This window comes from Diorhabda carinulata, chromosome 4 (assembly GCF_026250575.1).
Source record: "Diorhabda carinulata isolate Delta chromosome 4, icDioCari1.1, whole genome shotgun sequence".
NCBI lineage: Eukaryota > Metazoa > Arthropoda > Insecta > Coleoptera > Chrysomelidae > Diorhabda > Diorhabda carinulata.
Window position 1 is genome coordinate 26742894 of NC_079463.1, and position 72089 is coordinate 26814982.

Here is a 72089-nt window from a genome sequence, read left to right on the forward strand (position 1 = left end):
AGAATATTAAACAATACTCAAATTAAAATGATTGTGTTTATGAATTTTCTCATTTACCAATACAAAAAAATTAAAACATCCAATCTAATCTTTCTATAATATTTAAAATGAGGATCAATAAATATTATCACTGCTTTTCAAATACTGGCACGTGACAGCGCGATATTGCTGCATATCTTGTAGGAAAATTACGGGCGTCGGAAATCAATTTGTCGATGATATCAATATTTTTTGAAAATTGATATCAAACATTCCTCCAAAAACATTCTTATGTAAATTTGTTGCATAATAGAATTTCTATAAAATATGCAGCTTTGTAAAATGAAGTTTAGGGTAAATTAAATCTAATACAGAGATCTCAAATGACTGTTTTAATGATAATAATAACAAACATGCATAAGAATCATTAAAAAAATAGAGAGAGTCGACCAAGTAAACTTTGGAATACGAAGTATCTATTGGATATACACAAGAATAATAATTTAATTCTATTCTTAATTATTATGAATGTCTCAACACTAACAGTTTTACTGAGTTGAATTGTATTACAATTATTACAATTAACACTAACACTAGTTATGATATTTCGCACTTTGTTCTGCTTTTATATTAAACACTGAATCAACATTATTTGAGTATCAAAGTTTGATTTGCAAAATTATATACAGTGAAAATAAATGGAAGGAATCTTCTCCTATATTCTTTCACTCTTCTTCTAGAGTTTTCTTCCACAAACCTTACACCAATAACGAACCAACTTGTTACCTAGAAGAAAATTTACCACTAATTTAAAAAAATTATAACATTTCAATTACTAGAAGAACTGAATTGTCCATTTTCAAATTTCATGGTTAGAGTTCATAGCCAACTCTTGATTTCTTGTAACTTTTTAAATAACATTGTTGAAAAGATGTCTTTGGTTATTCGACTTTTCCTTGAAAATGACAAAAATTTAAAAAAAAAATAGAAAAAAAAGTTTTAGGTACAACTGCCGAGGAATAGTTTCTCATTCATATCGACAATTTCAAGAAACGGGTAATTGGCGTTTTCCCGACGAAAAGCAGCGAATAGATTTCAACTATCGTTGGTATTGAAATGTTACTTCAGTTCAAAAAAGTTTATTACTATTTGTATATAACAGGATAAATTTTGACATGAATTGGAAGCGACCAATATAAATATAAATCTGATGGAAGCCGTTATACAATGCGGTCCATATGTATGGAATATATTTTATCGTTATTATTTACTATGTGAAAAAAACCTAACAATTTACAGTATGAAAATATTAAATTATACTTTAAAAATAACCAGGTATTTTCATATTTTACTATTACCAGGATTGATTTTTTGTGATTTAAATTTTATGTAAGTTTAGTTTTTTTTAAAAAAAAGATGAAAACCAAAAATCTGGAAGAAATGAAACACATAAAAAACATCTAGTATTTATTCAGTTGTCCGAAATAACATAATCATCAAGATCTGTCGGCAGGTCAACATTATTTAATTTGTTGGCAAGGGACCAATAGGTACCTTTTCCCCAAGAAATGTGCACTATTTTTATGTTGACGCTGTCTTGTGAAAATTCCTTTTTTGTTTCCTCCCACTCTCCTTATATCTAAAAAAGCAAATTTCCTAGGTAGATAAAATGAAAAAATTCAATAAAGTAGATAGATATGAAGCATATAATATCTTGCAGGGACAAAAGGTTGCATATTTTATTTTACATTATCCAAGGCTCTTGGCGTTGCATCAAGGCTGTCAAGCTGTCACCAACAAGAAGGTTTGATTTACCACAGAAGACAAAAAAGTTACATTTACAATAGTGCTTCAATCAAATAGCCCAACAAATCTTGCTCTCTATCAAGTAGCATACACTGAGTCACAATTACTGAAATGGGAGATGTAAATTTTTCTAAAAAGAGAAGGATACATAGTTGACATAAAGTAAATATAACAAAGTAATGCGCGAAATTTATAAAACGTACAGCTTTCATAATCCCAAATTGTTGTACATATGACCGTGGGTCAAAAATAGGTTTTTGCTTTGTTGAGATCACGTTCCTTAGATGAATTGTTACGACTATATCTGGGGTATAATGATGTAGACTAATTCCTTCAATTGTACCATATCGATAGAAATGGATTACGTGTGAAGATATTCACAAGCCCTCGCTTGAGATCAGATAATCATTAACAAATCACTTAATGTAACACTTTCAGGATGTGGTGAAAACTAACAATATAATCATAGTAGCAAAAGTGTGAAGTGAACCACCCAATTATAATAAATGAATATATTCACATACCATTTCCTGTTTTAAAATCTGAAAAATTCCATATGAACCAATCCTCTTTCCTCAATTGATCAAATGTTTTAAAAAATTCAGACATCAATTTAACTTGAAATTCTTCCGACCACAAATAATTTGGCAGCTAAAACAATAAAGTGCAAACATACAAGAGTATCAGCAAGATAATAGATCCAAGGTAAATAAATTTATATTTCTTTAATTTCTTATATCTTAGTCCTTTTGATATGTTTATGTTTCTAAATCTTGATGACCTCTTAGTCTATTTTCTAAATAATAAGATGTCTGCCCTATGTAGACAGCGTCACAATTTTTACAAGGCACTTGTTATATAATTTTGTAAATTCTAATAAAACTACAAATAATTTAATTGACTATTGCTATAGATTTGAGACGTAAGGACTAAGGAAAAATTAATTTTTCTTATTAAAACATAGTTTTAGTTTGATTTTATTCTTATTTTGATATTCATGATGAAGGTGATCTATTGATCAATACTAATATGCAAATTGTCAGTGTCAATATCAAATTTTGATAAAGACTTAAAGAAAAGTCGACACGTCAATTTTATCTATCTTTCAAAAATTCAAAAAAAATTTGAAAACATTGAGTTAATTATGGACAAATGGCAAACGAGCACTTCTCTTTCACTTTTTTTCAAATAAAACAATCATTAATGAAAATCAACTAACAAGCTAAGGTCCTTTTACATGGTCATAACACTTCTCAGTTCAATTTCAGTCTCAGTGTTTTCACACGATCCGTTTCAGTTAATTCAGTGCTGTTTGCATTCAGTCTTGGGATGCGCCTGTGTATTGGCGTGAATGTGAATCGCAATGAGATAGTTATTAATATTGCTTATATCGCCTATATTATATAATAAGTTATGAAAGTTATTATGAATAAAGACTGGCTCAATGCAGAAGCTGTCATTCCGACGATGATATAAGATACAATTAGGGAAATTCCAAATAAGGTTACTACTAGTCGTTATTCCATTAATGCCCGTTATTGAAATAAATTCAAGTTTTTGAACATAAAAAAATACTTTACCATAACCATTACAATAAATATGTATGTTAACATTGATGTTCCTTATTTAAGATAATGCTGTTTTGGCAAACCTAAGCCAGAAATCACTAAGAAATAAGCTGATCTGCAGCAAACATTCCAGTGAAAATATTAGTCAATCTAAAAGATTGCCTACTACTGTTGTACCATTCCGCTACAAAAATTATGAAGGTTCAGAAAGTGATTCGGATAGGGAAAATTTGGATGAACAAATAATCCAATTGAATGTTTCCTCACATCCACAAACATATTCAAATAGTGATTTTATTGCCCCGATTCATTCCAGAAACATTGACATGACACATAGTTCTATCAGTAAACATGAAGATGAAGAGTGGTTGAAAGAGTTACAGAACCTTCTATCTTGTTCTATGGGAATTAGAGGTAGAAGACTGTCATTGCAAGAAGAAAATGAACGGTTGAGAAAGGAACTAACCAATGCTAGGAAAAAGGCAATAACCTGAATACTCAATTGAGAGCTACAAAAAAAAAGCATTATGAAAACGCAACTCTCTGCGAACGTTTTGTATGGAGAAGGAACTCTCACGAATTTTACAAAATCTCTTGTGATTATGCAATTACGACATAAGATGAAATCCCCATGGTTACTATCTGAAAAGAAAACTGCCCTGACATTATTTTATAAATGACCTACAGATAATTGCGACAAAAAGGGTTTATTTTGCCAGCAATATCAACAGTGAAATCATGGATAGCCAATTTCCGTTGCAAACCTGGATTCAATAAAAAAAATTTTATGCACCTTACTTTAAAGGCGGATACAATGCTACCTTACGAGAAGAAATGTATTCTGATGTTCGACGAAATGTCTATTAAGAGGAATCTTGAGTACAACATGAAAACAGATTTAATTGAGAAAGCCTTTCCCTGCCAGTGAAGCTCTAGTTCACATGATCAGAGGAATCTATAGCAATTGGAAAGTTCCTATTGCCTACCTTGTATCGAATGGTGGGGTGTCATATGATTCTTTATGGTGAATACTTATCAAGGCATTGGAAAAATTTAGTGGGACAAAACTAGACACTATAGGCGTAGTATGTGATTTATCAGTTACCAATCAGAAACTCATAAAGTATTTGGGGGTTAACAAAAGCTAACCTTATTTTTTTCATAATGAGAAAAAATATTATGCTATTTTTTTATGCTCCCCATCTGTTGAAATGCGTTAGAAACAATTTTTTGAACAATAGTTTCATATTTAATGGGCACTTCATATGTTTTTCTGACATTCGAAAAGTTTATGATCTTGATAAAAGGAGCAAAACAGGAAAGGCCTTATTGAAACTGAGTGATAAGCACATCAATCCGAATTCTTTCGAAAAAATGAAGGTTAAATTAGCTGCCCAATTGTTGAGTCACAGTGTTTATTCTGCCATAATGACAACTTTGGAAACTGGGAAACTTATTTCAAGTACAGCTAAAATGTTGGTTTGATAATCCTATAAAATTTATTTGAGCACAGATAAAGAGTTACTTTGTGTAGCACAATATAAAATTCAAAATTGTAAAATGCAGCATTTGTTTCGTTCTGTGAAAAATGTTACGCTATTTGCATTAGCGAATGGTACAAATCACAATAAAAAAAAACGTCATTAGACTCATAATAGTAGAAACAATAGGAACAGTTTCATGTCTACAGAAGCATATTAAATAGTTCTAAGAGGGTACTTTGAATTATTAACAATAAAAAATTGAATATAATCAAATATTGAACGAAACAAATGACACAGATGCGAAATTTCCATATTTTATTTTGTTTTCGGCGACTGATAACGACAGTGACACATTAACTACAAACTTTGTCTTCAAAAAGTCGCCCATGAGAACATGGCCTTAGACTTCTATTCGCCGTATGTATCCTAGAACAGAACTTCTTACCAGTCTTGGCGAGGTGTTAAATGTGTTTATACATGATAATCTTCTTTGCTATAGGTCCAAGATCTGCTTTTGGCATTAATAATTCTATATTACTCTAGAATATCTTTAATTTACAATATCTCTACAGTTAAATTTACAATCACAGTTCAATATGGCTAGTAGATGATTGGAAAACGTAGGGTTGTTGTAGATCTTCTGGTAACGTCACATTCGAATTATATTCGCTCGCTAATTGCCAATATCTTCTTCTTAAATGATAAGCACTCAGCTTTGGCTGTCTATTTCTGGTGAAAATACCTTTTTTATTACCACCAACTCTGGTGTAAGCTAAAAAAAGAAAATGGTATTGATAATTTTGCATTGCAATTTTGAAAAGTTTAAGACTATAAATTTCGAAATATAAGTATGATTTGACAACAAAATAACAAGTATATGCGTATTGATAACATTTCATGAAATGAAGATGAATATCGAGATCAATTATCTACTCATTATTATTATTATTTAATATCCCATATGCTTCTCATATTGACTAAAAATAATTTCAGAAACAAATGACCTTCAAAGATGATAATTCTAGTTCACTATTCCCGAGCTGTTCTACATTTTCTAATATTTTCGCACCTCTTTCTGTCTAAAAACGTTTCTATTAGCTGTTGGGTCCAAATTTGGTATTTTATCCTTAGGATTGACCAACAATTGTTTTAATACGTTGTTGGATTTATAAACCAATATTAAGCCCACTAAGCTAAATATTCCTTCCAACCCTCTCGTGTAAAGAGGATTGAAAGTCAGATAGTGTAATTATTAGTGTTGGTGTAGTGGTAATGTAAACAGTATATTCAGTATGAATATCGCCAACGGTTCCAGAAATTCCAACTTAGTTAATATTGACTTGTAAAAAATTGTTATATGACTTTCTTCAAACCAGCTCAGACACTATTCCTCTTATTAAAGGGTTAAACCTCTTTATAATTTCCGACATGATTTGCAATTCGATTTATGGTTTAGTTTTTGAAAACAAAGGTTATTCCTAATAATAGTATGCGTAGTCAGATTTTAGATTTAATCCACGAAGGTCATTTAAGCGTTGACAGGCAGACACGTTTAATTGTGTTTTGGCCAAATATTAGTGTTGATATTAAAAATAAAGTTTAACAGTGTGTTACTTGTCTTAAATTTAAATCAAATAATTCACAAGAACCAATAATTTCTCATGATATAGTCTTGTTATCATGGAACAAGCTTGGAATAGATTTTTTATATTATAATAAATTTACATATTTGCTGTTTAAAGATTATGTTTCACACAATTTCGAAATAATTCTAATTCGTTCTACTAACGCTAGTGAAGTCATCACAAGTCTCAAATCCATATTTGCTCGTCATGGAACGTCCGCCGTTTAGTTGAAGGCATTTCAAGAGTTTTATGCAGTCATGGGACATTAGTCAAATTATTCAACTCAAATTATCCTCGTAGTAATGGTCTTGTTGAAAGAATTGTTGCCACAGTGAAAAATGTACTTAACAAAGCTTATATTATGCTGTTGCATTATAGAACTCCACAAGTTGGTGTATATTCTCCTTTACAATTGCTCATGTCACGAGAATGAAGAATGAAATTACCAATCTCTGAGTCAGTTTTGGAACCAGAAATTATTGACTTTGTCAAATATTTGAATGTCCAAAAGTAAAAAGTGAGTAAAATGAAAGATTATCAATATTAATGTCCCGAGTGCATGTCAAATTGTCGATAATTTAATTTTCTCGAGTGCGCGAATGCGCACGAGAGGAAATTATGAGACAATTTGACATGCACGAGAGGGCATTTTGGCAGACTATTTCCTGAGAAAAATTTAATTTAAAATAAACAATAATTGTTCCTTTTCTTAAAATATAAAATTAAAACCAAATGATGTTTATTCATCCTAGACGAAAATTTGGCACTAGTGCAAATTATCGATAATTTGCACTAGTGCAGTTTAATGCTGAAATTTGATCGTTGCTAGGTAAACATAAAATATTACAGCTTTTTGGTTGGCTTAAATTTTTCGAAGGAAATAGTCATGATAACATGTCATTTCTTAACATAGCTGTTAGTGATAATGTTCTTTATAAAAAGACTACTAATTCAATTCTTCTTCTTCAGTTATTAAAGTAGGCCCTTTTCCAAGATCTTTTGTTGTCCGAACACCTGAAGGCATAGAGACTTAGATTTTAGAGTATCAAATAAGCACAAAGCTCAATCTCGAGGCAAATAAGAACACGAAGTTTAAAAATAGAAGAGGATCAAGAAGTCAACTTTCTTATCTCTCCTTCGTGTTCATTTTAATAATTATTTTAGGCTAATGAAAGAAGCAAATTTGTACAAACGATTCAAATATTAGTTGGTGCAAAAATTAGAAAATAATTTTCTAACTGGACTTGATATCACAATAAGTCACTACGTAAAGTTCCGATTACATGATAGTCATGTGTTGTTCAAAATGAACTGTTGCATGTTGTTTCTCAGTCTTCAATTGTATCTAAAGATGTAGCCCAGCATGTTATTTTATAAAACCATTCGAATACAGGTTGATCAAAAAGTGCTAAAAAATAGAAGTTGGCAAAAAAAACAAACACAAAAAGAAAACCACAAGTTTTTTTTGGTGGATTTTGGAAATGAACCAACCAAAAATTATTTGTTGACAATATGACAAAGTAATATAGACATAATCTTATTAATCTTCTACTATACTATTGCATATTTGAGCCTATTGAACTAACGACGAAAAATTATTATAATAGGCACATTATGTAAAAAAACTGACAAAGCTGCAAATATTTACAATCATGATATAAACTTTACTTTGGCTTCTACTTTACTTACTCTGTGCAGTTTTAAAGTCGGCAAAATTCCAGAGGAATTCTCCAATAAAAAAACTCTGCTTTCTCAAATAGTCGAACGCTTTAAAATGCTCGGACATTAACTTCACCTGATATTCTTCTGACCATATAAAAGTGGGCAACTGAAATAAAATCAAAATTACAATTTCCTTTGATCAATTTAACTGCTTCTACTTCCGATGATAGAACTGGAAACTATATCATTTCAGAGTAAAGTTTGTTGTTATTAGAAACAATTGTTTTTTGATTTTTGTTTCTAATCTAGATCTATCTAGATCTAGATGACGTGATTTTGGTGTTTCAAGTTTCGTGCCCATGCGACTGGCACCAGGGTGAATAAAACAGAAAAAAATATCATTATGGCACTGTCTAGACCAAAATATTCCGTTAAAATAATCTTCCGTTCGTATCTATGAGTAAGGGTTGATCTGTAGAATCTATCAGGTAAAGAAACTCTCAAGTTAGCTTTCTGCATTATACGAAGTCTAAAAACGAATATAAACTGTACACCAACATCTGAAGACGAAGAAAGCTCTAGCAGAAACAAAGGTAAACTCAACAATATTCAAGGTTCAGCTTGTATATTCATACTAGCGGAAGAGAATATTGACCTTTCAGAAATCGATGTTGTGTGGTTTAAAAGAATAACTCGAAAAACTCAAGATCCACCTAGACCATGTAAAGTTTGGCATTATAGATCGGCCAAATGGAAGCATCTGAAGGATTTCGGAAGTAATCTTAGTAGGTTTAGTAGGTATGGAAGCCTATATTCCCTACTCCTTCAAGGGATTTGCAGACAACAATCCATGGTTTGTTACAAACTTCACTAGAGCAGTCTAAAACAAAAATTTGTAAGTCAAAAATTCCACGGTTGACTGGAGAATATGGGTCAATCGCAATGACCGCAAAATAGATTATTTATTGGGTCGCATGTTTGCTTGTTGGTACATCGATGCCAGAAATAGAATAGACTACATTTATAAAGCGACTGGCCCCGATGAAATACCACAAATCGTATTGATGAAATATGCAACTGAACTAAAAAATCAACTATGCAAACTCTTTTTATTCCATAATATAAAAGAAGTACCTGTAGATTAGAAAATTGCTCAGCTGCTTTAGACCCAGACATTGTGAGTCATTGAGAAAGTTATTAACCAGCAAATGTCTCTTATAACATTTATTTACTGGCTTAGAAGCTTTCTCAAATACCGATTTTTCAAGGTCACTGTCGATGGACACACTCAAAACGGTTTAAGGTCAACGCTGGCACTCCCCACGGACGCATCATGTCACCTTCTTTCGTTCTGTACATCAACGATATACTAGAGACAACTGCAAACCCCATTTATAGCTTCGCCAACGATGGCACAATGGTGTCGTCGTTCAAATCAGCCGCTCCAATAATCTTGGTTAACATCTAAGGCATCAACAGATCGCCACCATCTATATCGATCCTGAAAAAATGTAGGATAGCTGATTGTGAAGGTAATACAGCAAAGAGACAGGCTGCTGTTTTTACAAAAAGGCCGGAACTGCGCTCAAGATTTGATCCTGTCTGGACATAAAATATCTCCATCACCGCAAATTCACTTGTTGGGTGTTGAGGTTGAGAACAACTTGTCCTGGCATAATTATTTGAAGCTTGGCTTCCAAACATACTCTGAGAATGCTCGACTCAATACAGAAAAAAGCAAATCGACTTGTAGATGATCCAGAGTTGACCAGAAACTTGGGACATTTTGCAGAATAGAAGAAAGGTCACTGATCTGATCTATGCTACCATGGCAAGTACTCTTCCGAACTGTCCAGCATAACCCAACCTAGAGCACTTTTTGCAAGACCTACTCGACAGGCAGACGTGACACATAAACATATGATTTATTAAGGGATAAAGATTACTTTTTAAGTGAAACTGGTTCATTTTTGCCAAAACAGAGAAAGGTAAAGTTATGTTACTCAAACCTGTTTCGTTGAAATTTTTATTCGCGGTAGATCTTTTAAAGATTATTTTGTGAAAAAATTAACCAAATCAGCGACTTATTGTGAAATATTGTGGAAGGTGTATTTGGTATGTACGTTATTTCGATATTAGTATTTTGAAAGTTTGAAGTATATTGAGAGATTAACAGCTTTATTTCGCAATGAGCCTTTTCTCTTCATTGTGGTTTATTCTTTTTGGAAGATTCAACAAGGTCAAACTATTAAAAAGAATGAGATAACATAAAATAGATTTCCTCTAGACAATAGCATAAAAGAAAAATATAAGAGGTCCCATTGTGTCTACCGAAAATCCAACATTTAGCAGATGGGGAAAAGTAAACTTTGAGACTAGATTTAAAACCAAAGCAATAGCACGTAGAAATTTAAGATGTTAACTCTGTTTGGGACTTGGAAACATACGATAAGCAAAATATTTATCTATTTTCAGCAATCAAAGCACAAAAGAAACGGAGAAGTTGCAAGAGAAAACTTAGTTGTGACTAACTGATACGAAATCAACAAATAATTTCAAAATATAATACCCCTCTTCCATTTAATAACAAAAAAAAAGGACATAAAAAAACTTTTCCTTCGTATACCACCAAAAATTTTATAAGCACACCCTTAGTGATGGTTCTACTAAAATTTTTAATGTGTAGAAACGATACTGAAATTTCAGTTAACGGTTGTATGTCTGCTGTAAAGGCAGTTTTTTGACTACCCGTTTTATTATTTCTCACTTTTCAACCAGTAACCCTTTCATTATTGGCGTAAAGTACTAATCAGAGTATGCATGATGCATATGGCATATGAACTGTATTTAACTGGGTATTGTTTTATTAGTATAAATACTAATACTTTTGTGATTAATCTGAAGGTTCAGCAGAGCTCACAGTATGCTCTACTACTTGGTATGATACTGGCAGTCTACTGAATAAACAATGTACCTAGAGAAACTGCTACTTATAAAACTAGTGGATGCAAATAAACTCACAGGATATTGCTTAGGAACAGCTTCAGCTACATTGCTGGTTTATGCCGATGTTTTAAATACTTAAAAATCTGAAAAAATGTATACTTCTGTTTTTTAAAAAATAATCTACTCACAAAATGTAAGCCTTCTAGAGTATCTGCACCGTATTCTTGCATAATAACTGGTTTTTGGAATCTATCGTGCCAAGCCTGAGCTTCTTTTATCACATAGTAAGTAATCACGTCCAAGTCACCTTCGTAATGGTACCAACCGTTGTATCTGTTGAAACTTATAATATCCACATACCGTGACTAGAAAAGAAATCTTTATTACTCCCTATCAAGTTTGTAACATTTCATTAAAAAAATTAAAAAATAATTGCTTTAATAAAATTTTGATCTCTAACCAGAAAAATTTATATCTAAAATCTCAAAACTGGTTGATGCAATAGGATCCCAGTGGTAGAAAAAGACGCGACAGGCCTACTACCAAATTATTAAAAGGGATGGATGATCAGGATACAGAGTGGGAGTTATAACTGGTAGGAAAAGACAGGAACTAAAGAGTTGTGACGGGAAATAAGCGACAAGGTGTAGACTGATCCACCCCAACAAGAGGATCTATAGAGCATGTTTGCAGCGCAGCCCCATTAGATGTGTTAAGCTATTATAACAATGGTTGTAATAATTTTTTAATATATACCTATATTTTTGAACGAAATATATTAGTGCAGCTAATTTTCCAATGTCACATCATACACAATTTTAGTTTTTCAATAATTCAATCAATTCTACACAAAGTAAATTAGAAACTAAGGTATGTTCAAAATCAAAGAGACGAACAACATTATCTGAATTTTGAGAAGACGTTTAATTAAATCTGTCATAATACGCTTCTCAAAAAATTAGAACACCAAAGTGTTTAGGGTAACCTATGACTAGGAATCATTTTTAGAAAGTCGAACCTACGAAGTCCGAGTCAATGGTACATTATAAATTGACATAATATATAAAGCGGTGTGACCCAGTGTTTGGTTCAAAATAATTTTCTTTCCAGATCATCGCGCCAGTTCCCTAAAACATTTATTAGGCTTTACAAATTATTCATCCAGGAAGTGATATCGACCGTATTGTTCGTCCATCTGTCTGTAGCAGCGATATATCCTCACAGGAAGCGTGTAGTGAGCTTGGGTTTTTACATTTGATCTCTGAGTAGCTGTAGATGTGCGGAAACGAAATAAATTTTGGGCATTAATTAAATTGATCAAAATGTAATTTTTCCCATACAAAATTTCATTTAAACTTGGTATAGATCAATGCAAAGATTAGTTAAATCACTATAATGTCATACCTTGTGATTTTGATCAAATTCTCTCAACCACTACCGAATATTGAAATTTTTTAAAAACAACATATAACATCGATTTAGTATCTCCAAGAGAAGCTACAAAATGCATTTTATATTTATGAATCATACTTTCAGATTGCTAACGGTACAAAATGCAAATACACCCCTTTTTTATTTGTTTGGTATAGTCTTAGGATTGCGTTTATCGACTACCCTCAAAAGGATGAAACAATAACAAGAGATTTGAAAAGGTAAAGCGAGAAATTGCCAATAAGTGATTGCATGTGAAAAGAAATAAAGTTCTTTTATATCATCGGCGACCTTGTCCTGTTTCCTCTTCACAGGATCAGATTGTCATCTGACGAGCACGTTATCGCATACGTAAAGGCCTATTTAAGTTAAAAAGGTTAGAGCATCGCTGAAAAAAGTGTATCATATAAATTATTTTGAAGACAGAATAACATAGACACATATCAAGCTAGTATGAAACATGTAAAATAATACTTACCGACTCAACCACACCTGCACTTTGTGATTCAACAATTGTAGTCGGCCTAGAATTATCCAATGTTTTGATATGCTCTATTATTTGTCTAAAACAATAGAAGAAATACTGTTCATACTTTATATAAAGCAGCGGTAAAAGTACAGAACTATTGTTATGATAATACATTCCGCACTAACTTAAATCAAAACAAAAATTTATTTATATAGGTTTGTTGCAACCCATCAAAAAACCGTCCTTGGTACGGTGACGATTCTGCGCCATAGAGATTACGTGTTCCAACCATTATACGAACGATTCTGGTAGGTATCGTTTCCGGGATGGTCTTTTCGATACTTGGTTGATGGCAAGTACTGGTAACAGAACCGTGCATAGCGGGAGATTGCTCAGAAAATATCATTTAAACTCTTCCAAGAACGGTCCATATTAGCAGGTTGGAATAAGCCTTCATCTAATCCTTCAAGATGTTACATTTAAAAAGCTCTAAGTTGCAATCAACTGGGTATCTCAAAAAAATGTATTATGATCGAAAGTGTGGGAACAAAAATGGTACCTAATACTATAGAAATGAAAACTATCTAATACAATTTTAGAGCAAAAGTTGAACGTGGGAAAGGAAAAGACATCAGGAGTTGTCGGAGAACTTTCATCAATACTGACTTCTTCGTGAGGGCATTTGGTACCAGTACTTATTCAACTTGATCTTTCCATTGATAGCATATTATATTATTACCATTGTTGTAATTCAGTCTTCCACCACTGTTTCTGGTAATAATAATGTTCCGATTTATACTTGCGTGCATTTAAATCGACCCACTGTAAACTTTTGACTTTCATTCATCAAATCAAATAAAGAAATATACTGTTTGAAAGACAATTTATGTTTAATGTGAGTATAAATTATGAAAAGTTATTTCGACTTCCTATGTTTAACATAGTGAAATTAATGCATTAAGAAAATAAGTTTTCTTATTATTAACATAAATAGGATTAATGACACTTTATAACTTGACACTTGATTTCTTAATAATAGGTATGACCTCCTCTTGCCCTAATAATGTCTCTCATACAATTAGGCGTAGATTTAATCAAGTTAGCTATTGTTTCCTATGGGATGTTAAGCCACTTTTCTTCTACTGCGACAATAAATTCTGGGATCAGGTTTGGGATAGGAAGTCTAGATTGAATCTTCTTTTCAGCTAATTCCATAAATGTTTTCTATCAGATTTAAGTCAGGACTGTATACTTGCTACTTGCTCTATAACCCGAAAACCGACTTCTGCAATGTAACCTTGCATGATTCTGGCGGTGTACGGCCTTACATTATCACGGATAAAGGTAAATTCGTCTCCAATGTAATCAACGTAAGGTACCACATGAATTGCTAAAATCTCCTCGATATATCTATCAGCCGTACCTAAACCGTGAACACGGTCGCCGCTACGAATGAACACAGGGTCTATAGAAAGTTTATTTCTATAGATACTGCACCCCAGATCATGCAGGAACCACCTCCGTAAGCAGTAATCAGCAAATAACTCCCTTGGTCTTCCGTGCACTTTCCTTCTTCGGTCACTACCGTAGGCATATTCTGATCTCATTTGAGAGATTCCCATAACTCCCACGTCTAATTCAGATAAACCTGTGAGAAACGCAGGCGTGCTTACCCATAAGTTGGAGTAAGTTTTAGACCAATCGCAGATGTTTTAAGGATCAGGTTATTTTCCTAAAGTCTTCGTTACTTTCCACCGACTATTAGTCAGTGGAAAGTACCTCACGGAACTGTCTTTGCACTTGAACGACATTAAGGTGAAGATTTCTTGTTGTTGACACAATAAAGCGGTCATCACGAGCGGCTGTACATCTCCATCTGTCTGTTCTAGGTTACCTATGAAAGGATCCAGTCCATTTTCGATTGAAGCAATAACTTGGGCGGCTTTTTGTGATGTAGTTTGCTTTAAACTAACACACTTAAACACTATCGAAAACGATAAACTTTGCTGATAAATTCATACTCACAGTAAACCATGTTAAATTGTCTTTAAAACCGCATATTATTAACCAAGACGAAGCACTTCAAAGTGAAAAACTTTGATACAACAGATGAAAGCATTTAATCCAAACATTGATCGAGAAATTCAGAACACTTGTCGAGACTCATAATATAGCGATAGAAAAATCGAATTGCACATGAGATGAATATTGACAAGCTCATTAAAAGATAAATTTTTCGGTAAATTGAGTAGGGTAGTTTTGGAGAGTAATTGGTATTTATCACACAATATTTTGTTTTATATTGCATTATGTACAATTAAATGGGTTCAGTTGAACCGAATAATAATAAGAACACTTTTTTGTACTAAGGAAAATTGAAAAACTTGGACGTATTCATTTTCATTTACCCTCCAAAATTACTCTGTAATCATTTACAGTATATTTGCAATCGAAACCGTTTATGTCATGTTTGGAATACTTAAGTTCACAATTCATGCCTTTTAGGGTATTTTTTCTTAATATATTTTAGCTTTAAAAATGTACATAATGCTGGACTCCCTCCTATGATTTATAATAATAATTAATTGTATCAGTAGAGGAAAGAACGGGGATTAACGGTTTTTCTAGTTAAATTATCACTCACTTGAAATAATTTTTTGCCGCTGGTTGTGCAGTCCTTGGCTCATTGGCAGCACTCCAAATAATAACACTCGGGCGATTTTTGTCTCTTTTAATTAATTCTGTTAAAGAAATTTTATGTTTGGCTAATAATGTATCTGTAAATATTCTAAAAAAAAATTTATTCATTTATTTTTTATGCAAATTAACAGACTGAGAAATATAAATGTTTAGGATACACAAAAGTTATGTAAATCGCTGAAACTTGTTTTAGGAGAAATACATATATCAATAAAATGAATAGAGAATATTAAAAAATGAAAATCATGCCTATTAAATATTTTGCATTGGACCTTCTGACAATCGGTATATGTAACGAGGTTTAGTATTTGTGTTATTTGTGATACCCAAAGACACAGGAGTACTTTACGTCCAAAATTTGGAATATTTAAATAAGTAACTGAACAGAGATATATTTTTCCCATAATTGACCGTACTAAAATGTAAGCGGTTACCTAGTTAATCCGAATGGTTCTCTTTCCAAAATATTTATTTCTCTCTCTATTTTAATACTCTCACACAAACCTCTGAATCTCCCTAAAAGTAAGAAGACCCTTACCATCATAGCCGTTGCAATGGGTTTTTCGTAAGTAATAAAATATTATTATTGCTTTTTAATATATGCAGTTATTTTTATTTAATTATTTACTAATACGAGTATATACATGTAAGTATGAAAAATAAAAATACAAAATATACTAAACTACTCATTACTATACTATATACAACAGTCTACAAATATTTTCTGTAACATATATGTATATAGGTATGTACATATTTGAAATATATGTATTTTATTCCGAAGAACTAGTGGATGAATTCTATAATTTAATCATGGGCCGTTCTACAGTTTGATCAAAAATGTTGTCTAATTCCCACATTTTTTCTTCCTCTTTGATAACATGCTGAATGCTTTTTTGCCAGTTTTCAGCGACGAGATGCAATTAAACAGGTGGTGTACGAACATCTTAATTCTAAAGACGCATCATATTTTTATAATGGCATAGGAGCTTTAGTTAGATGTATATGGAAGTATATGGAAACAAAGGTAAAATATATTGAGAAGTAAGCACAGATTTTTTCATTTATCACTTTTCTTTCTATCCTAGTTGTAGAATTCATGGATCGCACTAGTAAATACTGATATTGTATCAATTTTTTATCGATTTCTTGTATAAATTAATTTTAAAAATAATTGGATTCCCAGTGCTCTAAATATTACTGATATGTATTTTCAAAAGGAATGAAAAGAGTTTTGTAATTTGTAATGTAATGTAACTAAAACTAAAATATCCTTTGAAATATAACTCACTCGGTATTGACACTAGGACATTCATCTATGATCATGATCCCTAGTTCATCAGCAACATCCATTATCTCTTCTGCATAAGGATAATGGGAGGTCCTGTATACATTAGCTCCAACCCATTTAATTAAATTATGGTCTCTTATAACTAATGGAAGATCTAATCCTTTGCCACGAATATCAGAATCCTCATGTCTTCCAAAACCATGTAGATATAATGGTTTGTTGTTAATCAATAAAGATGTATTGGTCCAAGTTAGTGTTCTAATCCCTATTGTGATGGGATAATGATCTATTAACTTCGAATTTTCGTCAAATATTTCTATCTAAAACATACGGTCGAAACATATATAAATGAAACAAGCAACCTTTGACATATTCTAGCTGAAAGTATTTTAAAAAGGTTGCAACTAAAATAAAAAAAGCTAAATTTTCTTCATTAAAAGACGACAAATTATATGATGGACGAAATAAAAAAAGAACAGATCTAAGATATGAGAAACATTTTCTCAAACAAAGAGGATTGGGGACGTTCAGATATACAACAGGGCACTACATGGAATGGTTCAATCGATCATTGGAAACTTTCAAATGGGATCACTTAGATAAATATGCAGGATAGATGAACAACATAATTAGTCATTTATAAAACTGCTACATGTATAGATAGATAGCGTTTTATGGGAACCTCAATTATTCACGTTTGGTGGCGACTTTATACTATAACTTTTCTAGAAAGTTATACCAAAGGTTGACATGATTACGAATGTTGTAATCTGTTTGATACCATTTTTGTCATGAGACAATTATTGCTATCACTCACCTGAAACGTATACTGATATCCAGGGTTACTGTCCATCAAATATGGCCACCATAATATCGGATTGTCAACTTTTATCACCCCATTAGCGTTAAGGTCTTGACTAGATGCTACTTGTTTCTTATTTTTATCCAAAACAGTAACGCGACAACTTTGTGAGGAGTTGCCTAGAATGCTGATATTGTATTCCAACAATGCTATAAAAAATGTTTTTATTACAATCTTTAATATAAAAATTATCTTCATCTATGGTTGAGTATCATATACTCGTATTTTTAGCCTTTATAAAGATCAAATAAAAGATCGAAACGTTGGCATTTTAAAAAAACTCTTGCACAATTTTGTTTTCAGTCCTTAACCCGCAACACCATTCGAAATTAGAAAAATTGATCAAAAAATTAATATTTACTGGGTTTAGAATTCCTTAATCATAAAACTGATAATGATGGAGACAACTTTCTTCATAAGCTATGAGAAAAAACTTGTAAGACTTTGGGGTATGAAATAACTCATTGATCAAGTTATTTTATAGATATTCAGTCTACCAAAAACAATGAAATTGCAAGTCAATGTGAGTAAACGTACTTACCCTACCGATATTTGTCTTTAGGTTTTTTATATTGTCAGAAATAGAGAAAGAAACGTGTTGTCTAAAGGTAGAAATAAGGATATTTTTAAGTGGGAGATGGTATATTTAAAGAGCCCTGATACAGGCAAAAATTTTCCTCTGCATTCCTTGGATTAATGTGATTTTTGGAATGGTGTCTTTTCATATGACACTCGCTTGATGCGTGCGCGTCTCCCTGCTATAGCGTAGGGATTGAATTTGGAATTGAAAGGGAAAATAATGACATCAAATCAAAATGGCTCAACAAACCAAACTAATTTTGGAGAGTATGGAAGGGGCGGTGTGTACAAGGGAGCTGCGACAGTATTATTCTTTCTTGTCGGCCACTTGGTTTCTTTCCAGTCCTCAAGGTTACAGTAGTTCAATACTCCTTCGAGTTCCTTCATGAAATAGACTCTACTTCATATTCTGTACAGAGTAGCATTCAGATGGACCGTCCAATACTTTTACTTACTTCATTGGGGAAAAATCAAATTTCAAGGTTAGAAGAGCTCCAGAAATTGGGAGCAGCCATTATCTACTATCGATGAAAATTAAAATAAAAAACAGACAGAAGGGCATAAAAGAAAATCAATCCACGAAAAATACAGGATAGAAGTTAAGAGATTAGTTAAAGAACAAAAACAGAAGCCAAGGTGAGAATTTGGAGGGAAGATGACTAACGCCTGCAAGGACAATCAAAATTTATTCTTTGGTTCCATAGCATAATAAGAATTCACTCATCAACAACAACAAGATAAAAAAGGATATATAATAACAAACGAAGATGATATCATGGAAAGATGAAGACAGATCTTTGAGAAGTAATGGAAAAGAATGATACAAAAAAATGACCACAGGACAAGTAGGATTAACATAAACACAAACAAAAAAAGATGAAATAAGTTCAAAAGAAATACAACAGGCAATACAGAAGCTGAAGCTAGAGCTAGAGCCAGGAGTAGACCAAACAGACAGACATGATCGAAAAGACAGAAAGAAATAAAAACAAAGAAACTAAAAATCATACTGAAGAAAATATAAGTAACAGGAGCAGCGCCAAAAGATTGGAAAATGGGTATAATTGGAGCAATATACAAGAATATGTAACAATTATAGAGGAATCACATTACGAAGTACAGTCAGCAAGATATATAAGAGAATAATAGAAAGAAGACTGGGAGACGATCTAGAAAGAACCAAAGAAGACTCACAACAAGGATTTAGAACAAAACATAATTACACAAATAACTGAAAAAGAAATAAAAGAAGACCGAGAGATACACCTTTGTTTTATAGATATTGAAAAAGTATTCGACAGAGTAATTAGGGATGACATATGGGAACGCATAGAAAACATAGGTATAGAAGAAAAACTAGTGAACAGAGTGAAGGCTTTATACAAACAGACGAAAGACTATGCATCAGATCAGAGTTGGCAATATTATACGCAGATGACATGATAATAATGGCAGAAGATGAGAAAACCCTGAACTTAAACTGAAAATTATACAATGATAAGGAATATGAAAATAACGAAAAAAGAACTGGATGTCGACGATAATAAGCAGAATGGAGAAGACACATAAGATAAAATAAGACCAAGTCAAAAGCCTCAAATACCTTGGCACGACACTAACACAAGGTAAACGAAAAAAATTACTAAGAATGATATATGAAGCACGAACAGAAAAAAGAAAGAAAAACCGAGGAGGAAGTGGACATAAAAAATTAAAATAGCAAGGGAAAATCGAGGAATTAGATAACATAAAATTAAACAACACATAAGATAGAAGAGAATGGAAACTGCTGTGAAAAAAGGAACTGACATAATGACAAAACTCCAACATACTTTATACCAGAAAAAGTATAAATGTTCCAGAATAAGGAAGAGAGAGAGAGAAGAATCAGAGAGGTGGATGGTTGAGTTAAGTAGTAAATGATTCTGATACCTATAGTCAGTCAGTAAGATATGAATATATTAGTTTTATTATTGGATATGGTAGGCGGATACTCAGAAGCTTTATAACAAGTTCGGGTTGCCAGATATGATCGTAAGCTTTCTGAACATACATGAAAATAACGACAGCGCCGTGTATTCAATTAGATGCTTGCATGACTATAGTTTGAAGATTGGTGATAGCATTGTGGCTTGATCGACAAACATAAAATTACGCTCTATTTATAAAGATGTATTTTGATTCCTACAGCTGCCCTTTTCAACCATCTAGAAGATATCACAGACAAAGAAAATTAATATCAATCTCAATTTGCTGAGCGAAAATTCTCCTTATTGTTATTATATTTTTATCTTATATTATATAGTATAGAAATCAACTAATTTGTCGATGTGACATATGGAATTGGTTAGTACTATCTTCAACATTTGAATGAAAAACATACCTTCCGTTTCGGTGATAGCGACAGTTGCTATAGTGATGTCGTCGATGTAAATCTTGGGAGTTGTATATAAATAAACGGGTCTATCTATTCCAGCGTAATTAAAAAAGTCGAAGGTGTATGTTTGATCTAGTCGACCACTAAAAAATAATTGTGAAAAAATCAATTATTTTGACATAGGGTATTGATAGAATAATACATAACTTTATTATAAGCTATTATAAGCTTAATAAACAATGAGATAAAATAATCGATATAAAGTAGATAGTTTATGAGTAATGGCGTTAGACGTAGCTTGTCTTTACAGTTAGCAGTATTCCCTTGCTCAAATCATTGCAAAAACGGATCACAAACTGATTCACATTTGAACAAATTTCATAACTGAATAATATGATCAGAATATTATCGTAACACTTGATACACCTAAACTATTTAAGTTTACGCGATCAGTCTGTGATCTAGTATAATATTGTCAACTATGTTGTGTTGTCATTCTTTTGCACCGTGAAGGCCATGTTGTACACAATCGTGATAAATTGGTATGTTACGATATTTTAGTGCTATTTATTGTCCATACATTTAGTTATTTCGTCTGTATATGTAACATTTTCCAACCGAACTGAAATCTTTGGCCTAATCCTCGTATTATACCCGAGAAACACTTATACGGGGATATATGGATATCTAGTAAGGCTAGACCAGTTCCTTGCATAAACAAAATATTGCGTTACCATAGCAATGAACAATAACTTATTAGAAGTGTTAGTGTAAAATTTTGACGTCGAAAAAGTAAACTAGAGTTACGCAATGAATTAAAAGAAAAAAGATGTCATCGAGCATGGAGTATCGAGCCATCATCAAGTACCTGTATTTAAAAGGGTTAAGAGGTAAGCAGATTTACGAAAATATGCTTAATACTCTTGGTGATCAATGTCCTTCATATGCTACTGTGAAAATTTGTAGTGCAAGCTTCAGAAGAGGTAAATTTTCCATTGAAGATGATGACCGATCGGGAAGGCCAGTTTCTGTGTCAGTCCCCGAAAATATGGATGCAGATTTTATCAGACCGGATGACGGATATCTGAAGCACTGAAAATTTCATACTTACGCGTTCATCATACCGTTCACGTCAAATTGGACATGAGAAAAATTGCTGCAAAAATAAATATTGATCAAAAGCGTGCAAGGGTAGCGTTCGATTTGTGCTCGATTTGAAAACATTGTAAACTTCTTTATCCGAATTGTTACTATGGATGAGACTTGGGTACATTTCTACGATCCAGAAACAAAGCAAAATTCGATGGAATGGCGACACTCTGGCTTTCCAAGACCTAAGAAGAACTGGAGATTACTATTCGACATTACTGACGACTCTACGGGAGAAAATTAAAGAGAAAAGACGCGGAAAGCCAAAGGTGTTTTGTTTTTGCAGGACAACGCCCCTGCACACTAATCTCATGTTGTCATGTAAAAAACTCCGTGATTTAGGGTTTGAATTACTAGAACACTCCCCTTATTCACCAGATTTGGTTCATTCATTTCTTTCATCGACTGAAAAAAGTTTAAAAGGTCGTAAATTTTCTTCTAACGAGGAGGTGATAAAAGCTGTGAAGGTCTGGTTTGCAGAACAAGAAGAAACATTTCTTTTGAATGGAAAAAATTGTATACAGTTTCTCAACGATTAGTATTATTTCGAAAACATACAGCAGTCATCTTCTTCAAGAAGGAACTGAAAATGATCACACAACGCAGTTTTTTGAAAATATATAGATAAGTTTTATATAATAACGATTCACTGTATAAAAATAGATGTTTACTGATGGTACTACTACATTTTACCTACATGGTGTAGTTATGTTACAAAATTGTATAAATTACAGTCAACATGGGTTGATTGTTAAAATGTATGGACGACTTTCTGAAAAACATTAAGGAGAGATAAAAATACAAATTCACTTGACAATATTTACACTAAATGGTGTTTAGTAAATTATGAAATGAATATAGGTGGATTCGTAAACTAGAATAAATGGAGTGGTCAGCAAGTTTATCTGATCTATCATCTCTAGACTTTTTCTATAAAAATTCAAAATTATAGGTAAATATGCCACAAAATGATAAAAAATTAGGCATGGAATGATTCTAATTACTCCAGTAGTTATAAACAATGTAGTTGATGAATTTGTTTGTATTGCCTAACAGACGATAGATGGCATTTTGCTAGTACTTCGGTTTTAAAAACAAGAATTTATAGCAGGAAAATGTCAAAACAATTTAAATTGGCTAACTACCCATAGTGAGAAAATTGACAAACCATAAATTTATGTTCCGTTGAGAATATACCAAAATAAACGAAGATTTGGATAGCTGTCATTAACCCTTGTTATTGTAATTGTATTTGAAATTGTGAGTTCTTCTGGTATAGTGTACTTTTATTAGGGTAATTAAACATATGCATAATGGTTTTGCAAAAATTAATTTGTTTTTTTGTAAATGTCAGGTCGATATTTGTGACCAACATTTAAAAGTAAAATCGATAGTAGGATAATAATAAATTTATTTTACGTGACAAAATTTGATATATTTGCTGACGATCGGCAAAGATGGACATTAAAATTTTAACAAAAAATTCTAGATCTAGACGAAAAAAACTCTTATTTACATCTTTGTGATGATTTGTTCATCACAGGCCAATGATCTATTCCATCAAAACGAATATACAGGAGTATCTGGATTTAGTCTCTTCTTGTATGCGAGAGGTATATTTTCCAAACTTGGTTTTTTGTTTTTTAGGTTGTAGTGGTTGACGTCGGCTTATGATTTACTAATAGTGAATTAACGGAGATCCATGACATCTTTCTTTGAGACATTCTTCTGTTTTGCTAACAATTATTACTCCAAGCAACTGTTTCTGATAGCCAATGACACAAAATGGAAAATAACGCGCAAAGTCAATAACGATATAACTAAAGAAGGAAGTATCTTTTATCCACACCAACGATTGATCAATTGTAGAGCTTCATAACTTCCGATCTATCGACAGAGATACATTTTTTTGGAATTACACAATCTTTTACCTGCAGTAATTTTACTTGCAGACATAACTAGAAATCATATTTACTGCATTATTGTTTTTCCATTGGGTTAGAACAATATCTTTATTGCCAGTTACAATTTCTTGGACGGCTCCATATTTATTCTTTCCATTTTGATACTACCAATTACCAAGTTAGTCGACTATGAGTTTCTGTGCAAGACTAATTGAGAAAAAAAATTAATCACATATAGCAAATAGTTTATATTGTATAGAATAATGTCGTTTTTCCTTCGTATATTAGGAAATCATATACAAGGCCGTAGGAGAAACCACAAAGCATTTAATCGTTTATGTCCCATTTAAGGGGCTTATTTTTTTATATATTGGTTGATGTTTAGAGAGTACCTTTGGAAGGTACCATCTGTTCGTCATAAATTTTCTTGTAGTTTTGAAGCTACTTAAAGATAACGAAGATCTAAGAGTAGAGGTATCTTCCACCATCTAACATCGTTATTAGGTTTCGCGGTTACTAAATGCAGCTTATCGGAAACTTTCATATTTCTATAAGAATATGCATAGCCAGGAGACTTCTTATTCGTTACCAGTGGTGTTAACGCTGTTGCCATTTTTTTCACGAAAAATAGGCTATTTTCTACCATTAGCTTAAAAATATAAAACTGTATCTATTCCATACTCTTCACCTGCTAACAAATCATGTTCTTTTGAAGTCTGTTCTTCTGTATTGGGCTCCTTTATAATGTCTTGATTTTCACGTTGTCTAATATAAATATAATTCGTTTTTACTTTCAGACAATTCGACATCAAAATCATCTTCACTTTCTAGTCCCTGACATTTTCAATTTCCTCATACCTTGTCAAAGGTACGTTACTGTACAAAGACCAGATGCGCACATTTTTAAATTTCACTAAATTACCCTTGATACCTAATGATAACATTTTTTTGTGATCATATAAACAAAACCCGTTTTTAGACAGAAACATATAATATAATGAATAAATAACCTTTTAAGATTAGATTATAATAAAATTGAACTAAGTATCCCCAAAACCTACAAAAATAATGAAAATTGTTTACTCACCTGCAACTGCGTCTTCCATTTTAGTAAACTACAGTAATTTCTTACAATCAAATTACTTATTTCAACTAGTTTTTAATAGATGTATGCCTGTACTATTAAAAATATATGACGGTCACACATATGACCGTCAGGACCGAAAGGGTTAAAAAATTAGTTGTAAAAAGATTTAATTTAAGCGTTGACTTAATTCATGATTTAGTGATTAGAATTTATTCATTAACATCTGAGAATTATTGAGTACTGCACCTAAATAAATTTATGTTTTATTCAGAGCACTTCATTGTTCTAAACGTCTTACAAATTATTCTCTACCAAATGATTGGATTTCAGGTTTCATAAAATGTGGAAAATATATAAGTAGTAAGAAAATCTAGACTCTACCTAATCAGTTCTTCAACTTTTCCTTGAGGTACAGTATCAGATAACAAAGTGTTATCGCATGCCACAGTAACTAAGTTTTCTTTTCCAAATTTGACCACATCAGTTATTTCAGCAACGAAAGGAAGATGACCTATTTCATGACTCATCACTAGTTGTCCGTTTACCCACTAAAAATTATTAAAAATAACAAGATGAAACAATCAGTGATAAAATACTTAAGTCCAAACTAATCGTTTGTTCAGATATTTTCGCAATTTTATAAAATATATTTTAATCAATAATTGCTGATAATTTTTATGCACCAAAAACCAAATTTTTTACGTCTTTGTCCCTAAAAATTGAGTGTACTTACTACTGACACGTTGTTAGCACAGTATCAATATATCATGGCCCCAAAAAGTAACATTCATTTTATTTTAGTTTTATACTAGAGCGCTAAATACAGATTTTATTATAGATAGAAAAAAAGTATTGAACGCTTTCACCATTAGTTGATTGATAAGCTTTTATAAATTCACTGGAACAACCTAAATGGACAAATGGGAGGATATAAAAATTAACAACTACTAGTCCTGTCATTGTTCAAGCGAAAATGGAGGACTTAAACTAATTTTTCAGAAAATTGTATCAAAAAATGAGTGATTTGTGATATTAATTTTTCAGGATAAAGTGGCGACAAATCAGATACATTGAGGCAACACCTTATTTTTGTTTTGTTCCAAAATCAGGATACTTTCGAGTCCTCTCTCGAGTCAGCTTTGTATGCAAATTTTAAAAATTATCGGCCTAGTGTGAACGATCTGCACTGACCAACAGTATTATGTTGTACACTTGAATAATGATCAAAATATACTTAATAATGAATTAATTACTAAGACAAGTAAGTACACCATGCGTAATCTCCGTAGGTCGAACAGTAATTGTCGCCTTTTTCAACATCCTGACAAATGACATATTGTATCTAAAAAACCCAACTTCATGTCTACAACACACCACATTTTCTCCCTTCCTAGATAACAAGTCAATATGTCTTTTGTGAATTTTGTCCTCTGCGGTTTGACATAAGTATTGGATTTACTGTTTATTTCATCATCTTCCTTAACATCGTTCTGTAGTGCTGCTTCATTGCTAAGTGTCAACTGTAATAGTCCAATTTAACATCCCGTTTTTTTTCATATAACATATCTTTTATCTTGCATTAACTGTTTTATGCTGGTCCTCTTTTGCTTCGTAGAAGTCTATTCTTTCTTTAAAGATACACGTTGTGGGTGAGAATTGCATTTTCAAGAGTGCACATAATTGGTCATACGTCTTCTGGTTGGGTTTTGAAGGTGTATGTTTCCTAATAAGTCTAAGTAATGCTGCTACTTTTTTATCCGGTGCGCCTTCTCTACCACCAGCAATATCATTTATTAGGAAGAATTGTTTTAATTAGTCTTGGTAGAGTATCCAGATGTCGTTTTTAGGATTGAAGCTTTCTATTGCCCCAATTAAAGACATGATTTATTTATTCTAGCCTCAATATAGATAAATTTTCACTGTACTTTTACACTGGCTTCTGGGTAATGTTTCCACTGTGAGTCGAAGGTACACTTGAATAATGATAAAAATATACTGAATAATGAGTTTATTACTAACATAAATAAGTACACCATGCATTATCTACGTAGGTCGGACAGGAATTGTCGCCTTTTTCATCACCTTGACAAATGATAGTGTCTTAAACATCCAATCCCTTGTCTACAATATACCACATGTAGTGTTGGGAAGAAAAAGTGGAAATTGATAGAATTATAAAAATCGTTTCAACAAAGCCGATGCATTGGAGGATATTTGTTTATAATTAAATACAAACTCAGTGAATAATATTGGAAAGAAAACAAGGAATATTAGAAAATAAGAAGAGAATAAGAAAATAAAGAAGTCTGAGGTAAGAAAATGATACACTTAGTTTATTTATGAACTGCCTTTGTTGCATAACTGAAATAGCAATTTGTTCAAGAAATGAATTTCACGCATTCAGAAACATTCGCGTTTTATTTTTCGATATGGAATGAAGATAAGAGAAAGATATGATCTTCCTTGTGCAAATATCACATGGTTAAACAACTAGTTGTCACGTTTTTGTCTCAAATATGTATTTATTTATGTCTACTTGGTCTGGATTCGGCAAAAAAACTCAGTTGTTGTTTAAAATATAAGAGGAAAATCACAAAACCTAAAGGATATTAAGTACTTTCATGTTTATATCCAGGGCGACAAAACTGTTTTGACATAATAATTATTGAAATTTAAAAACATTGCCCGAATGTAACCCAGAGATACAATCTCAAGTATGTAAAACGCACCTCTGGTGGGAACCATTATTAGTCATATAGTAGAAGGACACAAAAGCCTTCCTTATTTTTCTCCTTCATTAACGTATCCTCTCGAATCACCAGATTTTTGTCTTATATTAATGTGACTGAGAAAAATCATAATTTTAGCTACTTAAATTCAAGGTTTATTGTATCCTAATAGGGATCCATATCATAGATGATTGATTCCCTTGGACATTTGAGTTCTATTAAGGTATCAAATTACGTACTTTATTTTGTATCGATGTGACTCTAACGACCATACTTATAGAAAATTATAAACTTTCATACAATAGGATTTTTCAGTATTCAAGTTCATTTCAAAGTAGTTTGGATGTTTTAATACAACGAATATTGTCAACCATCATTGGTTAGCCCGAAAATATATTACAAAAGCTCCATTATAGGTAATATACGATATAGTATATTATTTAAGAATTATATCAATAACATACATAACTTTCTGTTTATTTTAAATTAGATGTTCCAATTTTTAAACGTTTAGCAACACAGTACGAAATCTGTTATTGCCTTCGTCTATGTTATCAATAGATAAATATTACATCCGAGCAAATTATTTTATCTTTTGCATTCGAGGGCGTAATATCCTATAAACTCTAGGCTATCTATTTATTTTTAGAAGAGATAGGAGGGAAAACCTCGAAGCAAAACCTCTAAGAAAATGGAGTTGTCAACCACAAATTTGATGTAAAAGAAATAAATAAATAAAGCTAATTGTTAAAATGAAAACAATAATGTAAATACAGCCATTATATTGAAGCCAAAGGTTATAGAAAGTAATGTTTTTATTAATAACTCATTTTTTTATTATATTTCGATTATATATCTGGAAGGAAACTGAGATGGACCAATTTACGAACATCACATTTTCTTATATATGTTATATAATTTGTAGCCCATCTCCCATTTAGTGGTGCTGCATATTTGCTTTTGATTGTACTAAATCTCGCATAAGTAAACTATTGTTGACACCCTAATATATTGTAACACTCTATGAGGTGTGTCAATTAAAACCAAAAATCAAGTCATCGCGAGACAAAACTAACCGCACGCCTGCATTTTTTCATAAAAACTTCCACCGCAAAATGCAATTGGTTTATAAAGATAAGTGTTCGATCAAAAACACACGAGTTGCAATAAGCCAAGCGGTTCATAAAAGGATTAATCATTTGAAAACGATCTACGTGGAGAAGTTTAACCGTCGATTAACGATGCGATGTCCGCTGAATAGAATATCAACACAAAAACCGTCAGTAGAGGGTGGAACTCGTAGAGGAACGTTCAAAAAGCGAAGATTTTTAAATCGCGAATGAAGACCATGTTGATCGTCTTACTCACTATCCACGACGGCATTTTGTCGTGAATATAATCCTGCCGACCACACAGTGACTGGACAAATCTATGGTAGTGTCTTGCAGCGGCCGAAAACTCAAGTTTTCTTTGTGCTAAAGGCTAGATGGAAGGTGGAGGTCCTGTTACACTACGCTGGCACTAGCTACGTCTCTGGTGACGTGGTTGTTATCTAACCAAATTTTAAACAGTAGACTTCCACAGCGCGGAGCAGTCACGGCGCAGGTGGCCAGCTACCGTATACTTAGTTGAGAACAGCCTCTGTGACTGTGGCTGTTTTTTGTTACTCAAATGGCTCATTTTCGTTGTCAATAGCCATCGTAGTGTAACAGAGCCCTAGTAGCCAAATATCATACATACTTCCCATCCGACTCCGATCATAAAGTCGGTCGAGTGTCTGAGGAGTAGATTGTAGTTAGTTTGAAGCGGCGTTTACATTTTCTAGTAGTCACCAAACCGTCTTACTGGAAAAATGTTATCTTGTCGTCTAGTAAATACGGTAAGACTGCAGATCTTGTTTTCTAAATTGATTTTACCCAAAATCTGCGTTTTCTGGTATAGTCCATTCAAGTTCTACGATTTGATCATCTCTTTCTTCCAAACACAGTGCAATTACTAACTGTAAAATCAAACATTTTCGTTCAAGCCCGTCACAATATTGTTAGACTGGCAATATAGGTGCGACGAGTTTAACTAAAGATCGAACATCAGCCAGAATATTGTATGATATATGTGCTAAATCTTACCAATACCGCACTGATCCGCTTTCACACCAGCTCATTCCGCATTGATTTTGCAAGAGTTTTTTTGCAAAAAAAGGCATTTCATCAATACCACAGCCACCCCATAGTCCTGATATTGCCCCTAACGATTTTTTTTATTTCATAACAGGAAATAACACCTAAAAATAGCTCATCATTGGAGCGTGAAGGAGGTCAAAGGAGTCATAACTATGATTATACTCGGATTAACCACAGACGATAACTAATGATACTTCGACTCGTTGGAGCAACATTGAGATCATTGTGATAATAGAATTTTGAGTATTTGCTTGTTTTTTTTGTAAATTTCGAAACTCAATTGCTACACTTCGTATAGTTATCCCGGAAACTTTAATATTTCAAATAAAAAAATTGTACTTACCACTTGCGCAGCATATGATATTGAACCAAATCTTAGCCACACTCGTTCAGATTGCCAACTTGTAGGAACAAAAAAGGATCTATCGTACCATACTAACCCTACGTGATCTCTAATTTTTTTATCAGTCGTTATATCATTATAGCTAGCAGGTACTGGCATTAAATGTAGTTCAAAATAATCAACCTAAAACATAAAACGTTATAAAGACCATCACTAATATAAATAACTTGGCGAAACAATTTTATTCACTTCTATTAATTTATTTATTAATGAATCGATTGATTTTGGGTAATTAATAGTATATATAAATAACTTTCATTAATAAAAGCAAATTTTTCTATAAGTAAAACAACGTCACTATTTCATAAGACACAAAAGCATCAGTAGCCATGGCAAGTGTGAAATTACTCCTTGCTCATAAATATATTCTGTTGGTTTTGAAGACCAAAATAATTGCACTCTATATCCTTGAGATTTTGTCAGCCATATCAAGGTCAAAATGAGGGAGATTCGGTGCCCAGTATTATAGAATACGCTATAGTTAGCACCAATAATGAAACTCTCGATAAAAATATCTACATGTTGTATACAATCTGAAGTAGATTCTGAACTTCCAAAAGATTTCCAATAATAAGTAATGGCGGTTAGAAAGGATGATGGGGAAGGTACTATTTATTGGAAACAAATACATGATGCCGTAGTTAACAAATGTGGCGAAGACCAGACCAGGCTACCTTGTCTCAATCTAAATTTGCCAAAGGTAATGTACTTGAAATAAATTTTTTTTAAAAATTATCGTTTGATATAAACTTTAGAAAATCTATTCCTGTTGATGTATTTCATGAATTTATAAGCAAACTTGACGATTGTTAATTAGTAAACTTTTCTTTTTCTTCATCATTCTAAACTAAAAGATTACTTAAATAATTGTGGTTTGCTACGAGAATCCCTTGTTATTTACATATAAAACAAGATTGTGTCGTAAAAGTTTCAAAGTATAAATACTTTGCTCATAGTTAATAAGAAAAATCACAATAAATAATTTTCTCCTGGATCAATGTCAATAAAAGGCATTTATTGAAAAATTGTTTTTCGTCGATCTGTTTATTGATTATTTGTAAACAGATGGAATATTTCATTATTTATAAAACTTCATAGGAAACGTAAAATATTCGGAATTGAGGCGAGCAGAATAGGTTATGAGTGCCGAGTTACACAGCTGAATAATATGATTATTTTTTAAAAATTAGCATTCAAATCTTATTTCTTGTTATTCTTAATATTGAATTATTCGTAATGTTAAGCTAGTTGACATATAATTGACTGCTATCGAACAGGAATCGTATGACAGTTCAGTGTCTAAGCACTAAAAAGAGATTTCAACGCCAATTACTATCGACTAATCAATCGGCAATAATATAATGTTTCACTTTACTACCGATTTCGAAAAAAAGTAATTGTGAACAAATTATTCATATTAATGAAACTTTTATGATAACTCCACGATAGTTTTTAATTGACAATCGTTTTCAAACAATGACGCGCATGAGCTTATTTTCAGCATTAAATTTAAACTATAAATAATGGTGGTACAATCCCGGGAATTCCAATAGTTTTTAGTAAATTCTTTGAGGATCTTTTTTTTTCAAATTTAGAAATACACTACAGCAACTACAAGCATAAAACGAAACATTATTTGTTGAAGGAATTTTATGACTAACATCAAAAGTGATATTTTTAATTCAAGTTTACATGAATAAAAATTGAATTAATAATAGAGCATGCGTATAATAATAGATTGTATAACAAGTTTTGAAAACAGAAGATTTCACACAAAATTTAGTCACAAGCCGTTGACGAGTTGCTTAAGCAAACAAGTGTGAAATCGAATTTTCAACAAATGTTGTACACGCTATTTTTCCGACAACCACGGTAAAACTCAGTTAGTATTTATTTTTCAGTTTACAGAAAAAGCCACTCGCACAACAGATCAAAAGTCAAATTTAAAATGTCATTTGGCAAAGCAATCTAATTGCGGATAAAATAATTAGCCATTGCGTGGAAATGTAGATAGACATCGCTAATCATCGGACTGTGTGCACAATAAAAACACACAGTCGTTTTATAAAATTCTGCATATTAAACATTAACTTGGTTTATTGATCAAGTTTTAATAATATAACTAACATTGTCTTATTTGTATATAGTAATATTAACACTGCAATTAGAACATTTGCTTATGCAGACTCCTTGCAAATATAACGATTTTTTTAAGCATCTTGATATGTATTGTTGCTATTTTAAGATGGTATTTATTAATACAGTAGCTGATGCAACAGAAAACTCATGACACAGATTGGAAACAGGAAGAATACTACTAGCAATTCTTATTTCCAATAGATTGTATTCGAAAACGAATTGGAATGATGATTTTGAAAAATCAGAAAAATCTGGTGCAGAGGACTATGTTGAAACAAGATCATGGGATCCCGAAATTGATCAAGAAATACGTGGAACTGAGAAAAGTGAAAGTGAACAAGGTGATGTTAAGACAGAAGGATATGACTACCTTGGTAAGTACCTAATTAATCGGTTTGTTCTAATTATATATTATCACTATTATTATTATGAAAATGAAAACAGCTGAGATGAAAAATTGAACTCAAAACAGAAAAATCTTTAGAAATGTTCGAATTCTGATTACTGATAATATATAATTGGTTGTATATTCCAATAGAAATCATAACCGCTCAATCAAAAGCTCTCCATTTCTTGTGGTGACTGAATCCACGTTCTAACCATTTTAATATTTTTATACCGAACTTTATTGCATGTTTTCACTTTTTCCGCTATGTTTATCATGTTTTCTTATCCAGGGTATTACTCCACCATATGCAGACTTTCACTTTGTTCAGATCAATTGATACTTGACTTTTCTATTGGCTTTTGGGTCTTTCTATAAGCCGGTGTCCTAACGGCTTTCATTCTGTTACTTTTTTTACATTTTTCATTCGTTTTATGTATCCCAACCATCGTATATCTCTTAATTTACTATTTCTGTAGTTTAAACGTTCATAAGGATTCTATATTGTCCTTCACCTAACTTTTTTGGCCCATATATTCTTCTTATCACTTTTCTTTCGAAATTTTTCTTCATCAGCTTTTGTTAGATTTATCGTTTCTCCTCCATAGGTTACTGTTGGCCTTATTGCTGTTCTGTATATTTTCATTTCAGTACGTTTACTGATTTTTTGCATAGCATTAGATGCCGGAATTTTTTATATGCTCGGTAGCCTGTTTGGTTTCTTTGAATAATTTACTCATTCATTATGGTTGTTTACTCTAAAGGATTTAAAATATCCTATCGCTATAACCTTTTTTTGTGTTTCCTGTTTTCAATATGGGCTATATGGCTCAGATTGTTAAGACTGAAATACCAATAATTAGTAGAGATACACTGTGGAAACAATTCCTCCAAAACAGTGTAAAACTCGCTCACATAATATTTTCGCAAGAAATGCAAAGTTGGAAATAGATTCTTTTCTGTATTTTGGATTCACTTACATGAATGAATATGTAATCTCCGAGACAAATTCTCGAAGCAGACAGATTGCCAGCAAACTGAGCGAGCTGAAATGATAGCAGTTCTGGATCCGATGTTTTTTGCGGGAATATTCAAAGGAAGTCATGAAAATCTTAGATTCCTAAAAGGGTGCCTTCAATTTGAAGCCAAAATAAGTGGAAGTGATTGCTTGCAGTTGAAAGGGACCTACTCAGCTTATTTGTTATAAACTGTAGAAAATATTATCATCTATGTCAAAAAGACACAATTAATGACATATTTTAGAAGACTTTAGAGGTAAATGTGCACTTGGACAGTATATCCCATATAAACCAAGCAAATATGGAACAAAAAGTATCTTATACTTTGAATATGGAAATATATTGTGGTCGGTAGACAGTTGGACCATTCAGTCATAGCAATTGGGCTGAAAAAGCGGCGAAATTGTGAGATGGATTGTAATTCTTCTTATTAACATGTTTTTACAATTTTTAACAAATTAAATGTATTAAATTGACAAGGCTTTATCCCACGTTGTATGTTTGAAAAAAGTATGCAACATCTTCTGTCATTAGTGTTTTCAAAGATTGTCAAGTTAAAATTAATCCAGATTTAATTTAATAAAAATCTTCTTGTCATGATAATGACGAATTACATTGAATTTGAGCTTCCTTCAAGATAATAGAGTATAATATTTTTCTCTATTATTTATTACAAGTAAAAATTTTGGGTTGTTATATTAATTTTAGTATTTATTTTTACCTCTTTAAGACTTCTTTTGTACCAATGGTTTTCAAATCCTATAAACGGATTTGTAGTATTGGGTGCTATGAAATACCATAAACCATCTAAAGGAACGACTTGTCTAGTTTCGGTGTTTTTTGGATAAAGTATACCTCCTCTATGGATTTCGCATACACAGAATTGAACAAATATGGTGAATATCACAGATATAAGATTCATAATTCAATTTTTGTAGATCTGAAACAAATAGAATTATTTTAAAACTGCATAAAAAATAAAACAATTTTTTACGACCTTTACGAAAATTATTATTTGATGATGATAATGCCCCCAACCACTAATACAATGTGTGTAATAGTAATGTAGTAATGAAACGGGCAACATTATGTGCGATTCACGTCTTTATTACAACCTAAATATTATGTTGTCTAAGACACTGCAATATCAACACAACGAAATAATTGATAAGTAATCAAATCAAATCAAAAAAACTTGTGTAATTGTTCAATATAAGTAAAATGACTAATTAAGTCAGGGGTTTTCTTAATCATTTTCAACGATGTATTAAAAGAAGAGTTTGTGAGAATTATTTCTCTTATCTTGTAGATGAAGCATTAAATAGGAATTTTTTTCAGGATTTTCGTTCTTTCACTTTACTGAGAGCAAAATATATACAGGCCAGGTTATTATTTTTACCTATACTGGCTTAGGAATATTCATCATACACCGAGAGATTTTTAATTTTCAATTCTCACTAGCTTTTACCCGCGGCTTCGCTCTCATCGAATCCATTAAATAAGTATCAGAAATCATTATAATAGAAAAGAACGAACTCTGTAGCTATATTGGAACCTGAGATATAGATCTTTGAATGTAGAAAAATTGCCAAAAACCTACAAAAATCCATAACTCCACATTCAATGTCCGCGCCTAGCTCCTCTCCAACTCAACCGATTTAAGTGTTCAAAAACTCTTCAAAAGAAAGAAGGTGTTTCAGCGAGTGTTCTTAAACCAAAACGAAGTCTCTATCTTGAACAGAACCTGAGATATTGAGGATAGAACGTGTGTATGTGAAAAACTCCCATAAGTAATGTACAGGGGGAAATCGCATTTGAGTATAACTTGAGAATGGTGAAAATTAGATGAAATCCGATGGTTGATGGCTGATCTGTGCATCAATATCTTTCATTGAAAAAAAAATTAAGCAAATCGGTTGGGTAGAACGCCTGAACGGACTCGGAATGGAAATCATCAATTTTTTTAATATATAAGATAATTTCAAAAGATTTGTTTTCGGCTTGAGTGGAACGGCAAGTTAATTCCAAAGGTCAATTCATAATTTGGTGTGTGATTTAAGTTGAATTTATAAACTGTACGTTCGTACCCGCGATGAACTCTCGTTGGAGTTACGTCTACATTGACTAGGAGTTGAAACGCAAGTGCAGGCATTTGTGTTTATAAATTACATTTGTGTTTATAAATTACACTTTGTAAACTGTTCAATTTATATTGAACGCGAACGAGGGCTCCAGCGCGAACGCGAGCCTAAACGTTTGTAAATTGACGACCGTTATCAACAGAAGCGCCCCCGCTCGCGTGCCAACACCAGCGAGACGTCAGCGCGGATGCGAACGTAAAAGTTTATAAACCCATCTTAAAGGTCAATTTATAAACTTTTAAGCTGGCGCCCACGTTGGCGCCCTTATTCGCATTCAACATAAATTAAACAGATTATGAACTGTGATTTATAAACTCAAAAGTCCGTGCTCGCTCCAACGCCTAGCCAACGCAAAGTCGAACGTAACGTTAACGAGAGCGTCAATGATAGGCTTTTAGTATAGTTTATTTGAAAATGAATAGCAGCATAATTCCTATGATGCAGAAGCTAAATCCCAATATGAAATCATGAATTGGTGATTGAGAATTCCATAAATAAAGTGCTTAACATTAACACGACCCGTAGATTGCAGTTATCAGTGTTTGTAAGAGGTTGTTGTGACGATTGAAACGAATAAATTTTTAGCCTACTATAGAACCAAAAAAAAATTTCAATGTCAAAATGGTTCACTACTCAACATATTCTCCTCTTAATTGGATCCTTTTATTGCAGCGAACCTGCAGCGTCTCTAGACCTTTTAAAAAAATGTTTGTTGCTCTGCAAACCAGACCTCCACAGCTTTTATTACCTCCTCCTTGGAAGAAAGTTTACGACCTATTAATTTTTTTTTTAGTTGAGGAAATAGATGATAGTTGGACGGAGCCAAATCTGGTGAATAAGTGGGGTGTTCTAGTAATTCAAACCCTAAATCACCATTCCATCGATTGTTGCTTCGTTTCTGGATCGTAGAAATGTACCCAAGTCTCATCCATAGTAACAATTCGGTTTAAGAAGTTTACATTGTTTTCAAATCGAGCACAAATCGAACGCGATGCTTCTACCCTTGCACGCTTTTGGTCAACATTCAAACATTTGGAGATCCATTTTGCAGCAATTTTTCTCATGTCCAAATTGACGTGAACTGTATGATGAACGCGTTCGTATGAAATATTCAGTGCTTCATATATCATATATATGAGCCCAATTCGACGGACTGATAAAATCATGCATCGATATTTGCGGGGCCTGACACAGAAACTGGCCTTCCTGATCGGTCATCATCTTCAATGGAAAATTTACATCTTTTGAAGCTTGCAGTTCAATTTTTTACAGTCGTATACGAAGGACCTAACCTAACCAAGGGTATTAAGCATATCTTCGTAAATCTGCTTACCTCTTAACCCTTTTAAATACAGTTACTTGATACTCCAATTTTTCGATTATCACAATTTCGGTGGACATATTTTTTCTTTTAATTTATTGCATAACTCTGGTTCACTTTTTTGACGTCAAACTTTATAATGACACTTCTAATAAGTTAGTGGAAGTTAGGTGGAGTTAGTGGAAAATTTACTCAGGACAGGAATTACAATATAATGAAAGAAAAAAGATCTAAAGTAAATCTATACAATGATGAACCGGAGACAGCGACCGATTCATCCCAATAAATGGGTTTTTAAAGTGAAAATGACTCAACTTCAACAATTAAAAATTCTATCCATTTTTATCTCTAAGAATCCTTAATATCCTTATAACCAAATTCATTCTCAAAAACATTCATATAGTGTAATAGCTATTATCAATGGGAGTCATATTTTGTTTATTATTAATACAAATACATAGCTGATATTGCAGCTTACTAAAGTAAATGTTTACTAATATGTTCAAGACATGATAAATTTTGAACGGTTATCAATAATATATTCTATTAATTAGATAAATTCTATCGTGATAAATGATAAATTTTTTTCTAATCGTCTACTTCAATCGCATCAGTTGTTGAGAAAATACAGTTGGGGGGGGCACAAATGCATCGGAACCATATATATAATATGTTTTTTAATAATTGCAAGGGTTCTGTTTTGCACATTTTAGGTAAAAAGCACAATTCCACAGGAAAAAACAATTGCAATTGTTGAATGAAAAAAATGAAGCCAATATGTTGATTAACAATTGTAATTTAGTTGATTTGTCCAGACGACGTTATTTAAATATTTCGGTTTTCAGTTTTTCGAAAGTTCCAACAGTACTTGTTACAATAGTAATAATCGCAATTAATCGCTGGCTCTACCAAATATCTATAATTTTCACTAAAGCTGCATAGGGTATTGCATCTAAATGGTCAACATTGAACAAGGAATAACAAGATAAGCGTTCAGCATGTCTTCTAAAGAAGACGTGAAGTAAGGAGACAGATAATTGTCTAATAGGTATTAACCATTTCAGTAAATGGATACGTTTAGGTTCGCAGAATATTGAGATTGATAACAAGAAGCTAAATATCACCAATTTGACAAAATCTGAAGTCAACTTACGAGAAGTTATCCAGATTACTATTCATTCCAACTGTCTTTCAAACCATACCTGGAGCAATGGACATAATCTTAACATCGTAGAAAAAATAATATTTCCTGGATTAATTGAGAACTCGAATCCAGTATATTAAATTGGAATAGTACAGGATTAGAAGAAGAATTACAATAAATAGCTCAATTATTGTATTTTGAGGTTATACAAATGGTGATTAATGCAGTTAACAAATCAGAGCTTATAGGGGCTTGATCATCGATCATTGTTCCACCGTTTTCAATCAAAAGCATATAATGATTTTCATCTATCTTAGTTTGATGAATTGTTGTTTTCCAGTAACTTTTTTTGCAAATTTTCATAAGATGGTTGCTCGTAAGCAAAAATTGCAAGAAAGTCTTTGTTCCCACGGCTTGTTTAACGTGAAGCCTGAAATGTTTTTTTGAGACTAACATTTTTTGTCTACTCTTACTCAATAACATGCCATTAATTATTAAAATATGATATTTTTTCATGTTTGGCAACAATAACATCCGACCTCAAAGTTTTGTCAACAATATAAACATGACATACAATTTTCGATTTTTATAGTTCAATTACCGTGGAAATTTTACGAACTTTACCCTCCTTTTGTGGACAATTCAACATATCAAGAAAAATAGTTTGAACAGCTCATGGAAAACAATATTCTCGTACCACTTCCATACCCTCAACGTCAACACGGGCTTTGCAACTATTTGTGAAGCTTCTTTAGTAAGAATCTCTTTCCTACAGTAATGTATTGTATGTGTATACAGTACGTCATCCACCTCTTATTGCACGTAATAATTTTTTTGAAAAACTTGTTTCTTTTCAGCAGAAATTTACAAATAGTAAGTGGTTTTGAGTCGCATTTTTAATTGTCATTTGTGAATTATATCTGGAATGCTTCAATCAAATTAATTATACACTTAATAATATTTAGACAATATGGCAAAAAATATTATATAAATTAGCATATCGTGATATCCTCGAGTATTTTTTATGGTAATTATTTATTCAGAAAGCGATTATCTATGCAAAAATGTCAAAAATAATTAGAATTGCAAAACGTAATTATATATTTACTGCTATAAAATTATAAATATTATTAAGATCGTTCGATAATACTAAAAATTATTCTTTTGAAAATGTTACGATACAACAGCCTGATTCAACAGAATCTTTTCTTGAATGATATACGCTACATTTCGCCATATTTAATTTTACTGGAACGAATCACACTAAGTACATGATTCAGATCCATGAATTTTATGTCAGATCATCTTGCATATTTACCAGAAGTTCTCACACTAAATAATGTTCGCGTGCTCCTACGGAAACATTAAATTTTTGTCTTTTAACCATTATGTCAATCACAAGGTGTCACAACGTTGTTTAATAGCTTGAGTACCTGTGATGTTTATTGAATGAACGAATTATATACCTGCAAACTTTTACATTACAAATCATATAGTAGTTGATTACCTGAGATATCAAGCTTATGAAATAGGGAAGGTAGAAGAATAATCTTAGAAACTGCTTCGTATGTGACCAGACTTGACTTGGTGTTGACGTGTACATATCCAAAGACGAAGGGTTATTTTCGATGTTTGAATGCCCAAGACGAGAGCATGAAAATAAATGAGAAAATGCTATTATTATAGGAATTTAACATAACTGTAATTCAATATTTTAACATGTATCGCATCATACAATGCGAGGATGTGAAAAATCATACACTAAAACAAAGGAAAGTTAACCGAAAATTGATATAAGTTTACGATGCAATCAAAGATATTGGCAATGATTCAGAACAAACTTCGTACTTACCCTAAGATTATTATACACCATACTATTATTCGACTACGTGTGACTATGTGTAAAATTTCATGAAATTTCGATAAGTCAGTGACTGCCTTTTAAGTGAAGCTACTTTTGTTATTTTAAATCAATGTATTCAAAACAATTTCGTCTGTTAATTTTTCATTGGTTCATGATGGAAAAAAATACTATACAAGCTCAGCAATGGCTTCAAAAGTTTTATATGGACTCTACTCCATCGGAAAGAAACATTTGATGTATTTAAACGTAGTCGTACAGACACCGATCATGGTGGACGTTTTGGTCGTCCAAATGAGGTGGTTACTCCAGAAAACATCGGAAAAGTCTACAAATGAGTTATATCTGATCGTAATTGAAATTGTGTGAGATAGCTGAGGCCGTAAAGATATCCGAAGACAGTGATTTTACAATTATTCATGAACATTCGACTATGAGAAAGCTTTTTTCCAAGTGGGTGCCACGATTACTTACAGTCGATCAAAAACAACAACGTGTTGATGATTCAGAGCCGTAATTACACGTAATAAATCAGATTTTTTGTGTCGTTATGTAACAATAGAGGAAACATGGATTCAACACTTCAATACGGAATAAAATCAAAACGATCCTCATCTGAAGTGAAGGTTATGGGCTCAGTATTCGACTGGCTTCCTTATCAACCGTATAATCCAGATCTGGCTCCCAGTGGCTCCCGGCTATTCGCTGATTTCAAAAAAATTTCAAATGTAGAAGTAATTGTTGAAACTGAAGCCAATTCTTATGCAAAAGACTAATCCTTCTACAAACATGGCATCGAGAAGTTAAAGAAGCGTTGGAGAGATTGTATTGTTCTTGAAGGAGATGACATTGCTAAATAAAATCTATTTTTGGCAAAAAAGTGTGAACAAATTCTTGGAAAAACGTAATTTACTTTCAAACTCTCAATTTGCATTTAGAAATCATAAGTCAACTCAACATGCAATACACTATTTACGAATGCATAAATAAGTAATAGGGATATTTCTTGATTTGGAAGAGGCATTCGACACCGTAAATCTTCCATTCACACTAGAAACCTTAGGAAATCGTGTTCAGCCTATAGTTTTTTCGAAAGTTATCTGGAAAATCGAGAACAACAGATTATTCTCGTTGAATTTCAAAAAAACATTTTATTTACCATTTCGGCAGCATCGAGACATCTTTTCCAAAATTTGATTATAACTATACAATATTCTTTCACAATGAAATTAAATATTTGGGAATAATGTTAAATCGTTCTTTCAGATGAAAATCTAATGAGGACTACGTAACAAAAAAATTTAGAAGCATCCTATGAAATTATAAAATTGTTGAGTTCTTGAATAAAAAAAGGAATTATGGTTTATCGGAGTTTAGTGCAATCACAGGCAAGTTATGGAATCATAGGCTCCAGAGGTGTTTCAAAACACACTATAATGCACTTTTTCACTAATTACTTCTGAACAAGCATCATAGGTATCCCATTGATAAACTTTTTACCGAAGCGTTAGTATTAGATATCTGACAAATTTATTATATACATCAACTTAAGATATTACTCAAATAGAGGTAAATTACAGGGTCGAACACATAGCTATGAAACTAGAAAAAAATAAAAGTATGTTACACACATACAACACAAACATGGAACAGAGAAGTTATTTGTACTCAGGCACATTTTATATAAAAACTTACCCGATAATATGAAAAAATACACAAAAAAGATTCAAGACTGATCTAAAAAGTTATATAAGGAATAGACCAAGATACATGAAATAATTGACAGCTCTTGATCTAAAAGGAACTGAAAATGTACATTAATCATGAAGCTATATTTATACAATAATGATTTTATTTAATGATATGACACATCATGTATAAACTATTGTACATAAGCAAGGCAAAATTCCTTGTTCAATTAATTCTAAAAATTGCGAAAGTACCTATAGTAAGTAATACAAAATAATTCATTATTAATGTAGTTATTTTTTCCAATCAAAACAAGTTTCCTTCAAATTTAGGGAAGAGACAAACCTCAACTATCAGGGTATAACAAAATGGTGAGTCATGACTTGAATCACATATTGTAGGATCAAAACAGTTCCATGAGCCTTAATCTTAATTTGAATGTGTACAGCTCTTGGAAAGTATAACATGGAAATATTTCGTGACTAATTAACGTTCCATAGTAGAAATTGAAACAAGGCTTTCTTATCATATGAGCACCTATTCAACCAAAAAACCCGAATTCTGTGCAGTCTATTGATACTTTAGGGAGGTTTATAATTTGTTGATAAATAATTTTTTGTTCTTATTTTTTCAATTTTTAGCGAGATTTGGCTACTTTTTAAATATTCCTCAAATTAACAAATACATAGTTTTAAAAAATAGATACTGCTTTTGATTATTGTATCCTTTAAGAGTGTTGAGAAAAAATTAAATTTTCTGTCACAATTACAACATCTACAGAAATGGCAGATAATCTAATTATATGTAAATTTGGTCAGGATAAACAAGATTTATGTCATTCGGTTAATCACGGGAAAATTCCAAGGAACTAGTATAGAGGTTGCAAGGTGTTTCGATACGACATTCTTTAGGTTATTTAGAAGTATATTACCTTTAAATGTTCACCACCTCATTACATAAATTTATTTCCTGCAACAGAAGCACGTATGATAAATACAAATGAAATTGAAAAGTAAACGCGTACCAGTTATCACAAATGTTTTAGCCGTGCCATGTTAAAGCTAAACGAAAGATACATTCTAAATTTCAACATACATTATTCATATCAATACAAAATTGTTTATCTTTGTTATTTTCCAAAGTAGAACAGCGGAGACGAATCTGATGAAAAACTGGGTTAATTTGTTTATATATTCTTCTATCATGTGCCTTTACACTATAATTGAGTTAAAAGCGTCACTTGAAAATGAGAAAAAGATAAGTACAGTGTGGTTACTCAAATATGAGTCGCCCTGCATCAAATGTTACTTTTTTTAAAATAAAGCAAATTTTAATCAAAAATTGATTTGATATGAGAGTGGGAAGCGATGAAAGTATTGAGAAAATTAAAAAAAATAGTTTAAAAGTGCATATATAACATAAAATAGAACCATGAAAGCAATACAATGAAAGCATGTGGGTTATTGGTAGTTTTAATGTTTATTTTTTTATTTATTATAATAATACTAGCTTTTGCCCGCGGCTTCGCTCGCATCGAATCCATTAAATAAGTATCAGAAATCTTTATAATAGAAAAGAACGAACTCTGTAGGTATATTAGAACCTAAGATATAGATCTTTGAATGTAGAAAAATTGCCAAAAACCTACAAAAATCCATAACTCCACATTGAATGTCCGCGCCTAGCTCCTCTCCAACTCAACCGATTTAAATGTTCAAAAACTCAAAAGAAAGAAGGTGTTTCAGCGAGTGTTCTTAAACCAAAACGAAGTCTCTATCTTGAATAGAACCTGAGATATTGAGGATAGAACGTGTGTATGTGAAAAACTCCCATAAGTAATGTCCAGGGGGAAATCGCATTTGAGTATAACTTAAGAATGGTGAAAATTAGATGAAAACCGATGGTTGATGGCTGATCTGTGCATCAATACCTTTCATTGAAAAACAAAATTAAGCAAATCGGTTGGGTAGAACGCCTGAACGGACTCGGAATGGAAATCATCATGGAAACATTGTAAGAGAAAATTTTGTTTTTCTATGGATACTCTAAATTGTTTTTCTTCTCATCGCTTTCATATGTTTAAACCAGAGAAACATAATTTTTCACTGTTATCATGATGAAACAAAACAACCATAAATTGTTTCAAGTCAAATAGAAACGACACGTTATCCATGTTGACGACGCAACGCCGACGATTAGCGCGCAATATTTATCCATTAAAATATTTCCAGGACCAGAACACTGCACTTTTTTATTGTTACCAGCTTTTGCTAGTTTAGTTTTTCTTCTCCTCGCGTAAAGTTTTCTCAGTTCATATCGGTAACTTTTTCATTTCCTGTTTATGCTCTTTCTCTCTATCAACAGTTTGATCCTACTAGAACAAGCTTCTATAGCTCCCTCCTTCTATTTTAAATATTAACTTTATGCTAGTAGACCGAAACTTGAAATGATATTTATTATGTATAATGTCATGAAATTCGATTTAAGTGGGAATTTCTGGAACTGTTGGTAATATTCATACTGAAGACATTATCCACAACTAACTCTATACCAGTGGTGCCCAACCTTTCTTTGTGAGCGGGCCGTATTCAACATTACATATCATCTCGCGGACCGGATTCTCTATATTGTTTTATGGGCATCTTCAATTTGAAAAACGCAACATTTTCAATGAATTCATGAATATTTCTTGCTTATTCTGTTTTTCTTTCAAAATATTTGTAAAGTTTTAAAATTTATTATGGGATCCTTAAAATATCTAGTTATTTTTAATCAACTTTTAAATTAAATACATTCAAAAGATTGTTGATACTTCAAATAAACGAAATCATAAATTTGGGTTAAGATTGGAAAAAAAACAAAATCTGTACTCATAATTCATTAATGTGGAATCTGATGCTGCTTTTTAGAAAATAATTTTTTCATATTTGGTTAGGTAACGTTTATCCTTAACATGGATTGATGCTGGTTGAGCTATTTTTAAAGTAGAAAATGTTTGTTCACAAATTTGTGTACTTATAAATGCCGTCGTCATTTTCATTCTATTTCCTCAAATTGGATCAAGAGTCTAGCACTGCATAAAAATCTAGTAAAGATTTCCTGCGAAAGAGATCTGCGTTTGGCATTGTAATTTTATTAATTCTAGCTGTAAATCTCTGGTGCCGTAGAAACGTCCAATGACAAACGATTTTAGAACAAGCAGATTTCATTTTTATTACGGTGAAATTCTGTAAATCTGTCTTTGAAATTTTTTGCTGAGTAATTGCAGCGTCCTGGAATTTTTTTCTTTTGGAAAATGATCGTCGAAAAGTGCGTCAACTGTTCTATTTCTATAAGAAGTTCTTTGAATGTTCTGTGATTCGTAGCATGGAATTTTATGAAATTTATAAATTTAGTAACTACTACAAAGATTTTGTTGATGAATGATGCAATGTAGGAGTATATTCAACGGCAATGATTAATTAGATTCTGTTACTTTTTGCCTTAATCTAAATTCTAATCCATTATGTAGTTATGGCCATTAATTTATTCCAGTCAAAGTACGGATCAAAAATCTCGGATATTTTTCTAATAAATCTGCTCCCGTCGTAGCAGTTTCAATACTATTCATTGTAACAAGTTCTTTCGTTATTTCAAAACTATTATTTATACCAAAGTTGAATAATAGCAATAGCACAGTATCAAATACGTCTTTATTTTCATATGTGGCAATGAAAAATATTCCAAAGTGAACAGCTGTCGATTTTACTTGCTTCATAAGATCGTTTTCTAAATCTACTGCTCGTGTCGTTCTCATACTTGATAAACTCACAGATTCATATACACTTTTCATTTCCAGGCCCAATTCTTTCACTTGTTAACAAATTCTCCATCAGAAAATGGTTGAACTATATCTAGTTCGCACAATAGAATCATTAACATTTTTTGTTTTGTTAAACAGTTTTTGATAGTCCGTCAATTTCACCTCGTAATTTAACTATTGTTTTCTCGCGGCACACACCGACGTATTGGTTTCATGTCTATGTTTAATACCGTAATGTCGTCTAATTTTATGTTCCTTAAACATAGAAACATTTTCCTTGCAAATAGAACACAAGCTTTTCTCCCCTTGCGCGACAAGTACATGTTTGTCCACTGCGGCGCAATTTGAACTTTATTTATACAATATTGTCTGAGGCACTAAAATACTAATAATATTTATATCAATATGCTCTACAGGCCATGTAGGCCTAGGGCAATATATCATACATCAAAGTTCTCTATTTTGCATTTTCCACACAATATTTCTCCATTCCTTCCAGTTCACAGCTTTTTCTCTCCAATTCTGAACATTATTATTTTTTAGGTCTTCCATTACAGTCATACCATCTCTTCATTGGTCGCCCCTTTCTCTTTTTCCCTTTGCAGTACTAATTTTGGCATCCGTTCTCTGTGTTGTCTCTCAACATGTCCCAACCATCTCACTCTCTATACCTTAATAAACGAGCTTATTGTAGCTTCTTCTCCATAAAGTTCCTCCAATTGTTTATTAGTTCTTCTTCTCCAGCACTCTTCTGTGTGTACTCCTCCGTAGATTGCTTTTAGTATCTTCCTCTCCCATCTCTCCAACATGGCTTCATCTGCCTTTTTTGATATCCATGTCTCACATACATTTTGCAGTGGGTCTTATTACCATTTTATATATTCTTATTTTTGTTTTTCTTGACGCGTATTTTGACTTCATCAGTGATCTAAGACTCCCGAATTTTTGTGTTCTCTAGTTATTCTGGCTCTCAGTTCTAATTCTTCTACTCCATTGTCCTCTATTACTACTCCTAGATACACAAAGTTGGAAACTCTTTCGAAATTGTACTCTTAGTGTCTGGTTGTCCTAAAGGACAAGTAATCTTCTGTTTCTCTCTGTGTATCTCCCATATCATATATTTTGACTTCTCTTGATTTATTTCTAGCCCAAAATTTTTGGCTTCCTCTTCCAATTTAGTTACTGCTTCTTGGATTTTGATATCAACGCTACGTCATCTGCGAAAGCTAGACATTAGCATTCGTTATTGAAGATTGTCCCCTCGCTTTTTAATTTAGAATTTTGAATAATTACTTCTAAAACCATATTAAATAATATGGTAGAGAACGGGACTAAAAATATTGATGTACATAAAAAATGAAGAAATTTTTTAATTGAATCATCAAAAGAATTTTCAATTGTTTCAGATACTTTACAAAAAATACATTTAGTGTCAACTCGCTCGCGGACCGGATTTAGCCTCTTCGGGCAGTAGGTTGGGCCCCGCTCCTATAAACCAACACTCACAATTAAATTGATTATCGAAACGTGCGTCAGACAGTGTAATTGTGAGTGTTGGTGTAGTGGTAGTAAACAGTGTGTTCAGTTAAAATTGAATTTGGCATTGGATACATAACTTATGAGGTTGGTCGGATATCTATTTTTTTTTCGGCTAAAATACAGAAAAGGATAGCGGTATTGGCAAAGATCATTTACACAACATAAAAAAGTAAAAGACCGAAGATACGGGTGGGTCATTGTGGCAACGAATTGTAAGTGAAAACATTGGCATCTATTTTCATACGCTTATATCAAAAGGTGTAAGAAGACTTTCAGTACCAGTTAGTAGAGAAAACTTAATACATGTTTCACTTCATGTAAAATAACAACCAACCAAAGTTTAGCAATGTAATAATATGACATTCAAGAACTAAGGATAAATATTTTACGATAGATAAATTATACCGCGAAAAGGGTCGTCCAATAATTTTCATAGATGTAACGAATATTTACTCCTTCAACTAGCAAAACGACGGTTTGGCCTGATAACAGGAATAAAGGATCATAAAAACCCGAAACAGTTTATCGTGGATGATAAAATGTTTTCTCACTGAATGAGCGGTGACTAGAAACAAAACTTATTTCAAATTATTCACCAAGTAATGTTATTATTGATAATGCATCTTATCATAATGTTTTCTGAAAAATATCCTACAACCGTTATCATGAAAGAGTTCTTAAGAAAGGATTTTGGTGATATGTAGACAGTTGACTCATGCTTGATTATAAAAATTCACAAAGAGAAGTATGAAACATATGAAATCGAAAAAGTCTTGACCAAAATGGTCACAATGGTTACCACTTTATTACTTCTTGAACACTAAAATGGAAAACTCAATTCTCTAAAATATGAAATAGATTTTCTCATATTAGTACTAGCAATAGATGTAATTATGGATCAAATAATTATAAACCTTAGCAGTGACGATACCGATGATGAAGATATTTTTATTTTTGATTATGAAAGTGTGTGATTGTCAATAATTCTCAAAGAATCATTATTGAATAACTTGATTTTGAATTTCATGGCATTTGCGAATGTTTATTTCTCTTTATCTGTATTTTTATTAATTTCTATATTTTACTCAATTTATCATCTTATGACATAATAACGTAATATTACCTACAAAATCAATATTTTCAATGGTTAATGTTTGAATTGCAGTTTTCTAGTAAATAAATCATCTACCATATAATTTTCGCTCATTTTAATAATCTCTAGAGCTTTCTAAATCAATTACTCGGAAATTATTATCAATTTAAACTGTAATCTACTAATATAATTACACTATTTACTTACTTATATTATTAAATATATATATTTAGATGATGCGAAAATTATTTTTGGAACAATTAAGAGTTAACTTAAAAGGATAAAAAGCAGAATATTTTACGCCAGAACAACTCAATAAATTCATAAACGAAGCTGTTCATGACAAATATCTGGTGATAAAGATAGATCTTAAATAATGGGCATTGAGGAGAGGAAAGGAAAGGATTACACTCTTATATATAGACTTATAGACTCTGAAGACCATGGTTATTGTAATAATTACAACACACTTGTGTGTTGTAATTGCAATTGTAATTACAATTACAATTTGATGTATTTAGGAAAAACACCGCTACGTGCAGGTACATCCCGGCTGATTCTTTTCATTGTATTCATTTCCTGGTACATCGGTTAATCCACTTTCCACTCACCATCCATACATAGATACAATAATGTAGCTGTACTCAACGGTTATGAAAAAAGAATTGTAAATAGGTTAATCAATCTTCATAGGTTTAAGAAATCTCTATGTGAAACCACTTTTTTCCAAACTCAAAATAAAAAACAAAAAAAATTTGCTCTGACACCTTTCAGTCCTCTTTACACATGAGGATTGGAAGGAATATTTAGCAGAGTGGGTTTAAAATTGGTTTATAAATCCAACAACACATTAAGACAATTGTTGGGCAATCCTAAGGATAAAATACCAAATTTGGAAAAGAGTCGTATATATGAAATAAGTTGTGATTGTGACCGAAAGTATATTGAGCAGACTACGAGATCCGTTACTGTCCGCTTTAAAGAACACATAGCTCATTTAAAATGTAGACGGACCGTAAAAATTGTATGTAAAATTGTTAAAAAATGTATCCAATAATAAATTAATGGATGCATTTGAGAGCATTAAAATTGCTAGATGTAAGGGACAAAGGGCCAATTCCTTACAGCCTACTTTTCAATTTACTAGTCAAAGTCTGAAGACGATAACATTGGTTATCGAAACGCAAGTCGGACAGTGTAATTGTGAGTGTTGGTGTAGTGGTGGTGTAAACAGTATATTCAGTATGAATATCGCCAACAGTTCCAGAAATTCCAACTTAACAGATTACGCAGTTTAAGTTTATAAGTGTCAGTTAAAGAACACTGTCATTTTTTCTCAGTGAAAACGTTTTCATATGCAGTGAAAATGTGTAAAAGCATCAAAAGGTTTAAAAGCTTATTTTTTGTTACAATCATTCAATGCAAAAGAAAAAGCCAACATTACGTACAACGTGGCAGTTACTGTTTCTTCTATGATGGACCTTCATCACATTTTGGGATGTTAAAAGAACCACCCTACGATTCGATTCAAAAAGTCTTTGCAATATTAAATCCATGCCATAAGATTAAAATTCTCAGAAATTGTATTGTGAGTTTTGAATTTTTCCAGGATCTGGAAGGCCATCTATTACCCTGGGCATATATTGAACAACTAGATTACTTTCAAGAAGTAGGGGTCTCCATTTCGGATTAAAACTAAGAAAAACTGGAAATGGAACATTACTTGTATAACGTTTCGATCACCTTACTTAAAGTGGTGGATCTTGATGAGAGTGGTACTTTGTTTTAAGGTCAAATCTTATCTCTTGCACTTAATAAACACTTAAATCCTGTTTGAATATCTGAAGCTGGCAAATCAACCTAACCAAATTATGAGTTAAGAAACAAAATAAAAATGGAATCGATTTTAAATAAGATTCTTGTTATTGGAACAAGCACCACTCTCATCGAGATCCACCACATCTAGTAAAGTAATCGATACAAAAGTCATTCAAGAAATATTTGATGGTTGATAGTTGAATATAAAATTCTTCTTGACAGGAATCTCTCTCACTTAATAAGGACCTGTTTTAATAGATTATCTCTGAGACCATTGGATGAGAGTATGCTCGGCGAAATATCAAAAGCTGGCATAACAGCCTAACCTAATATAACCAAATTATGAGTTAAGGAACAAAATAAAAATGGAATCGATTCTAAATACGATTCTTGTTATTGGAACAAGCATCCGTCTCATCAAGATCTAGTAAGGTGATCGAAACAAAAGTGAGTGAAGAAATTTTTGATGGTTGAATGTTAATTATAGAATACTTAAGTTCAAAAGTAATGTTTAAAGCCTATATATCACCGTATTTTCAAATTTGCCGCCGCAAGTAAGATCCAAATGGCAGCTTATGGCATTAGTATGTTCACGCATGTTGACGCTTATTCTAAACCTCTATATTTCTGGTTTACGAGCATTTCTTCTCTATCTGTCACGGGTACTATATACAGATTACCTCTATTGAGATGAATCATGATAAGGTAAGATTTGTTTCAACAAAATTGGCGTCGACTGAGGGTCAGACCATTAACTACAAGTATGACATCTTTTATAGAAGACTGGCAAATTTAAATTCTATTAATGGCGAGAAATTTGAATACTGCTAGCTCAGAAATTCATGGTTTTGTTTATAATATTTCTCAAAATGCATATTTTCAAGATTCAGTGATACAAAAGATGAAAATTTTAGTAAATATTATGAAAAAAAAATTCATCAGATGAAAATATTGAAGTTATTGTAAGAGCACTTACTTCCTCAAATGAAATGTAGACAAATCGGATTTATATAATTATATGAAATCCTTTGATTACACTAATAACTTGAACAAAACGTGTTATTAGTCATTAATAAGTTGAAAATGAAACTTGCAAGAAAATATAATAAAAAATAAATGGAATATTGCTTACAAAAAAGCTAATTAAATGTTATTTATTGAGTTATTAGACCTAATTTTATTAAATTTCATTACTTGAACTTCATAATAAATCCCTTGCCGTTAATTTAGTATTGTTTATAGCCAGCAGCCATCTATTAAAAAGTCCTTATGAACAAACCCATTACATAGATTGGCATACACAACATTTATTCAAAGTCATTTGAAAAAATTAACAACACCATACAAGGGACACAAAAAAACGATAATGAATCATCAAGAGAAACTGTACAATGTATACCAACATTAAATTATCCCGTTTTGTGTCAAACTCGCCAACTTATGATAACAGAACTATCTAAGGAACTTTGATGAAGATTCAACCTTGAATGTGAAACGTCTATAAAATAGATGGTTTGTGGTAGTAGTCTTACAATGGTCGAGATGGCCGAAATTCGACGCCAGTTTCCAAGCCCCTCACGTGAATTTTTAATAATTTTGAAGGCCTCCGAATTTTTTCAAACAAATTATGGTAATTTTTGACATAACTTTTTTTGAATCAAATACATTTTTTTATACTGTAACTGTTGACATTTTCAAAACAATTGAAATTAGTGAAGACTCAAAGTCTTAGACCACTGAAAATATTTTAACTGAAATAAAAATTCGGTATTCAAATTTTCCAGAAAATATTACCAGTAGTTACTGCGGCAACAGGTGATTGACCACGTCAAATTGTGATCTTGAATTTTCTACGATAAAATTTATTCAGCTCAACTTGTTCAGAAATATCACCCCTACAAGGTGGTGAATAAAATAGTTTTCATGTTTTATTCTGAATTTTCATTAATCGAAAACTATTTTTTCAACATTTCTTCTCATTGTAAGGGAGTGAAATCGGTGCCCTTATCTTATTTATTGAAATATCTTTGCTTTAAAATTAAAATAACAATAAATTACCTACGTTATGCTTTTCATTTTTATTAAATAATAAACTGATGATGCTGCAGGTATATTTTTCTTTATTTTATTATAACATCCACCTCATATATTTTACCATATACCATATACAACTTTTCGTGGTATATTCAAAATTACTATTATTTATATTCCTCAATATTTTTCTATTCTCTTTTCTTCGGCATATTAAAATATAATGAATATTTATTCAATAATGAATAAATATTATCGGACAAAAAAATCTGAATCGTTTAGGAAACAAAAAAAGATATTTTGTAATTGTTTGAAATCTATGCTGACTTTGAATAGATATTACTTTAAAATAGATATTTCAACACTGAATATAATAGGTGCAAATTTCTTGACTTGTATGTACTGCAGGAAAAATTGATATTTTGTATCAAATTGACGGTATCTAAGTTGAGATAGGAAATTTTTAGTTATAAATTTTTATTTACAAAACAGCCCTAATCACACAACAAAATAATCACTGAATAACTTTTAATTTATTGAAATTATGAATTAAATTATAGACAAATATTTATGCAACAAACTTACTTCTCAATATTAATTTTTAAATTATAATATATCCTCAGTAAACCACACCATCGATCTCACACCATTTCAGTCCAACACAAATAACGAACCTCTCTACAACAAGTTTAAAATTCAACAGACACGCTCTGCTCTTAGGTCTAACGCGCCGACACCAAAAACCAATACCAGATTCTTTTGGTTCTTGATAATTCTGTATTACCGGGCGTGCCAAATACAGGCGTTAGGTTTATCAGTGAGGTTGAGATATATTATGGTTGTTGATGGTGTTCATTGATAAATTCTGTTTGTTTAAAACTGAATATTTTGATAACAAAAAGAAACAATTGCTTTCTTCATTATTCACCAACGATTATAGTTGATGTTAATAAGTTTTTTCAGGGGAAATAATTTATGTAGTAAAAAGAATTTGCCCACATAGTCATAGTTTCTTGTCTTTTTCACTTTTCTCGAAAACTCTTAACCTGACGATCTAAATCATTAGTTATGAAATTTCCAATTTGGCCAACAATTAATTTGATATTGAAAATCCTGGAATAGGCCAATTTTCAATTTCAAATGCCAATTTCATAAATAGCGTGAAAACATTCTTAATTTTCAAATGTTGTTGTAATCTTTGATACAGAAAATAATTTTATAACAAACGAACTGCAATAATTATTTAATTCACAATACTTTTCAGCTAAATCGAATCCATATTCCTTCCAGCAGTCGCTGATTGCGTCTTGTATTTTCTCTAGATTTTCTCATCTACATAGCCCTTTGATTTTGAAGTAATTTATTAGAAAAATATGGAGGTGAAAGTTGTAGAGATCTTGGGATCCACTCTGTTGGTCTCCTATAAATACTCCTCGCAGAGAAACATTGCTTTGAAAATTCGTGAACATCACGTGCACAAAGTTAGATGCATCACCTTATTGCAACTAAATACTATCATCTGGTATATTAGGATTGCAGGCGTCTAGAAACAAGGCAAGAAGTGTTATAACTATCGCAGAAATGACAGCTAACGTTCTCCTGTACGAGGACATATTGAAAAATTGTTAGCTTACTATAGAACCAAACAAAATTTTAATGTCAAAATACTTCATTACTCAACATATTTTCCTTTTAATTGGATACATTTATTACAGCGAACCTGCAACGTCTCTAGACCTTTCAAAAAAATATGTTTCTTCTTGCTCTGCAAACCAGACCTCCACAGCTTTTATTATCTCCTCCATGGAAGAAAATTTACGAACTTTTAAACTTTTTCCAGTTGATGAAAGAGATGAATGAGCCAAATCTGGCGAATAAGGGGGGTGGTCTAGTAAATTAAATCCTAAATTACGAATTTTTTGCATGTTAACATGAGATTTGTGTGCAGGGGCATTGTTTTGCAAAAACAAAAAAAACTTTGGATAGCTTTTCGCATCTTTTCTCTTCAATTTTTTCCCGTAGAGTGGTCGGTAATATCGAATAGTCATCTCTAATTATTGTTCTACCCCTATCCAAAAAATCTGTCATGATTACTCCATGGCAATCCAAAAAAACTGAAGCAAGAACTTTTCCAACAGATTTTAAAGCAAGAACTTTTCCAGCAAATTTATGGACATGAAACTTCTTAGGTCTTGGAAAACCAGAGTGTCGCCATTCCATAGATTGTTGCTTTGTTGTGTGTCATCGATAGTCTACATCATTTTCAAATCGAGCACAGATTGAACGTGATGCTTCTACCCTTGCACGTTTTTGGTCAACATTCAAACATTTGGGGATCCATTTTGCAGCAATTTTTCTCATGTCCAAATTGACGTGAACTATATGATGAACGCGTTCGTATGAAATATTCAGTGCTTCAGATATCCGTTTTAGCCCAATTCGACGGTCTGATAAAATATGCATCCATATTTTCGGGGACTGACACAGAAACTTGCCGCCTTCCCGGTCGGTCATCATCTTCAATGAAAAATTTACCTCTTTTGAAGCTTGCAGTCCAATTTTTCACGGTCGCATACGAAGGACATAGATTGTTTTTACTGATGTTGTTACATTCAGTAGACCTTCTTAGCCCCTGTGGATTACTCAAGTAACTGAGTGAATTTCACGTACAACCTTTTCAGTGTGTTATGTATTGTAGACGATTCCATAGAAGAGTTCAGGCACTTTAAAAGGTCCGTCCCTATTTAAACAAGTCTATCTGCTTTTTCATTTACCTTCTTACTCTTCTTGTGCAGCTCATTTAATTTCTTCAGACATTACCAAACTAGGTTGGATCTTATGACATTGGAGACGCAGAGCTTCTCGGCTATCAGACAAGATGATAATCTCCTGTTCGCATTCATTTTTCTCCAAATTGATTGCATATATTTCTAATTGAGATATACCTACTGTTTGATTCTGGGTACTTACACATCTATTTCTGCTCTGTCTATGGTATTGGAACCATTAGATAACGTGTCTTTTCATTTTATATTTGGTATTTTCTTACTAGTCACTTTTATAACTTAGTTAGACTTTCTCAATGCAAAACTCTTCCTTTTTGATCTCTTTCTATGAGAGATTTCGGCTTATCCCTAGTGACTCCGTCTATAAACATTCTGAGCAAAGTTTTTTACTTTCTAGTGCATCAACTTGGTATGTTTTCATGGCCCCCATCATAAATATACCAGCCAGTCTTTATATCTCAATTTTCCTAGTGTGCAGACCAGTTCAAGTGCTCAAGACCACTGTTCCTTACGTGATGAATATAAACCCAATTCTTACCTATGAAGTTCCTGCACACCATCAGGGTTTTTCTAGCTTTACTACTCCTTTTTGTGTGTGTTTTAAAGGAGTGTACTTTACTGTATATATTTACTCTCTGTTTTCCACTCAATCACTTGCCTGTCCAAATTGATAGATTTGCGATTGAATTATTGTAGACCCTCAAAAAGTTAGCACCTTCGTTTATAATAAAATCTTCTTTGAACTATGTCTTACAGTGTTTTCTTAAACCCCCCTTTCGTAAATGACTATGTCGTCAGTTAGTACCTGACATGATATACCTAGGTTAGTCAGTCCGCATAGGAATTCTCCAGGCCCCACAAAAGTGGAGATGCAACTGCCTCTTGTAGACATCCTATATTTGAACTGATAGAAATGGTGTTTTATCCAACTTCTAGTTCTGCTATTTCAGTGGCTAGTAGATGTGATAACCACATGGAAATTGACCCTTTTACTAATGTCAAGGCGTGTTTTATGTCAACGTTCTGAAAAATTTCCTCACAAAAATAAGTACCAATACTTTTATTAATAACTATCTACAATTTTTACGACTCTCAGAAACATTTAGACAAAATGGAGCCTCAACAGAAAACATTATATGAATAACAAAAAAATACACTTAAGCAAATGTGGCAATGTATTAATATGACTTATTGCCACAAAAATCTGCCATCGTTGACTGGAAGGTGGAATAAAGTAGGCATATTGTATGTCTATGACTGTGCATTATGAAATCGACTGGACTGGAAAATCACACAGAAACGGACCTGTCTGCACTCACTCTCCAAGAAAACAAATCAAATATCCCTCAATTGAGAAAGTTGCCATTGAAACCGGGACCTATTTTGAAGCCAAGGGAAATCGCTCTACAAAAATAGCAAAGCAATGAAAATCCTTGTAATGATTACAGTAAGTGGTCGCTCTGATTTAACGGTGGCGTCTGGTAACTATGTAAGTCGGTCCGTGTCCGAAAAACATATAAAATTGGAAGTCCGGCTTGCTATCAATCACAAGACAATGGCAAATCACCGACAGAATAATGCTTCGATAGCGTCTTAAACTAGACGTTCAGATCCGTCTTTAAATTGTGTAAAAGCAGATTAAAACAGGTAGAACTGAGAGGTTTCCTACGTCCGATCTAATACATGACATAAAAGAATGAAAATTTTAAAACAAAAATCGTTATTCGTTAAATAGATCATGAAATTCTTAATGGATATCATTCAATAATTAATTTAGTTCTTACAGTTGGAAATAAATATACGAAGAAGACAGTTCTTCAAAGACACAGGTAAGTTTAATGTAACTAACCTAACTGCTGTATAAGAAGCATACTGCATTTTTCTTTTTTTGTGTTACTTAAACTGCGCTTGTGCCTTAGCACTCAACTTTTTAAGCTGTGGATGAAGTACCAGACCTTCCAGTGGGACTATTAAAAAGTAAAACAAGTAACAACTATACAGTTTTGAAAGGTGTACGAATATACCTAGTTCTTCACAGGGCTTACAAATCTTTTGTAAATACTCCGTTTTAAATTGGGAATTGAGTTAAAATCAACTAATTCCGCGTTCTTGGTAAAAGTTTAATCGACAAGATCATTAACTTGTTTTATAAACAAAACATTTCTTCAATAATAAGGAAGTGTAGTCAACGTTTTAAACAAAATGCCAGTAATATGATATTATAGACTGCATGCAGCTCGATGTATTAATAGAAAATCTATTCAATAAATTATTCACTTACCAACTTAGAGATCACCACTAAAAACAAACTACGATTAAATACAATTATTCTCGACGAAACTTGAAAGTTCTGATGTAAACAAAGCCCTCTATTTGATGATGTCACTTTCCGCCTTCGATGCCGTTCTGTGTCGTTGGGCAGCGGGTAGTTGCATTCAACTAATAAATTTTTGTTTGTAACTGTAGCCTATATGACGTATCTTCGAAAGAAGCAGGTCAAGAACGAGTCATTTAAACTAATTTAAGGTACCCTTTAATAATAACTTCAGGATAGGTATTTATTCTACAGTGCGTTAATAAAGTAATGTAAGATAAAGATTTACTAACGAAATGTATAATATAGATAAAAATAATGTTGATAGTACATGATTTGGATTATTCTTGAAATTTTTCGCAAGCACCAGTGACAAAGAAGAATTTTACAAAGGTCTTATAAATTTCAATTCTAGCAATATTCCTTCATGCTGGAAAACTCTGTCACAAAATGTTTGACGCACCATATTTATAAATGCAATGTGGCAAAATGCCACTGATCCATCTTCTATTTCATTTTATTATTATTATTATTATTATTATTATCTAATACAGGGCAGGCAGCCTAAGGCTGTTAGCGCCCCCTTAAGATTAATGAGTACAATTAGTTTATTATTGTTAAAGTTTTACATATTATACGTATTGTTATTATAGCCAGTAGTTTATATCACAAACGAGTGCGCAAATATGAGTCAAGTCTATTTTTGAATTGATTTATTGTTTCTGAGTTGATGACTTCTTCAGGTAGCATATTCCACTGTTCCACTATTCGGTTGCTGATGAAATGTTTTCTAGGATTGGAATGACATCTGTCTTTTGATAACTTTGAACTATGGCCACGCAGGTTGGTGTTTTGATTAAAGGCATAAATATCTTTTAAAGCACTACACTTGTATATTTGTTTCACAATTTTAAAAGTTTCTATAAGATCTCCTCTTAAACGTCTGTCTTCTAGTCTAGGTAGATTCAGTCTGATCAACCTTTCCTCATAGGACAATCCATAAAAACCAGTGGGTAGGATTTTTGTGGCCCTTCTTTGCGTCTTCTCTAAAAGATCAATATCTTTTTGAAAGTAAGGTGACCAGATCTGGAATCCAAACTCCAAAATAGGGCGTATGTAAGATTTGTACATTTTGACGAAGAGCTCTGTTGTAATGTGTACAAATGCTTTTTTTACTAGATAAATTAATGAATTGGCCCTTTTGACAATTTTGATGATTTGTGACTCCCACTTTAAATTGTCGGTAATAGTGACACCTAAATCTTCTTGAACAGACACCACCTTCAGTGGGCTACCATTTATTAGATATTCTATATTTGGATTGGTTCTTCCAATGTGAAGCACAGTACATTTTTGTATATTTAGGTTTAATAGCCACTTTTTGGTCCAGTTGAAAATGTTCGTTAAATCATTCTGTATGGTTTCACCACTTGTAAGAGGATTGTTAGATATCTTGGTATCATCGGCATATGAGCTTTTTGTTGACTGAATTAATGACAGCAGGTCTGTGGTGTACAAGATAAAAAGTACTGGGCCGAGCACTGAACCCTGTGGTACTCCGCTAACAACATTTCCAAATTCTGATACTTTTTGCCCAACTCTAACGTAGAATTTTCTGTCAGTCAAAAATGACTCAATCCAGGATAACAGTTTTCCTCTAATTCCAAGATGCTCCAGTTTTATCAGAAGTCGTTTAATTGGGACTTTGTCAAATGCCTTCTCAAAATCGAGATATACAGCATCAATTGGATTTCCTTTGTCCCATTTGAACCAACAGAATGTGGATCAAGTGAATCAAGAAAATAAATTGGAACCATTGTGGTATAAAGGCCCAGCAGCACCTTCAAAAGTTGAAGAACTTCTTAGTGGCCAATTAAACGAAGAATAAAGTGAAGAATCAGAAAATGAAAACCGTTATGATATAGATGGAATAGATTTCGATGATTATCAATAATTAAACCAAGCTTAAGAATAAACTCCCGTCAATTATTTCAATATTATTTTCTTGTTTCAATTATCTAAAATAAAAATTCTCCTATTATTCCTTAAATCATATTAATCCTCATATTCTTTTAAATCTAAGCAGGGAAAAAGACATCTTACAAAAAGCATTTACTCCAAAATAAATGTATTGAACATCATACATTTTGGAGTAGATGCTAATATAGTTTATGCACTTCAAGATGGTATGCGGGTTTCTTTCGGCAGGCATACCAAGATATTTTTAGAAATTACATAAAAATGAATAAAACAAAAAAAAAGAGTTTCCGGCATGATGGAGAAATTTCAGCCCTCATCACACACTTCAAATAGATGTGCCTGACCCTTTCGGCAATAAAAAGTGGTTTGCGTGATTTTTTCTAAAAGCCCATAAAATTTATTGTCGAATACATAAAAAAATTAATATCCGCGATGATGGTAAAACATTTTTCCATTTTTTTAATAATTTTTTCTACATTGTTTCGGCAATAGCAATCCACGCATACCGATCTTAATTTATTCCTATACTTACGTTCTATTTATTTAAATAAAAATTTTTTGATTCCGCTATGACGGGACTTTTAGTGTTAGCGGATTATATTGAGCGCATGGTATTTTTTTATAAATACTTTTGGGTAACCTAGAAGTTAGTAGAGTGAAATTACGCTCCTATTTTTCAATCAACACACTAAAACTGATGTGAGCAATACAAATGAAGCCCAAGAACATAACCTCGAAGTCTTCACTATCTAGTGAGCGTTTATTCCATTGTCATTATGTTGTCTCCCACTTGTTGTCCTTTGTAAAAAAACCATATTCACATGGACTAACTTTGGCCGAAAAAGTGGCAAAGCATCTACAGTAACAACGTCAAAAAAATCTTGTCACAACTGATTTTAGAAGCCTATAGAGGTAGATGGAGATATAGACAAAATATTCCATATAATCCTACAATTTTATGTGGATAAAGTGGTCAACTGCCAGAGGGACCATTCAGTTATAGCATGGATTTCAATTATTCGAATAAATTTATTAGATTGAGATACTAATTTCGTATCTTTCATACTGGGTTATCGATTAGTATGATAAAGTTCAGTACCTCGTTAGTCCTTTGAAATATCAATTTGAAAATTTGAGAAATTATAGCCATCATTAGTTTTCATATTTCAAAATTATTTACAATGCAGAATGCTGTGCCATACGTTTTTTTAAATAAAACCCTATATTTTATTCCATATTTAGAATCAGATTAACTTCCTTATTATAATAATATTGTATTGGGATGTGTTCTATGGTAAAAATCGTAACGAGTTCAATACCTTGTAGAATGTAAGAGAAATTCAAGCATGAAGATCTGTTGCAGCCAAAGCATTCGGATAGTAGTAAAAACTGTGAGTTAGCTATGATTCATTTGTCAAAAACTGATATTTGAATTTGACAATGTCATAGCATGACAATATATACATTATTGTTTTTTTAATTAAGCATTTTGGTACATTTTTTGGTGTTTTGAAAAATTTGAACTGCTTGCAGGTAATGAAAACCAACACACACGATGTGCAAAGAATCCTTGACAATAATAAAATGCATCCTTACCACCTTTGCTTGAAATACGAATGAACTGAAAGTTTATTTTGGAAAAGACTAGCATTTGTAGATGGGCATCTGTTTGTAAATGAAGACACGTTTAATAAAAATGGTATATCATGGCGGTTGAATTTTTGTTGAGGTATTGTTAGGGAATATATAGTAGGACCATATTTTTTTGTAGAACACTCAAATACTGAGATGTATTTAGATTTTCTAATAAGCCAAGGATGAGGTTTTTGTATAGTGGTGCGCCTGCTCACTCTAATCAACTTATTACTGGTGAACTGAATAAACTATTTCCTGGAAGATGGATCGGTAAAAATGATCCACTACAGTGGCCACCAAGGTAACCAGATTTTCATAAAATGGACTTATTTTTCTGGAGTTACATGAAGCGGTTTAAACTTTATAAATCCCCTCTAGAACACATCACTATATTATGGGGAAGTTAAGCTGATTCCAAATATGTAATAAAATATAGGGTGTTTCATTAAAAAAAATGTAACGTTGATATGGCACACCTAGAACACCCTGTAAATTTATAACTAATGTGAGGACTCGAATTTTCAAATTGATATCTCAAAGGACAAAAGAGGAGGAAGAGGAACTGATCATTACACATTTTAAATGTATTTGAATCACATAGATTTCTTAGATGAAGCCCGCCTAACGACCGAGCGTTAAAAGTAAACGTCAATATGAATGAAATTTCTTTATTGTTCGTGCAATTTTCGATAGGTAATAACCCCGTATTTTGCCGGTCAAATTTCAAGTAGATTTCAACAGAATATAAATGGATGACTTTGTCTGGACAAGAAATGAAAAAACCAATTCATCGACCTCTTCTATTGATTTTTGTTTGCTAAAACATCGATTCAAATAAATGTTTAGTTGTCATCTTTACGATAATTCATTTATGTTAATTCGTTTGAAAACTTTTCAAAAAAAAAAACACTACAGGTCATTGCACGAAAACAGTATATCAAAAAATACCTTGACAATTCATTAACTGAAAAGGAAGAGTGTGATGAACTATACGTAATATTTCGAGGACACGTAGAATTCGTTTATTTTAATAAATCAATTTCTCTTAGTTACGACGATATAGACAATTTTAATTTATCTCGTTACCCAATAATCAAGTAGATGAAAATTGTAGAAAATTTTACGGAAATTTTTTCCCTTAAAAATTTATAAAATATATTGATCTTACTTCTAATGAAAAAATATATTTTTATTTCTATATCGTTCTTTTTGTAATTGTTAAAGCAAAATATTTGCTGAAGGAAAAAAATAACAATGTTAACATAATTAATTGTATTATAATAGATAATAACTTATAAAATATATTCGACTCAAGTAGAATATTGAAGCATTCTAAAAATGAAAAAGAAAATAATTTACTGTTCATTACGATTTCCGGTGAAACTTTGGAAAAAAATCAAATAGCTGTAGGTAATGAAAAGATCTAAAATTTTTGTATTCGCACTTTTTACACCTCACCTCAAAATTTATGTGAAAAATTATAATAATAACCAGGTTTGTGATCTCTCGTTTAATAAAAACATTTTTTCACGAAATTTGGTGGAAACTCACCTTCCTATGTCCCAAATACACTGTAATTTATTTGATTTGAAATATTTATTTTTCAACCTTATTTTGATTTAATATCAAAAAAACACTCTAATTTTCAATCGAAAATTTTTCCATCAAAATATCAACTTTGTTTTAAAAAGTTAGTGAGCATTTTTGTAGATTGAAGTCTCTACTTTCTAATGGTATAAAAAATATAACCATCATCATAGTAAATTTCCTCAGAAAAAGCAAAAAAACGGAAAGTCGCATCGGAGATTTTTTTTAAAAATTTGTACAATTTTTAATCATTTATTGAAATTCCATGTTACATTCATAAATCTAACTAAGTAGAGTGTGAAATTTTTAAAATTATCTAAAATTTCGAATTCGAGTTTTTTTGCCTTTTCTGAGAAAATTTACTACAATTATGGTAATATTTCTCACACCACGAGAAAGTAGAGATTTTAATGAATAAAAAACTCAACAACTTTTATAAAATGCTGATATTTTGACGGGAGAATTTTCGATTGAAAATAACGGTGCTTTTTCGTTATTAAATCAAGTTAAAAAATAAATATTTATTATAAAATAAGCTACAGTGTATTTGGGACATGAAAAAAAAGTTATCACCAAAATTCGATGAAAGAAAAAGTTTTTTGTATAATAAAAAAATTGGTTTTTTGAATTTTTTACATATGTCCTGAGGTTATGGGGAAAACTGTGAATATAGAAGTTGTAGATCTTTTTATTACCTACAGTTTTGCAATTTAACTTTTTTCTATAGAAATTGTAGTTTTGCCGGAAATCGACATAAACCGTTTTGTACTCTTAAAATCCCCCCTTCTGAACTCAGGCTCGTAAATTATTTTTCCTTTCATTTTTATCATATTCTCCTACTTTTACAATGGATTTTATTCTACTATTATTTCCTATCACTTTTTTATAATTGGTCTAGGACTACCACTGTCAATAGTGATATACTAAATATTTTATTCCATGCCAATAATGCGTCGGCTTATTTGAAAAAATCTGTCGACATTTTTTATCTGAGTGATTTTAGAAGATATTAATTAAAAAAATTCTCTACTTTGGTCTTGAGAATGGGTGGTATTTTAACCCCCCCGGAACATCAGAGAAACTACAAAGAAATACTAACGAATAGAGCTCAATTTTCCATTAAAAAACAGAACCTATCAGATGTGCGAAAAAAGTTGAGAAACAAACTTTGAACTATACCAAACGAATGATTTGATTTCCATCTATAACAATATTAAATAAAAGAAGATTATAAAACAACTTTTCTATGAATGACAGCTATCCTCTACCCCGAATGGACGATACATTGAGCACTGGCATGCTGTTATCTATCTTGGACTTAAAGTCTGCATATTGATAAGTAGAGATGGCCCAAGAAGATAAGGAAAAGACTGCTTTTATCATCGGATCTGAGCTATGGCAATTCAACGTCAGCCATTCGGCTCCATAAAGGTCCCGTGACGTTTAAAAGACCTATGGAAAACGTATAAAGAAGGTTATCATGGAAAACATGCCTGGTCTATATGGAAAAGCTGAAGAATTTACAAGACGTATTCAAACGACTTCAAGCTGCCCAGTTTATGTTGAATCCGGAGACGTGTTTCAAAACATAGTCAACTAATTGGTAATGAGTTGGAAAATGAGTATTCGAACTAATGTCTTGTAGATTTATCGACATTATTTGAAGAATAATCAATAGTTACAGTCTAAAAAAAAGGAAACGATAAAGAAGTTATGGAAACCTTCACGAGATTAGCTTCTTTATTCGACACAGCGTTTTGGGAATATTTTGTCACCAAAGTAGCTTTTAAACCAAAAATTTTACATTAATACACGTTGCATAATAATAATAATGATAATTTTCTACCTAAGGAAGTTTCATCATATTGTTTTCAAAGAAAAAAATCGCGTAACAGCAACAGTGATGTGATGATGATGATGATGATGTTTTTTCGATTGGAATTAATTAATTAGATAATATTTTTGTACACCTAACAGAGTTAAGTCTTTGGCGCTAAGAATTTTACTTTTTGCTCAGTCTAAACATATAAAAAAATCATGTTATTCTAAATAGAGCTATTTCACATTAAAGACGTACTTAGTTTCTTTATATCATTACGAAAATAATCATGAAACCTGAAGCATAAGGAATATTCTAAATATTATTATAACCTTACTAGATTTTTCTGAGACACGTTCAATCATTAATACTGTTTTTGGTACAAAAAACCTTATAACCTAATGGACTTCTGAGAATATCTGTTAAAAACTAATAACTCGACATAATCCAACGACAAAATAAGGACTGGAATTGGTGGTTGGTAATGTTTTTCTAAACTCAAGTACCGACATATTTGAGTGTTTTATCAAACAATTAGTAAATTGAGAATTTGGCGCCTAGCTTATTTGATCACTACTTTTATACTAAAAGTTCTTATAAATTTTCTATTTTTTCACAGATTAGACCTTTAGGCAATATATGGTGATAACATCTCAAAATTGATCAAATGGCGCTTTGTCATCTTATGCATAATTGTACTATACTGAATACACTGTTTACACCACCACTACACCAACACTCACCTTCAATCTCTGAAGACGATAACTTGGTAATCGAAACGCACGTCAGACAGTGTAATCGTGAGTGTTAGTGTAGTGGCAGTGTAAAAAGTGTATTCAGTATGAATTTCGCAAACAGCTCCAGAAATTCCAATTTAGTTCATAATTGCACTGTTCATTCACGACATGTACAGTGAAGCCGATCCTGTTTGGTTATAGTGGAAGTCTGAAATTTGTTAAATACGCTGGTTCGCGGAATTCGTTTGATGTCCTTTCTATATATGTTTCTAAATATACGGCGGCGATTTGTTTATAATGTTTTTAGAACCAATTTATAGAAAGGGTTTTTATTTATTTGTTCGTTTGTTTACTTTCTAGAATTCTAGAAATTCCTTTCTGGTGTAAATTCATGCTTACTTATTAGCAAAAGTCAGTTTATAATTCTAAGTCATAGTGAATGCAACGAAATAATAAAAAGTAAACTGTGAATTCGTATAAATTCTAAAAGTAGTGAATATTTGATTATATAAGTAGTGATAAATTAATTAATATAGTATCTAGTGTAAGTATGTAAATAGATTAAGTAAGTAAGAGAGAGTATTTATAAATTCACCCTACCGTTAGAAATAGTTTAAATAAATAAGAAAAACAGTACGTTCAATATTAATACAAGATAAAATATATTTTATTAATGCATCTAAATGTTCTTGATTTTAGGTCTCTTCTGTTTTAAAATTAGTCGATTTGTTTTTAAGTCTTTATCAAAATATTTTGACAGAAGAGGCCTAAAATCAAGAAGGATAAGATGTATTAATATATCAAAAGGTCTAAGATATAAGAAATTGAAGAAAATTATATTATTATAATATATAAATTATATTATAGTTCCATTCATTAAATAATCATAATGAATACCACTCTAGAAATCAAGGTAATTTTTTTGCCCGTAATTCGACGCAATCCTTTGAATACCACTCGAGCTACTCTCTCTTGATTTTTTGCAGATTACGTCTTGTTATACGTAAAATAATAAATTATTTTCGAAGCTCCTACGTTATTATAATTGATAATTTCCATGCATTGTTTTGTACAATATGACCTACAAAAAATATATGTACTATTTGGTTCATCCAGTATAGTAATCAACACTCGTATTAACAAATATGTTTGTTGATATAATTCATTTTATCAAATTTTTCCATACATTTAATAACAAAAATAAGAATGTTATTAAACTAGATTTTCAATAACCGATAAACTAGATGAATATTTCAACATTTTTTTCTTGTAAATAAATATATTGCACATAATATGTAAATATATCAAATGATTTAATGAATTCAATTGGTTCTTAGGACATTACAAAAAACTTTATTTACTTACTGTGTTATTCAGCATTTCTAACATCAAATTGCAACACAGTTGAAAGTTCATTTTTCAAATAACTAGGAAAAAACCGTCCTTCGAAAAGTAAATCATGGAACTTTTTTTAGCTTTCATATTTGGACGTGAATATTTAATAACACATGAATTTCGTTTCAGTGTCAAAATTACGTACTTTATCAAATAATTAAATAATTGGTTTTTGTATAGAAATTAATTTTGACGCTGATTCTATTTCGGTCCTTTTCGAAATATTACCAAGACTAAGACATTCAATCTATCAAGTACTGGTAGGACAGGGAGTCGAACCAAACACGGTGGCTTGGATTATGTCCACTCAGTATCAATCTACGTGATCAAGCAATAATTGTAAAGCAGGATGATACAAAGTTAGCTAAAGTCTGCGGATATGCTGTTGACCTGGTGATAATATTGTGGGGTCAAGATGATAATACCGCAGGGGATCAAATATAACCTGCCCTAACAATCGTTTAGAAACAGTGTGTTAATAAAGGTCCAAGCACAAACCCATCAAAAACCATTCTAGTTCTATTCACATGGAGGAACATGTATGTTCAGAAATTCCTCATAATTAACAGTGTTGAACTAGCCTTTAAGTAAGATATTACATATCTCAGGTAATCTTTGATCAAAGATTGCCCAGAAGACAACACTTGGAAACAGTGATAAGGCACAAAACGCTTTATACATATGCTATAGAAGGGGGAAGGAGCTTCGAGTCTAAAATCCAAAAGGACTAACATCATAAGCTTTGCAGCATTCATTTGGTGGCCAAGAACAAAAACTAAATTTGAGGAAACAAACCTGGTTAGCGGCAATAGCAGGCGCGTCATTATCAGTTCCCACGGTAGCGCTACAAGTCATTTTGGATTTGCCTTCATGGAAAGTGAATCAGTTAAGTGGGCAATAAAGGCAAAAAAAATTACAACTACGCCGACGTCCTGGATAGTCATCTAAGCATTCTGAAAGGATGTATTTTGCCCATGATATGATCACGAATACCATGTTTTCAAGTCAAGCTTTACCAAATCTAGATAGACATGATAACATATTGATAACAAGGCTCATTGTTATTGTATACTGATGGCTAGAAAATGGCAGCAATATATAGCCCCAGAACCAAACTCGGAAACATAAGTTGTTATGGACCAACGCAACCATCGCAATGCAAAGGTATTTATTCCGACAGCAAAGCAACAGCCTCGCAAGCAATTGACTCATATAGATGAGAAAAAACTAGTGTGAGAATGCACACAGTCCCCAAACTCACTGGTAGGAAGAAAAAACAATGTTAATCTAATGTAGGTACTCGATGGAAAAAGTCCTTTCATAGGACCACAAGTTTTTTTATAGGTTTCTCAAAAAGCCATCAAGTTATGAGCGTAAACAGTGGGTCTAGAAGTAGAAATAAGAGAATTGAAAGCACGGATTAAGTTCCCTGGTCTGAAACAATTGAAGATGTTTCTATCTTATTCTACCTACTGGTTCCAAACGGCCCTTTTATTAGGCAAAGATGAGACAGAGTTACTGGTATGCTTACAAGATACATTCCTGTGAATTACCATCTAAAGAGCATCGCAGAAACTCACAACTGCTCTTGTCGTTTCTGTTAGAAATGAAAGGAAACCTCTTCTGGGAATGCGAGACTGTCCATCGACAAAGGCTGCGGTAGTCAAACAAAGTTTTTATAACCAGGAAAGATAAACCGCATAGCATCGAGGTAGGTAGCTCATTTTGTAAAGTCTTTTCTATATGACAGGTAAACAGTCATATTAGGTAAAAAAAATAGCTTAACCTCGGAATGAAAGATAATAAGCTGTGAATTGGTATAAGCCTTTGTTTTGTCGTTCTAAATGTTATCTCAAAAGTCACAAATATTATCGTGTTCGCGTCTTAAGATATTGAAGGTCTAAGGTCATAAAAATCGGTTTTTCGCGATTATCTCGGATCCTATTACTTGATATTTGCACTTATTATGAAAGTTTTGTATGAACTTTTTTTATACGATCAACCGTTTTTGGGATACAGCGCGGAGAGTACTGTACAGTCATATATGGACCAATGCAAGGTCAAGCGTGAGTTACAGTTATCAGTACGTTGCATAAAGTCAATTATTTACTAAAAAATTATAATTATTAAACGATGCCTATTATTTATGTACTAATTATTAATTATTTATATTTAACCAAAAAACATATTTTATTTGTACACGCATATAGTGGCTGTGACACGTCTTCTGCGCTATTTAAAAAAGGAAAAAAAAACTGTCACTAGAGCATCGGAGAAAATTCCCAATTTGGATAAACTGGTGGAAATATTTCAACAAGAAAAATGCCCCATAAAAATAGTATTCGAAAATGGAGTGCGCATCTCGTTGGCATTATATAATGCTTCAAAATCTGAGGACAACAATTGTCAACATTTCCACCAATAAGTGTAGCAGCTGATCAACATATAAATTATGTTTGCTACCAGATTCAAACTCGAAAATGAAATCCTGAAACCCATAAGAACGTTATTACCTCCAGCACCAGCCGAACTACTAAACAATATTTTGAAATTGAAAAAATGGTTGTGGTTCCCGATGTGGATGCGGAAAATCAGGGATACTATGTTCTTGTGACCAGTGCAATGGACAAGCTTTTCTCAACCCTCCACTATATCCAAGATGAGGAAGAAGAAAAAGATATCTAGTTTCCATTAACAATTTTTTTATAATCAAAATAAAAAAATCCTTTTAATATTTAAACTCACATTTTAATAAATGTTTAAAGTGCAATTTAAATATATAAGACAGAATTAATAATATACTATAGTTAAATATAAATAATTAAGTTACTTATTTTATTCAGATATAAATAATCAATAATTAGTACATACATAATGGACATTGTTCAATATTTATAATATAAATAATTGTCTTTATACAATGTACTGATAAGGGGTCATCCATATATTACATCACACGATTGTCATGATATTTTGCCCTTCCCCACGTCTTTGTCACAGCTGGTGACATTTATCCACCCTATTATGACGTCACATAATTTGCAAATTACATTTAGAAATTATTGATTGAAATTAGTGGTTCCGAAATCAGTTTTATTTCCATATAAATTATTTTTCAATAAAATTAACATCAAATCAAACAGTTAACAAAACAAGAACGATTAATTATATTAATTAAAGTTATAAACTTGAGTCCACTCCTTTCAATTATTTGTAACTGACATAGCAGCCACTTCTTTCTCGTTTGGGTTGTTAATGTGGCTTTGTATGGTAAAAAATATAGTCTACGGTAAAGATTACATAAAAAATTTTTTTGTAAATTTTAAAATTGTTTCGTAAGTTAAAAATCACAAAATAGCAGAACTAAGAACGACGTTCTTTTATACGCGAAAGTCAGTGAATGAAATTGAATCAACTACTAGCGCAATGCGCTAGGCAGCATTTATCAAGGGCGCAAAGGCGATCGGCGCGAAACACTAGTAGAGCGAGTGGTTGATAAAACAATTGGTATCTTATATTTACACAGATAAATTTGTATATGTTTTTGAGGTTTTCGTAAAGTAATAGTTTAAAGTTCGTGTTTTAACATTTAGATTATAATACATTTTGAAATGTGACATCACGAAATTAAGAATCACTCCCATCTCTTTGCCACACAATATCACACTTCGTCGACCTCCGCCCACCTCCTTAACGTGTGACGTAATTTATGGTTGGCCTCTAATCGTAACTCACGCTTGACCTTGAATTAGCCAATATATGACTGTACTGAACTCTTCGCGCTCTACCCCAAAAAACGGTTGTACGTATAAAAAAACAAAGTTCGTACAAAAATTGTAGAGAATTTTATATTCTACAACTTTCATAATAGGTGCAAATCTCATTTAAGTAATAGGAACCGAGATATTCGCGAGAATCCAATTTTTATGACCTTTCATCTTCAATATCTTAAGGCGCGGACACGATAGCATTTGGGACTTTTGAGATAACATTCAAAATGACAAAACAAAGGTTTGTACCAATTTATAGCTTATTACCTTTTATTCCGAGGTGAAACCCCAATATGACTGGACTAATTCGAATGTACACAATAGATAAATAGATGAAAGTAAAAGCGAGATAGAACCACGGCCTTTACGTCTCATGCACATCTAATCTAATCCAATATAATCTAATTTTCATGAAGAATTAACAAAGTATCCATCTCACATTACCTTCTAAAGACCCTGTAAAAAAATTCTTCTAAAAAAAATTATTGTAGAAGAGTTCTGTTAATCAATATACTTGATAAAAACCTGATGTCCACGTGTTAAAATATTCGTATATTCATCACGATTTCATAAATATTATTGTTTTAAAATTACATTATTTTCAGCTATAAAGTTTATACTAATTATAATATTTTTTTAAAGGAAGTTATCAGTTAATTAATATAAATGTATACATAGTGCAGTGAACAACGGTAAAAATATGTTATTCCCTCAGAATTCGATCAGTATGCATGGATTTGCATGAAATTTTGGAATTAAGTTCTATTTATCCTACTATGCCATTATTTGCAAATTATTGTATTGTCTAAATTCAATAAAATTAAAGTTATAGCAGTTGGAACGTTAAAAAAAACATATGAAGGATTCAAATAAAGATAGCTTGATATTTTAGGATACTATTTATATGTTACAACCCTTAACCAAGGTATTTAAGTCGTTAAAAATCGAACCCCACTTATGATAAAATTAAAAAAGAATATAGTACTTTGTTTTAATTTAGATTAAAAGTGTTATTTTTATTGTATTCAACTAAAATGTATTTTTTTCACAATTTTTTCAAAATAGAAAAAACATTTATAATCTTATTTATAGAATTAAAAATAATACTTTATTAAACTGATATTTTTTGTAGTGTTGGATTTGAGCTAGGTAGTAGATTAAAAATCCATTTTCTAGGAAAATTTTCAATCTTAATCTTAATTTTACATTAAAAAGGTTTGGAATACATTGAACCCTTTATTTTTAAAAGGGAAACGTACAAAGGGCTACAAAACGGTACCAGTTACACGCTTCTGTGAACTTTGAAAGGTTATATGGGTGATTCCGTTCTAACTGTGATTTTTTGTATTCAAAATTTCAAGATTTTAAAATTTAACTTTTCTAACTTTTTTATGCATATTATTCATCTATTTTACTGTAAAAATAAAACTCTAAGAGGAATTTACTACAACTTCAAAGTATCACGAGCAAGACACAAATGTCGGATTTTGAGTTCCACGGTACTGACTCATTTATCCACGGTACTGACACGGTAACTTAAGATATTAAACAACAAGTGCATCAATTTTCCTCAGTTTGATCATAAACATTAGAATTTATAAGGTAATTAGTTTAAATCATTTGTTACGACAAAAAAAATTAATAATTTATCGGTAAATTCTAGGAATGGACATGACACGGTACTGACATTCAAGTGATGTATGGTAACTTAAGATATTAAACAACAAGTGCATCAATTTTCCTCAGTTTGATCATAAACATTAGAATTTATAAGGTAATTAGTTTAAATCATTTGTTACGACAAAAAAAATTAATAATTTATCGGTAAATTCTAGGAATGGACATGACACGGT

At 31.9% G+C, this 72089-nt stretch overlaps 1 protein-coding gene across 2 annotated transcripts; it reads right to left on the minus strand.

Annotated features, from left to right (window-relative positions):
- Nucleotides 1-5371: 5371 nt before the first annotated feature.
- LOC130892350 (beta-glucuronidase-like) lies at nt 5372-52981 on the minus strand. 2 transcript variants are annotated; one of them, XM_057797738.1, is made up of 12 exons: nt 52799-52981; nt 34496-34714; nt 30172-30354; nt 25301-25467; nt 20786-20922; nt 17779-17972; nt 16962-17281; nt 15615-15758; nt 12980-13064; nt 11259-11435; nt 8152-8290; nt 5372-5609 (listed from the first exon to the last, which is right to left on the minus strand). In XM_057797738.1, the coding sequence occupies exons 2-12, from the start codon at nt 34694-34696 to the stop codon at nt 5422-5424; spliced, it is 1935 nt and encodes a 644-aa protein (XP_057653721.1). In that variant the 5' UTR covers nt 34697-34714; nt 52799-52981; the 3' UTR covers nt 5372-5421. The 2 variants fall into 2 exon arrangements, with proteins under 2 accessions (XP_057653721.1, XP_057653720.1); XM_057797737.1 differs by lacking the exon at nt 52799-52981 and adding an exon at nt 39888-40025.
- Nucleotides 52982-72089: the final 19108 nt, after the last annotated feature.

What these genes read in the sequence shown, in the direction of transcription:
- LOC130892350 (XM_057797738.1), bottom strand. Translation starts at nt 34,696, where the DNA reads ATGAATCTTATATCTGTGATATTCACCATATTTGTTCAATTCTGTGTA. An exon ending in ACAAAAGAAGTCTTAAAGAG is followed by an intron (nt 30,355 to 34,495) that starts GTAAAAATAAAT and finishes TTTATGTTTTAG; the next exon opens with GTTGATTATTTTGAACTACA. An exon ending in CTCTAGAAGGCTTACATTTT is followed by an intron (nt 8,291 to 11,258) that starts GTGAGTAGATTA and finishes ATTTTATTTCAG; the next exon opens with TTGCCCACTTTTATATGGTC.